General features: G+C 36.4%; 3 long non-coding RNA genes and 1 pseudogene across 4 annotated transcripts; 2 read left to right on the top strand and 2 right to left on the bottom strand.

Annotated features, from left to right (window-relative positions):
- The first annotated feature begins 15,346 nt into the window (after positions 1–15,346).
- On the top strand, positions 15,347–42,071 carry LOC147569087 (putative receptor-like protein kinase At2g42960; annotated as a pseudogene). The gene is made up of 7 exons (XR_015231188.1): positions 15,347–15,480; positions 37,066–37,744; positions 37,832–37,936; positions 38,365–38,486; positions 38,575–38,744; positions 38,872–39,008; positions 39,723–42,071. The product of XR_015231188.1 is annotated as a putative receptor-like protein kinase At2g42960 (transcript).
- Positions 42,072–50,708: 8,637 nt separating this feature from the next.
- LOC147569086 (uncharacterized) lies at positions 50,709–52,823 on the top strand. The gene is made up of 3 exons (XR_015231192.1): positions 50,709–50,826; positions 51,468–51,535; positions 52,602–52,823. It is a non-coding gene; the product is annotated as an uncharacterized LOC147569086 (long non-coding RNA).
- Positions 52,824–57,559: 4,736 nt separating this feature from the next.
- Positions 57,560–60,006, bottom strand: LOC147569085 (uncharacterized). Its single transcript, XR_015231189.1, has 3 exons — positions 59,889–60,006; positions 59,173–59,250; positions 57,560–57,741 (listed from the first exon to the last, which is right to left on the bottom strand). It is a non-coding gene; the product is annotated as an uncharacterized LOC147569085 (long non-coding RNA).
- A 3,791-nt stretch (positions 60,007–63,797) lies between these two features.
- LOC147569084 (uncharacterized) lies at positions 63,798–66,303 on the bottom strand. The gene is made up of 3 exons (XR_015231190.1): positions 66,186–66,303; positions 65,470–65,547; positions 63,798–64,046 (listed from the first exon to the last, which is right to left on the bottom strand). It is a non-coding gene; the product is annotated as an uncharacterized LOC147569084 (long non-coding RNA).
- Between the last annotated feature and the right edge of the window lie 4,245 nt (positions 66,304–70,548).

Below are 70,548 nucleotides of genomic sequence, written 5' to 3'. Positions count from 1 at the left end.
ACCCATCTTCGTGAACACGATGAATACTCTGTTGAAGTTGGAACCAAGAAAAAACCTCTTCCAAAACCTAAACGGATGAAATAATCAATTCTGGGTGGATCTAAATATGCCAAAATCAAAAAGAAATTAAGAGATTTGAACCTTCATACGGTTTGTGAAGAAGCTAAAGGCCCTAATTTGGGTGAGTGTTGGTCTGGTGGTGAGACTGGAACTGCTACCGCTATTATTATGATTCTTGGTGATACCTGTACTCGTGGTTGCAGCCTTGCAGGTTTGTTCTTTCCAATTACTTTATTAGGTTTCCTAGGGTTTTCTCTCTTCCTCTCTCTAAAAAAAAATTAGATTTCCTCAGGGTATTTCTTTGTATTGGGATTATTTTATGCTTGAAATCTCGTGCTATAAATAATGATGGAGAAGGAAGTTTGAGCACAAGACTACACTTCTGTTTTTCTTTTGTGTTCTTGATATCCCTTATTGAGATCACATAACTATAGCAGATGCCCTGATAATTTCATTACCCTGAGGAAATCTAATTTTTTTATAGCACGAGATTTCAAGCATAAAATAATTCAATAGCGCAAGAACGAAACTGAATTAATGTTCATAAAAATTGGACCTTTTATTGCTCTAAAAAATAATTGTTTTTAGAGAGAGGAAGAGAGAAAAAAATAATTTTTTTTTTATTTTTTATGTTTGAAGGTCGCCGGCCGGAAATTTGGCCGGCCGGCCGGCGACCTTTGCCGGAGAAGATGATGAGGTGGCGAGACGATGAGGTGGTAGAGAGAGGTGATGAGATGGAGGAAAACTTTCAAAAACATGTATTCTGTATTCCCCACAAAAATTTATGAGTTAATTCCTATATTGCCCCCTACTTTGTGACCAGCTTCCTTTATGGCCCCTTTTTTTTCGTAAATTCAAATATGGCCCCCTATTTTCAAGTAAATGTCCTAATTGTCCTTCCTATTTATAATTTTTTAAAATAAAATTAAATACATTCCACCTCATTTCCACCTCACCTCTATCTCCACCTCACAATTAGGACATTTACTTGAAAATAGGGGGCCATATTTGAATTTACGAAAAAAAAAGGGGCCATAAAAGAAGCTGGTCACAAAGTAGGGGGCCATATAGGAATTAACTCAAAATTTATTCCCCGGAGAATTTTCAAAAAAATCTAGATTCTCTCGAGAATTTATTCTCCGGAGAATTTTCTTTATACCCCAAAGTCGCGGCCTAAAACAACGTCCAGATTAATTTTGCAAACAAGGCAGTGAGTGATAATTTAGGGGTCTGATTAGAAACTTTTTGTGTCCTAGATGGTTTGATTCCGAATTTTCATTTTCTCGGGTTTTTCATTAAAAATCGAGTTTATGTTCTATGTTAAAACAAAATAGCTTTTTTTTGTCACTCTATTTGTTTCATTTAAGGGAATCCATGGTTGTACTCAGACCATAATTACCTTTTCTCTAAAAGTTAATTCTTATTTGGCCCCTTACTTTGTGGCCAACTTCCTTTATGGCCTCCCCTTTTTCATAAATTCAAAATATGGCCCCCTTTTTTGGTGTAAATGTCATAAGTACCCTTCCTATATATGTTTTTGCAAAATAAAAATTTTTCCAAAAAAAAGAAATTCAATCTCACTTACACCTCACATCTCTCTCCACCTCACCTCTCTCTCTCCAACTCACCTCTTTCTCCAACTTACTCCTTACTCTCTCCAACTCATCTTTATCTTCTCTGACAAAGGTCGCCGACCGGAAAATTTTCCGACCGGCGATTTAAACACTTAAAAAAAAAAACCTCTCATCTCCCTCTCTCTTTAAAAACTCCGGCGAAGGGGTTTCCCTTCGCCGGAGTCGGTCGGATCTAGTCTGTTCAACAGACCTTGATCGGTATGTTTAACAGACCAGATCAGGTTTGTTCAACAGACCTTGATCAGCATGTTCAACATACCAGAAGGTTTGTTCAACAGACCTTGATCGGTCTGTTCACGACTCCGGCGAAGGGAAACCCCTTCGTCGGAGTTTTTAGAGATAGATAGTACAAAAAAAAATTTCATCTTTCCACGTCGCCGACCGGAAAATTTTCTGGCTGGCAACCTGGTCGGAGAAGACAGAGAGAGGGAGGTGGGGAGAGAGATGTGAGGTGGGGAGAGAGATGTGAGGTGGGGAGAGAGAGAAGTGAGGTGGGGAGAGAGAGAGGTGAGGCGGAGAGAGTGAGGCGAAGTGGAGGGTTTTTTTTATTTTGAAACGTATAATTTGTATGAGGGGTAGTTAAGGAATTTATCTTAAAAAAGGGGGTCAAGAAGGAAGCTGGTCACAAAGTAGGGGGCCAAATAGGAATTAACTCTTTCTCTAATTATTAAAGAGATTGACAATGTTGTTGCCTACAAGTAAGCACTCGTTTGAATATAATTGAAAGAAACTTAAAGTGGATTAAGTCGAGGTGATAATAAATTGTCTTTCCTTCAAATATTTTACACCCCCTGAAATGATACCAACAGTTGGGTGTATGTCTCTTACAGTTCAACGACTTCCTTTCAAGGTTGTGTCTGTGATATCTTCATAGTTTTGTAGCAGGCAAATCTTCTTGAGCAATATAAACTCTTTGACTTCTTCTGATTTGACCTTCTTGACTCTCGACTTGATTTCTAGTTAACTTCTGACTTGGTTTCTACATAACTCCTGACTTCGGTTTGTCTTTGAACACACTCCAGTCTCCCTAGATTCAATAGAATTTTCTCGATTCTAGATTCCACATGCACTGGAAAACTCTTAATTCTAGATTTTAGATATACTGGAAAGCTCTCAATTTCGTATTTTAGACATAGTAGAATGTTTTCAATTCAATGTTCTTGATTTCATATTCTGGTTTAAGACTTATATTCCATGCACACATCAAAATCTTAATATACACAGAAGAAAGAAGAGACTTAATGGAATGAAAAAATAGAGTGGTCTTGGATCCTATTTATAGGTTTCGAATGGTTACGAAACAAAGAGCTATACCTGTTGTCTATTTGGATGAGTTTTCGTGGTTGTTTGGACTAATTTAGTGACCATCAGGGCATAAAAAATGTCGGCTTCCTTATAGTGTGTTTCACCCAAAGCAAAATTGCATAATGAACACGATTCGTCAAATCTAGAGATTATCTTGAAAGTATCCAAACGGTGGATGATCTTTAGCCATTGGATCTAGAAGCAAATAAGGTTTCAGAATAAACGTAATCCATAGGATTCTGGCGTATGCCCAAAAGTGTCGCGAAGACTAAAAACGATGGATCGTTAGGATATTTCGTTTCAATATGAACTAACCAACCAATCTAGGCGTTTACTTAATGCATAAACGATCCTCAACCTAATCCCATATTTTCTTTCAGTCCCTATAATTTTAACCAACTTTATAATAAAACTACAAACTTCAGTATTTTATAATCTGGAGTCGAATTTGAGTGATTTTTGACTTAAAACTTAAGAGATCGACGAGACCAACACACTGACTGATGGGCCTAAAAAGTTTCCTAAATAGGTCTACACCCGCAAGTGCACGGGTGTCAAGTTGTAAATTCCGGTAAGACCGGTTCGTTCCTCAGAGACTAAGTCAAACACAAATTCTAATCTTAAAACTATTGTGATTTTTAAAAGTGAAGTGATGGTAATTTGATTCAAATAAAAATAGCACATAAACTTTAAGTAACAAATAAGTTGATTTTCAGAAAAGGGGAACCTAGGGTTTTCGAATCCGTCCACGTGACAATCCTAAAGACGATGTATTTGCCTTAGTCAACTAAGTTCTTTGTTTTACTCGGGTTCTATCACATGAACTCTCTAGAATCCGGAAGATGTTATCATTAAAAGCAATAAGAACTTTAAAAGATATGAAGACTTAATCTAAAAATTAATTCACTTGCATATACATCGAATTGATAAAATTCTCGTTATGGACTTCATCTAAACCCTAGATGGAAAGATTAGTTTCTCGTGATGAAAGATGGAAGTTTAACTATATAAAATGTGGGAGAAAAGTAGAAAAAAGTCGGATTTCTTACTGATTTTGCAGCCAAACAGAGCCTTAAGGAGATATTTTCCAGCAGGTGAGAAAATATTTTCCCTGATGAACCAAACAGAGCCTTAGTGAAATCGATTTTCTCGTCTTCCCTGAAATGGATTTCTGTGGGAAAATAGTTTTCTCGTCTTCTCCAACTCTCTTTCTCTCTCTAACTTTCTGTTTCTCTCTCTCTTTCTACTATAACTCTTTGTAATCTCTTTCTCTTTATGTATTTTATCTCTCTCTCACCAAGAAAACAGAAACAAAAAAAAAAAATCGAAAACAAAATGAAGATAATAGTTTATCAAAACCGAATCTCTCTCTCTCTAACTCTGTAATATCAATCTCTCAACAATCTCTCTCACTTCCTCTGTATTCTCTCTCTCACTAAGAAACAAAGATTACAAAAGAGAAACAAAATAAAAAATCATAAGTAAAAAATCCGAGAATGATAAGCTTTCCCTTTCTCTCTCTGTTGTTCTTTGTCCTCTAAACAGTGCCCCTTTCTCTGTACTTCTTCTTCTGCTTTATAGACCCAAAAATAACAAATCGAATCCTCCCCAAATCCAAATCCGAGATAAACTCGCCAACACTCTCTCTATCTCTTTCCCTGTTTTTGTTTTGATTTCGAATCATCTTCGCTCTCTAGTATCTTCCAATAAGTAAAACGGACTAGCTCCTCTAATAACCAAATCTCTCTTTCCTGTCGAGACTAAAGAGAAACCAAAATCTCTCGATTTTTTCCTTGTTTTTCGTTTTCTGGTTATAGTGAAGTCGATAAGGTGCTTCCCGGTTGGTTTGAATGAAAGAGAATTGTCCGTCAGATGGACTTCCGGCACGCGTGTCATAGACAGATTCGTCGGATCGTGGGGACGCACTCGAGTACAGTGTAGTATAACGCTCTCGGATGCATGGGATCGTTCACTACTGAACGTCCCAGCGTAAACCTTGCGTGACCGAATCTAGCCCGAAATCATACCGAAATATTTCAGTTGTCGTCAGATTACACCGCGTCGTCCCACAAGATCAGCGCCACGTGTCACCTAGGTGAGTTGGTCAAATGGTTCTGACCCAAACTTTGACTTGCTCTAATTTGCTCATTCCCACTCTGATTTGACTTCAGTTTTTGCCTACGGACTCGTCATGGACCCCACTTTTCATTCGATCATCAATGTTGGTCAAAATACCATAATCAACCAATGACCATAATGCCCCTCGTTTGTGTGTCTTTCTCTCAATCTTAACTGTTTTTCTCGCCGAACTCCGTAGAAGACACCTGGGAAAAGAAAATCAAACAAATTATCAGAGTAACCGCTCGAACTGGACTAACTAAACCGAAGTAAGAGATTCAGATGGGACATTTTCATGTCTCACCACTGACGTACTCAGTTTGTGTGTTTCACGAGTTGATATGAGCTAAAATTATTCGATCTGAACAAAATTTTGATCGGAACCCATATACAAAAGTTTTTTGCAAATAACAATAATTTGTTTCGAAATAATTTAACTATAAAAAGATATTAAAACATTCATAACACGATCGACCTTAGTTTCACTAGAAACCCTCTTCGATGTCAAGTTCCGACGAAGAGAACAATTCTCTTTGTCGAAGCAGTGTCTGTGTGAGAGAGGGAGATATACAATAAAAGGTCGATTGAGAAACAGTGAGAGATCGAAAGACCTAGATAGTGGGAGCAGTAGATAGAGATAGTAAGAGAGAGAGAGAAAAAGAAGAAGAAGGAAAGAATAAGAAAACAAGAAAGAGATGGTGCGAGACCGTGGGAGAGAGATAGAGAGAGAAAAATAGATAGAGAGAGAAGGAGAGACGAGGAGAGGAGAGGGAGAGGGAAAATGAAGATTAGAGGACAATGTTTGATCAAGTTAATTTTGGGACTTAAAAAAGAAATCCCTGAATCAATATTTATTGACTAAAATCATTATTTCCTGGATTTTTTTTATTCTCTATAGCTGCGACCTTAAATAATTATGAGGTGGTAGGCAAAAAAAAGAATTAAGCAATAAAGTGATTGATGTCTTTAGGAAATTTTCCATAATTATATAATGACCATACACGTTCAATATTTGATATGTAAAAAACACTATCCTCTCTCTTTCTCTGAATAATCGTTTTTTCAGAGAGCAAACCGTTTTGTTCATTGTTTTCCTCCGGCGAAGGGTTGCTCCTTTGCCGGAATCTCGTCTCCTTTCCTTCTTAGAGTGTCTTGTTTTCGTTACTTGCCCTAATCCTTCCTTCATCAGCATAAAGAAAGGTTAAAGAAATTCCACTTTGATCTTCAAACTCGTAACCTATGAAAGAAATAGAATCTCTACTTTTCTCCAAAGAAAAAAACGGTTTGAAGAAGAAAATTGATGTATTCTCTATACTCTATGCCATTGATGTATGCCTGATTATCTACGGATCATCTGGTGATCGTCCTGATGTCTATCCCCAAAACTTGGATAATCTTCATTGCATTATCGAATTTTAGATATAGATGATCGTGAGAAAAGAAGATTAACTGTTGTCGATTTCTACGATAAACATATCAAGAAGATTGAAGATGAATTTACTAACTTAAGAGAAAAGAACGATCAAGATTTCAATATTATTAGTATAATATAGTTGGCGGCTCTTCAGTGGTGGCGGCGACTTCCCAGCAATGGTAGCGACGGTTCTCTCGGCTGGGGCACTTGTAGTCTTAGTTCTATAATTTTGTCGACCTTTAGGGTCTTTTCATTCTCGATCTTAAGGATCTTTTCATTTTTTGACCTTTAGGGTCTTTTCTTTGAGTCTGTGTCTTGTTAATTTCTTTCTCTCCATGAGGCACTTTACGTTCGAAAGTTTTGTGTAGAACTTTACTTATGTAACTCTCATGTAATTCTCAGAGGACTAAGAATTATCTATCATGTAATTTTGTGATCGATTTTGCTTATGAATGTAATCGTGGTTTGATAAAAAAAAATATAATTGATATGTGTTGGTTTTTTTATGTTGAAACGGATGTGTTTTTGACTAGAAAAGTGCTAACGATTCAGAACACATATTTGGTTCAAGCCCTCGTGAACAATGAGAAAGCAATTTCCTTGGCCTCAGAGAATGGGGGACCCTCCTCAACAAAAAAAAAAAAAAGAGAATGGGGGACCCCTTCATTTAATATGCAAACAACTTTACAAAAATTTAGAGTCTTAGTGAGGTTAGTTGGGTAATATAGCAATTTGACTCTATGTTTTAGACTTTCATAGAATAGGTTGGTGAATGTTATTATGTATAATTTTATGGGGTATAATCCATGTCATGTAGGCAGAGACAATTCTATAATTTCAACAAATAGAGATAAGTTAGGAGGTGTAATCTTAGCTATTGGAGATAAGTTCGGAAGTGTAATCCTAACGTTTCGAGATTAGTTAGGGAGATGTAATCTCAACCATTAGAGATAAGCGTAGGAGGTGTAATCTTAGTCATCAAAGAAGAAAATATATTCTAAAAAGATAAATTCCTCCCTTACCATATACATTATTAAAATTTGTGGTAGTTAATCTAGAAAAAGATCCACAAAATGATAGAATTTCTATTTTCTTTTATTTCTATGTAATTTCTCTGCATTGTTATAATGATGAATTAAAAAGACATACAAAAATAGAAAATTGAGAGTATGAAAAATACATGTACAAAGTTACGATGAGTAGGATGCAATATGACCACTTAGGTCTATGTTGACAAATATTTTCTATGGGCATACTGCTTTTTAGAAGTTTGGCCCGGTTTTTTTTGGTGTCGTAGGGGAGGGATCGACCTTTCTAACTCATATTCTGTCATATAAAGTACTCTTCCGGGACGGGCAATCTTGTTCCGTCTCTCTCATCGATCTTAACTTGGGGTGGATGTGGAGATTCTATCCATCCATGCTCCATCCCAGACAGCTATTGTTCTTGATCCGACCCTTGCCTTTGTGGATAAGATCGTTCCGCAAGTCAATCGTCAAAGGGGGATTGGGTGAACCGTCCAAAATCAGGGATGAAATAGGATTCCCATCCTGGGTTGCCAATAAATGAAAGCCAGGTCCAAATAGTCAGAGGCCCACGCGAAAATACCGTAACGTCCTTGTTTTTTCATCAAATTTACGGAATCTGCCACCCAGAAAATTACGGAATTGCCACTCTGAAAAATCACGGGATTTACTTTCTCTCTCTACTCTTCGTTTTATTTTCTCTCTCTACTCTTTTACTTTCTCTCTCTAAATCTCTTTCCAGATTTATTTCTCTTTACTTATTTAAACCAAATCCTAATTTCACTCCCAATTTAATCAAATTTTAACTAATTTCGATTTTTTCTCTCTCCAAATTTAACCAATCTCAACAAATATTTTCAGATTGATTCAAAATTCTTTTTTTTAAGATTTGTTTCTTATCTCAAATTTTGAATTTTTCCAGATTGGTTCAAATTTCGAATTTTTCAAGATTGTTACAAATTTCGATTTTTTTTAGATTGGTTCAAATTTCGAATTTTTCTCTAGTAAATTATTTTATTTACTGAGATTTTTCTTGGTAAATTTTTTTGTTTACCGGAAATTACTTTATTTATTGGGAATTTTCTTGTGTACTTGACACTTTTGTACCGGAAAATTTTCTTGTGTACAAGAAATTATTTTATTTACTAGGAATTTTCTTTTGTACTAGACACTTTTGTACTGTAAATGTTCTTATTTGCCGGGAATTTTTTTATTTACTGGGAATTGTATTGTGTACTAGACACTTTTCGAACTGGGAATTAAATTATGTACCGAGAATTGTTTTGTATATTACCAATTGGGTTATGTACTAGACATTTTTGTAGTAGGAAATTTTCTTCTGTTCTGGAAATTTTATTGTTTACAGAGAAATATGATAAAGAGAGAAGGAAAATCTGGAGATAAATCTAAAATTTGAAAATGAAATTCATCCAAAAAAAACTTTAAGATTTAAAAAAAACCTTCCGAAAAGAGAGATAAATTTACCGTAAATTTATGAGAGAAATTAGGGGGAGAGATAAATCTAGAGAGATAAAGATCTTGGCGAAAATCTGTAGGCGGGATCCTACAATTTCGCCAATTTTTTTGGAAAATAGGGCTCAATAGGAAAAATTTGAGAGATAATGGAGGAGAAAAACATGGAAATTTTAGAGAGAGAAAGAAACGGAAAGAGGGAAGGAACGAAAGTACTGACTTTCTTAAGGTTTTAGAGAGAGAAAGAAAACGAAAAGACAGAGTTTGCTGGACGAGATCTTAAAATTTCGGCCAAAACTTTCGAATTTTCAAAAAAATTTACTTTTGCCGCTTTATATTTTCAAAAAACACCAGAATTTCCTGTCCAGGGGGCAAGAAGGGGAGAAAAAAATAAAAACCAGGGAATAATGAGCTGTCCCTGACATTTGGACCTGCACTCAATATTTTGGCAAGTTTGGATTTTTTTTTACCCCCAAAAAATTGGACTGTTTACTCAAAAATCCATCGTCAAATTGGTCTGAGTTTGAAGACCATGTGGGTTCCCTAACCATGGGGACTATATTTGGGCTATACTGTATTCAGACGCGTACTAGTTATAGCTGATACATCCCATTGTGTATTTTTTGTTGAGGGCCCCATTGTGTATTTGGGTGGTACACATTCAATTAGGAGTGGGAATTGGGCGGGCTCGAACGGGCTCGGGCAATATGTAACCGGACTCGGACAGATCGGGCATGAGTATGCCTAGCCCGCGTCTAGTTGCCGGGCGGATCGGGCCGGACAGAAGTTACCATATCAAGGTTCGTAGCCCGTCCGAGCCCGCCTGCCCGAGCGGGCTCCACCGGACTCGGGTTTTTTACTTAAAATAATATTTTAAAAATAATTAAAGCTTAAAATACAGTTATCTGGTCTAAACTACATAATTACATATCTGCTCTAAATTTACAAATTAAAGCTTAAAAAACAGATAGTGCATCGCCATCATCTTCTTCTAAACCTCTCAATTCAACTTCCTCTACGTCGTCCTCTCCTAAGAATGGATATTGTGATGCATCAAACAGTGCTCATGAGTTAAGAGAAAACATTAAGAAAATAATTGAAACACAAACCCTACATCAGAAAAATAGAAAAACATGAAACAATATTAATCACTCATCCAACACATACATCAGTACAAAGTTGCACCTAGTTCTTTAGCACAGAAGTAAACATTTTAAGTACTTATTCCAAAATGCACTTAAACCCAAAACCCCTGCACTTTCAGAGATTAATGCTAAAAAGTACTCATAAAGTTTCGTAATCTCCAAGTTGAAGCTAATTTGATAGGTCAGTTCCTACTTTAGAGGATCTTAAGAATCCAAATTGTGGGTCATACAAGATCTTACACTCAGGTGATACCATTAGATAATAACAAAAACCTAATTAAGCCTAATGAAAAAGATTAAAACAAAAAGAAAAAAAACAGATGGATAAAAGAAGAACAGAGAGCCACTGTTATTATCCATTATCACTAAAAATGACCAAATCTTACCCACAAACTAAAATTGTTTATTGGGTCAGTTAAAAACAATTCGAATAAAACACAAGTAAATTCACGTATACCCGAACCAGATCTATGAAGTTACTATAAACACAAAGATCTAGTTAAGAAGAAGAATATATCACTTGAGAAACTCTCTGCGAAATTGCTTAGATTAAAAGTTTCAGGAATACCACCACCCTCTTTACCAAATCTTTCCATCTTTCTATTCCTAAAACTAAGAATAATATAACCCTAATTCTCAAGGGGAAAAAAAGAGTAAGAAAGAGACCTTCAGAAATCGAAATCCTTAGGGAACGAAGAACATATGAGATTAGATGAGATGAAGTGGTAAGTGATTAGGGATTTAGGGTTAGTAGTGGTTTCCGTCTGAGTTAGAGAGAGGGAGGCGGAGAGAGAGATTGATTAGGTTAGCTGTTAGGGTTTCTGGTTGGGGAGGGTTTTATAAGAAATGAAGGGGAAAGTTGATCCAACATGTGAGATATAATTTGAAGAGATGCCTATCTCAGCCGTTGGATCTAAACCATTTCACGCGGATCGTGAGTTTTCTATCGGGCTATCCGTCGGGCTCTCCATCGGGCTCGGGTGTCGGACAGACCTAACGGCCGGGACTCGGAATTGAGGGCCTGTCCGAGTCTCGCTCTATTAGCCCGATTTCCACGGGGCGGGTAAGCCCGGCTCAAGTACTTTTCGGTCAGCGGGTCCAAACGGTCCGGACGGATCGGGCCGGTTCCCGGACCGTTTTCCCAGCCCTACATTCAACATTCATTATCTATATAATAAAACAGAAGGGAGAACGATGACTGTGACAAACATCCTTGTTTAATAAAGGATATTTTCTAGAAGTCCTTCTCAAAATTTTAAATATAGTCATTCGTAGAAATAAAGTTACCTGTTTAAAAAGCAATAATCCTTTCCTTCTTAGAAATAAAATAACTAATTTAAGAAAAAAGAAACAAAATAAATTTCAACGGTTAAAAAAAGAAATTAAAATCTCTCTCTCTCTCTCTCTCTCTCTCTCTCTCTCTCTCTCTCTCTCTCTCTCTCTCTCTTTCAATAAAATAATATCTAATTTAAGATAAAAGAAACAAAAAAAATAATACAAAAAAATAATAACTAATAAAAATTTCTCTCTCAATAAAATGTAACAATAAATTTCGTAACATTTGATTGATACAAGTGTCTGTGCCTTAGGGCACGGGATATACTCTAGTTTACTACTATAATGACTATCCTAAAAAATGAGTTCTATCAGATGAAGAATAATAAGTTTATTCTTCACCCATAGACAAAAAAAAAAAGAACAATAAGTTGATCACCCATAGACAATAAGTTTAATTTGTTGATAGTGAAAGAACAATAAGTTGATCACCCATAGACAAATCCATTGTAAATTACTTAATTTATGACCATCAATATTGCAATTTTTTTAAACGTTAAATCAGCTAGGCCCTTCTGTCTTCAACCGAGGTAAAAGAGAACCTCCCAAATTCTAGGTTGAAATGAAATCGAAAGAGAAATGGTCGGCAAAGATTTTTCATATTTTGAATAGAGAAAAAGCTTTTTGTAGAAAGAGAGTTGACCGTTCACTGTTGAATAGTAATTCAATTTGGGTTGCACTTGTCTCTTTTTTTTTTTTTTGAAAAGATACTAATATATTAAACAACAAGAGTTCTATTACAATACAATTTTGAAATAAAGTAAGGGATATTCTTCCATGACTGAGATTTTTTCCTCTTCCTCGCCCACTTTGCCAGCTTATCTGCAACTTGATTGAAGTTCCTGTTTACAAACGAATATTTGACTGCTTCCGTAAGGGATCCGATTTCTCTTATTTTTTGAATGTTCCTTTTGGTTTGCCATTGTATTTCATTTCTATTCTTTTGAAGATATTGAATTACATTGATATTGTCATTTTCTATGATGATTTTCTTGTAGTTATGGGCCAACGCCCATTCCATTCCTTTTAAAATGGCTAATGATTCGCAATCCTCTGCACTTCGACTTCTGGTGGTTGTAACGTAAGCTTCTATGTATTCCGATGCATGGTTATGAATAACTATTCCAATACCTGCAGTTTCATTTATGTTACTGAATGATGCATCTACGTTTATTTTTACCCAATCTTGCATAGGCGGTGTCCATCTATCTGGCACCACCTTTGTTCTGTTCTGAGAGTTCTGTTTATACTGAGGAAAATTTGTAATGATTGATATTATTTGTTCTAAATAGTTGATTTCATGCTGAAAGCAGTGATCGCATCTAATTTTCCAAATGATCCACATTATAGTCGCCAAGTGAATGCCATTATGTGTTTGATTGAGTTTAGGGTTTTGTTCCCAAGAGAAAATCCAGTCTCTAATCGAAGGAATCTGTTCTGAGATGATATTAAAGTAAAACCAAATGTTTTTAGCTAACGGACAGTGTAGAAGAGCATGTTCCATAGATTCCACTACATTGCAGTTAGGACAATTTAGATTATTATCAATGTATTTTCCTATCCGCTCCCGAAACGGGAGGACTTTAACACATATTTTCCAGATAAAAAGTTTAATTCTAGGAACTACTTGGATAGACCAAATAAAATTCCAGTTGGGTTCCAGCTTAGAAGGAGAGTTCATACTGATGGAGAGATGTCTATACATTGATTTAACCGAGAAGTTGCCCGACTTGGTAAGGGACCACCTAAGTTGGTCCTCATTATTACAGTCTATAGGAATAGTTAGGATTAAGTTTTTAGTTTTTTCGTCAAAAGTGCTGTTGAGAAGATCCACGTTCCAATGGTTCTGGTCTATTAGTTGAGAAACCTTAGTAATCTGTGAGTTATAAATATTCTCCGGGGGGTTGTTAAGAGTTGGAATCCAATTATCTTTCCAAACCTCTATGTTCTTCTCGTTTTGGACCTCCCAAGACGAGAGTTTATCTATATTATGCAGGTTGCACTTGTCTCTCGCTTTTGGGTTTTTATATCGATTTCATTCAAATACATAAGGACATTTCATTAATTCAAAAAAAAAGGGACATGATATCCACTTTCCAATCTACTTTCTTTGACTTAGCCAACATATAAACAAAATAGAATATTGTATATATTGATTACTTGATTAGCATAAGAGCATCTCCAATGTAAAACTCAAAAAAATCTCTATTTGTTGAAAGGCCCTGGCACAGGAATTAAGAATTGGTGGACTCGCTTCCCCATTGGTGAAGAGCATGTGTAAAGCTTCAATTGAGATTCTCACTCCTATATGGCGGAAATAGAGATTTTCAATTTTTTTGTGTCTCCAATGCAAAACTCTAAACTTATCTTATTTACTTATGTGTCGTAGCTATTTTTCTAAAGAAATAATTAGTTATTTAGAAAATATAGAAGACTCAATTTCTATTGGTTGAAATTCAAATATTGATGAGTTGGACAATTAGAGATATCTCAAGAGGACACTCTATTTCTAGAGTGTCCTCTTGAGATACCTCTATTCCATCCTCGACACGTCATCTTAGAGATCCAAATAGAGTGTTGCATTGGAGAGAGTTTTCAAGCAAAAGCTCTAAAAATTCTATGTGGAACTCAAAGTTTCTGAGATTGAGCGTTGCATTGGAGATGCTCTAATAATTAGAATGGTCATTACCCAAAACTTCCATTAGTGTTTGACCAAAAAGAAAAGAGAACAACAAACTTCATAGATAAACCTAGTAGTTTTCTTTAACTCCATTTAGCTTCACTTTGTGTTTGGCATAGAATGATATATCAGTTTACAATATGAGCAAATTTTGGGTCTGTGTATTTGGGTGTGAAAATGAACTTTTTTTGTTTTGTTTTGATCGATTTCATTATACTTAGCTTGATTAGAAGTCAGAGGCCTTACTATTAGGCCATACTTGTAAAGACGCCCCCCTCAAAGTGTTATCGACACTCCTCTTAAGACAAGTTTTAGAGTGAGCTTGTGACAAATATGGACGATAATAACAGCTCAAACATGCGTTTTAGAATTACCTGCTTACAACAAAGTTGAAGTGGCGTTCTCCAATGGTTTAATTCAACATGGAAATCACATTAACTGTGAAAATGATAACACCGCCTAAATTTCATCTTAAAATTGTTGGAGAAGAGCATATTAGTAGAAACTATGTAATGAGAGAGGATAGTATCTATATTTAGAATATACCCATTTCTTTAATGACTAAGATTACACTCCCAACTTTATCTCAGAAAATTTGACTAAAAATTCTCTTCAATAACGAAGATTACACCTCTTAAACTTATCTTAAAAATTAAGTTCGTATCTCTCAAGAAAGCAAGCTTATCTTCAAACTCTATTCACTTTTTTTTTTTGTTGAAAGAATACTTCATATTAAGAAATTAAAATGTTATTACAGTACATATTGACTACTAGATAAGGTACATTATTCCAAGTCTCCCTTTTATTCTTCTTCCTCGTCCATTTAGCTAACTTCTTTGTTGGAGAGTTAAATTTTCTGTTAGTGTAATTGAATTGAACCTTTTCCAGTCTCTTTTTGACTTCATGGATTCTTTGTATCTGTTGCCAATTTAATTTGATAACATACGAGAGACACCATATAAATGTTAAGGTTGTAAATTTTATTTGAAAAACTAATTAACAAATTTTCAACGAAAAAAAAACTAATTAACAAATAAGAAATTAATGATCACTTAATTGTTTATTTGTTATTTTTCTTGATAATTTGTCTAAAAAAGATACCCATTTGAAGTCAAATCGTTTACTTTTCTTTTACTGTTGATCAGAAAAGCCTCTCTCTCTCTCTAGTTTCTGTCAATCTCTTCATCTTCACCTACTACTGATAACTCCATTTCTTCCTTAAACATTGTTCTCACTTTCCTACCAAGAGTTCTTATGTTCAAGTACTTTCATCAAATCTCTTCTGCTACAGGTGAGGATCACTTTTATGTTATCAAAGCTTGGTGCTTTAGGGTTTTCCACTGAAAGTTATATGGTATGAGAAAGCTCCATTTCAGCTTAGGAACTGTAAAACTAAGGTTTCGATGGAACAGAAACGAGGAATTAGGAATTTTCGAAGAAGCTGAAAGAAGGGAATTAGGGATTTCGATTCCTTTTATACTTAGGTCATGAATACCAGATATGACCTAGTCTTGGTCTAAGAGCACCCATAACAGTCAACACAAGTTGACTCCAGTCGTTTTCTAAAAGCAGCCACAAACTCTTGAAGATAGTTGATAGTATAAGGCAGCCTCAAGATCTTCTTCCTACAACAAGAGAAAGTTTGTTACATAACAAATTCATAACAAACTTTTCTGTTATTTGCATTTTTCTGTTTTTCTTCTTTAATCTAGTATAAAAGCATATCAATGTACTTGAAAACATTTCATTGAAATAAAATAGAGCTAAGAGAGATTTCTTACATGGTATCAGTCTAGGTTTTGAAGATACAAAACTAGTTTTGTAGATCCAAAACTAGGGTTTTCTCTCCAATAGCTCAATAGCAATCATCATCTCGTAAAGATAAACAAAATCAAGATTAAAATTCAGAAGATTTAACATTCATCATCATCACAAAATCAAGAAATTTGAAGATCTCAGTTTAAAAAGGTTTTGAATATTACTTTTTTTCGGACTTCCTTCCAAGCAATCATCAAATGGCTTCATCTCAAGGTAATTTGCCCCCAATTTCATCTGTTACTAACTTCATCACTGAGAAGTTAAGATGATTCTAACTATCTCATGTGGAAAGACCAAGTAGAACCCCTTCTCAGCACTTATGAGTTACTAGGGTTTGTCACAGGCACCATTGAACCACCACCTCAACTTATGATCATAAATGGGATTGAGCAAGTCAACCCAGACTTCCAACAGTGGAGAAGTAAAGAGAGTTTTGTAAGATCATATTTGAAAAGTACTCTCTTTAAATCTGTTTACTATGATACATATGGTCTAAACTCAGCTAAAGAGATTTGGGATTATCTCTATCTTACTAATAATGAAGGTCTTGAGTCCCAAAAAGACCAATTGAGAAGGAAACTTCAGACCATAAAGAAGGGGAATTCTTCCATTACTAAATACCTCAGAGAACTGAAACAAATTTCAGATTCTTTAATTTCTGTTCATGATAGAGTCAGTGAACCTGAGTTAATAAGATTTGCAATTCAGGGTTTAAGTGTAGATTATGATCCTTTTACGATTGCCATTAGAGCAAATAATGAACACCTAACCTTTGCTCAACTCAAGTCAAGATTGGTTCAACATGAGCAATGGTTGTTATCAAGAGATATTGATCAAGAGGCTTATTATGTAAAAAGGTATAATCAAAAGCAATATGCAAAGCGAGGGTATAAACCATCACCTACATATTATAGAAATCAAGGTCAAATAAAGAAAGATGCTGCAATTTCATAAGTTCAAGCCAAACCACCATCAAATTCTCAAACCAAAGTGGGTATTAGGGCTGATGATTTTGATTTCACTGTTCCTTGTGGTATATGTAAAAGATGGGGACATTCTGCTGGGGTTTGTTATTTTAGGTATACACCAAATAAACCTCATATGGGCTATCATTCAGAATCTCAAAATCAGCATGAGTCAAATGATTCTAGCATAGAAAACACTCATGACCCTATAACAGAACCACAATCTTACTTATATGAGGATGAGTCTTTACTTGAATGCAACAATGTTATTCTATATGAATTTGAACAGTCTAATGATGATGATGATGTTTTTCAAGAATGTCACACAGTAATTGTACATGATCAGGATAATGATATTTTCTAAGATTGTGTCTCAATCATGTCAAACTATGATGAATGTCATGTAGTCACAGAAACTGACTCAGTTAAAGACAAGGCCTAGCTGGCTGATTCAGAAGCCAGCAGTCATATGACACACACTACTTCAAATCTGATATCTAGTCAATTTTATCAAGGCACAGAGGCTGTCATGGTGGGTAGTGGTAAGTTCTTACCAATTACTAGCACTGGTTCTTCTCAATTGTCTACATCTACCCATACTTTTGAACTAAATAAGGTGTTATGTGTTCCAAATCTTAAGAGAAATTTGTTGTCTATCTCAAAATTTACTAAAGACAATTCATGCTCAGTTGAATTTCTGCCTTGGGGTTATACTATTAGAGACATTTGGTCAAAGAAGCTCTTGGCAGAAGGTCTTATGAAACAAAACTTATGTCCTATAGAAGTTCATAACAGTCTACTACAAAACAGGTCTCACTCAGCTAATTTAGGTCACTCTCATCATGGTGTACTTCAACAATTACATAAGGAAGATAAAATTCATTTCTCTACTTCAAAAGAGAAATCTTTTTGTTCTTCTTGTGAATTAGGCAATAGCAAATGCCTTCCCTTTGAGGATTGTTCTACAACTACTAATACTCCACTTTACTTAGTTCATTGTGATGTTTGGGGACCAGCCCCTATCACCACATCTAATGGAGCTAGATACTATATATTATTCCTTGATGACTTCAGTAAATTTAGTTGGACTTATGCTATGAAGGTAAGGTCAGACAGTATGAAGTGTTTCACACACTTCAAGACAACAACTGAAAATCTCCTTAAGGATAAAATTGTCTATTTTCAATCTGATGGTGCTCCAGAACTCATGAAGGGTGAATCCAGAAGTTTTTTGGACAAAAATGGTATTATTTTCAGAAGTTCATGTCCCTACACACCACAACAGAATGGGAAGGCAGAGAGAAAGCATAGACATATCACAGAACTAGGTAATACTCTATCCTTTCACTGTTCATTACCTAAATTCTTATGGTTTAATGCTTTCAACACTGCAGTATATCATTAACAGAATACCCACTAAAACACTTCAAGGGTTATCACCATATGAAATACTATTTCATGTTATTCCTGATTACTCCCAGTTCAAAATCTTTGGTTGTGCTTGTTATCCACATATGGGAATACTTAGAAAAGACAAGTTAAGTCCAAAGAGCCTTCAATGTGTATTTTTGGGATATAGTAATGAACACAAGGGTTATAAATGTTATGAACCTATATCCAAGAGGATCTATAATTCTAGACATGTCACTTTTGATGAAGGAAACTAGGGGTGTACTCGAGTCGAGCCGAGCCGAGTAGTAAGATGTTCAAGCTCGATTCGTGTATTTGACTGTCGAGCTCGAGCTCGGGCTCGTTCGAGTAATTGTACACTTGTTCAAGCTCGGTTCGTATAAGTTTGAAAGAGCTCGAGCTCGAACTCGGGCTCGCATTGTTTTAAGCTCGTTTATCAAAATACTTCAAATTAAAATTTTCTAAATCATCAAAATACTTCAATGATCATTTGTCACATACAATAATAATGATTAATGATTCATATTCCGATAATTTTTTAATGGTTGATATTTCATGTACAAGTTTCAATACTAATATGTAATTATGTACTATACTATTATAAGAGTATGTTAAATGAGCTGTTCACGAGTAGCTCGTGATACACTAAAGAATGTTCAAGCTCGGCTCGTTTATGTAAACGAGCTTGATTTTGAGCTCGTGTTAAGCTCGGGCTCGTTAATATTTGAGTCGAGCACGAGCAATAGTCGAGCCGAGCTCGATGATGGGCCTAAAAAGTTTCCTAAATAGGTCTACACCCGCAAGTGCACGGGTATCAAGTTGTAAAATTCCGGTAAGACCGGTTCGTTCCTCAGAGACTAAGTCAAATTTCAATTCTAATCTTAAAACTATTAGGTCTTCAAAAAGTGGTTTGATTGATAATATTTTTTTTCAAATAATAAAAAGATAAATAGCAATTCAAAATTAAATAATACTAAAGTTGATATTCAGATAACGGGAACCTAGGGTTTTCGAATCCGTTCTTATAATAATTCTTACAATGATTCATTATGATGTAGTTAGCATATTCTTTATATAACTCAGATTTTTGGTCCATGAATGGTCAAAAAAATCCGGAATATTTTATCATGGAAATCAATAAAAATTATTAACAAATCATATATAAAATTAAGTACGAAGAACTTCATCTAAAACCCTAGATAGATAAGATTAGTTACTCATAGGCATTATGTAAAAAGAATTGGAAAATAAAGTAAAGAATCGGAGAGAAAACACCTTTTTTCGCATTTTTTTCCTTCTGCGCAGCCAAACAGAACCTTAGGGAAAATTATTTTCTCGTCTTCCCGGAAACGATTTCCAGGTGAGAAAATAATTTTCCTTCCCTGGTTTTTCTTCTCCTTCTCGGTTTTCTCTTTATTTCTCTTTCTATACTGTTTCTTTCTCTCTCTAAACAAACTATGAACACTCTTTAATGTTTATAACCGAGTGATGATAAAGAAAGAAGAAGAAGAAGATGATAATGGAGTTTATTAACTTTGATTCAATCTCTCTCTCTCTCTACAATATCTCTCTCTCTCTCTCTCAACTATCTTAATCTAAGTTTCTCTATAAAGAAAAGAATCAGAAGAAGAAGAAGAAGAAGAAGAAGAAGAAGAAGAAGAAAAGAAGAACAGAACTCTCTTTCTCACTTTCTCTCTCTTGCTCGGTTATGAGCTTTAATGGCCGAGTGATTCTCCTCTTTCTCTCTGTCTAAACTCTTATACCCTTTTTCTGTTTCGCTCTCCTCCTTATAACCGTGGAGTCCTCCTTCTTTTATTCCCCAGCCGAGAGATGTTGTAAATCGTGAGAGCTTTCCAAAACCGAGCCCTTCTTTCCTTTCTCTCTCTCTCGAAAATCTGATCACCACTCAATAAATCGAGCTCACTTTCCATCTCTGTTTTCATTCTTCCATCCTCTTTAACTCTTTCCTTCTTTATAATATCACATTCCCTCTCTCTCTCACTCTTTATTTCTGTTTCAAAACTTTCTCGGTTCACCCTCTCTTTCTCTATTTACTTTTTGTTTCCTTTCATCTCTCTCTACTGTTAGAAGAGGAAGGAAACTAATCTGTTTCATAGATAGAGACAAGAGAGAGAAAGAACCGCTGGAATATTACCCCCAATCAGTTCGCTAGGCCCCACCAGTGAATAGATGTCGTGTGGCATGCAAAGGTTTGATGTAGTGCTTCACAAAGTACTTTAAACAGTTGAGTCTCACGGTCCAGATTAAGCCATCTTGCTCGGCAATTATCTAGGCCGTTGGATCCTACTTCGCGTGTAAGGGGTACCCTGTCACCAAGCGTCGCGCTGCTACGAATCAGCCCTCTATGAGAATCCCGAACATCACCCGCTAGTGACCGAAGGTATCCCGAATACATCCAGATGCACCGCGTTCTCCCATTAAGTTTGTGCCACGTGTCCTTCAAAGCTCTAAAGTTGACTTGATCTTAACCAACTACGACTTGCTCTAACTTGTTCATCCGGACTCCAATTCGATTTCCGTTTTCACCCACGGGCTCGTCTTGGACTCTACTTTAACCCGATCATCAATATTGGCCAGAATACCCTTGTCATTAAAATGACCAAAATGCCCCTCAAGTAAGTCTTTATTACGATGTTTTCGCATCGAACTCCGTAAATGAGACCTGAGAAAGAAAATCAAACAAATCATCAGAGTAACCGCTCGAACTAGACTAACTAACCCGAGTTAAGAGATTCAGATGGGACATTTTCATGTCTCATCAAACATCCCCAAATTTAGATTTTGCTATTCCTCGAGCAAAACAGAAAAATAAAACTAAACCAGTTTCACCACTTTCGTAGGGACCCACGGTTGCACTTGGCACGTGCAACAAGCCGTTAAACCTCTAGGTTGCCCTAGAGGACGAGTTTTGTCTCGTGAGGGTTTGCAGTGAATTTACCCACAAAATTCAAAAATTTCAAAAATCCAGAAGGGTCTAAATATGATAAGGACTAAAAATGTGTATCCGGTAGATTTTCGAAAGTTAATAAAAATGAAATCCAAGTCAATCAAACCATACAAACGCTAAAAATTCCTTCACTAGTAATCAAAACTCGAAGTGCACGTGACTAGCCAATATGAGTATCATTTCGGTTCAGAACAGACATGACCTTGATTACCTTCTCAATACATTTCGCTTCGACTACTGCCTCACTGTCATACCCTCAAAAATTTAAGTCACTCAGAAATGTTTCACTCAATGTGCGAGTATGAGCATGAAGAAAAACTCAACACATTACAAAAGACGGACTAAATTTTTGGTAAACGACTGATCTCATAGAAAGGAAACAACCACTAATACGGAATGGGGAAGTTAACCAACTCTTCTCACCTGATCAACTATCTAACAATGCTTCCTAGAGGTCAATAGACTATAATGATGATGTGACTAGAACTCTTGAGAACTCGACGTCTTCAAATCTTCAAGAATTACTTCAAGGGATAAATACTTAAACAAAACTAAACAAACATTTCTTTTCTTTTTCTATATTTTTTTTTTTTTTTTCGAAACACAACTCAAAATACACATCTTACTTTCTCAACAATTTCCTTGGGTATAATTTTCTCCTCTTTGCTTCATGTCTTATTCTCAGGGTTCTAAATGATGGATGAGATCTATTTTCCTCTAGTTGACATTGCTTTCAAGTTTCTCAAACTACAAGAGAAGGGTTTACTTCCTGATGACATCCATAGTGGTTGTAAAATTTGAACTCAAGAGATCAACTGAGCTCTAATGAATATTGCGAGGTTGAGTAGCTCTTCATTCTACTCGGAGTTATCACAGAAGAGATCACTCAAAACAAAAGGAAAGACTCAGAATCTCACATAGGTTAAGTCTCCACTAATGATCAATTAAGTTCTCTCAGAAAAGTCTACTCTTCACCTATCTAACACTCACATGGCTAGTGCACAACAACTCCAAGACTCGAGATTCGTGGAAAAACTTTCAGCAAAAGCATAGTACGACCAACTAGACTCTATAACTATTAACAAGCAAAAACAACTAGACTCACATTTTCAATCCAAAAATTAAAAATTTTGAACCCTTTTGAATTTTTGAAATAAGGACTAAAAATTCAATCCACTATAACATCCCCAAACTTAAACCGAACATTGTCCTCAATGTTTTGAAGACTATGCAAAAAATAATAGGATGTAAGGAAAGATGTTACCAGATTCAGAAGTCCTATGCATGGGTGGCCTCCCAAAAAGCGCTAAGTTTAACGTCTTCAGCCAGACGATACAGATGATTCAACAATCCTTAAGTAGCATCTCTATAAACCAATAGGCGAAACATCTGAGGATCTACCCAAGACACGAAGTGATTAGTGAATGATAGTCTCACACTTGTGCAAATATGTTGCAGTACCCGTGAGACTATCATGATCAGGTAAGAATCCCCAAACTTCGACGACAATAAAGTCGTTAAGTTTGACCATGGACTAGAAAGAGTATAGTCCTCGTAGAAAGGATCTAGATATGGAGGAGAAACCAAGTGAGGTATTGCACCAACTTCTAAACATGCTTCCGAGGGATACGATACAAGAGGATCTAGAGGACTATCAAATACACCCAGAGTTAAACAAGAGGTTTCTGAAACAGGTACATGGAGTTCTTCCAAAGGAATCACTCGGTTACCAGACTTAAGCTCTACCAAAGTTGGTTCAGATAAACCCTCTATAATTTGTTTGATTATGATGTCATTAGTGTCCTTAAAGAACTCCAGATCCTTGACTACGTCAAGCGAGTCATCATTCTCATTTACTAGATTGAGCAGCCAAGATTCATCATCATCTTTTATGGTGGGTCCATAGCTCAGTGATAGAGTATTTGACTCATACGATGGAAGTGGTGACTCTAAGGTTGGCAAAGTAATCGACTCAGACACTAACAAGGAGGTAGACGCTGACATGTTATCTATCTCATTAATACTATCCTCCTCATCTAAGCATAACAGTGCCAATAGAGTTTCTAAAGGATCCTCGGATAAAGTCTCAGGTAAAGAATCCTGAACGAACATATCTATTAGGTTCATCTCACTAAAATCATTAACATCATCAGGGAAAAGTCCAGCCTTAAAGATGTTCATCTCTACAGTCATGTTTCCAAAAGATAATTTTAAAAGTCCACTCCTACAGTATATGACAGCATCAGATGTAGCTAAGAATGGTCGTCCTAGAATGACGGGAATTTGGTTTTGGGTATCACTAACTGGTTCAGTATCTAAGATGATGAAATCTACTGGAAAGATGAATTCACCAACTCTTATTAAAACATCTTCCACTATCCCACGTGGTCGCCTAACAGACCGATCTGCCAACTGGAGAACTATATAAGTGGGTTTTATTTCTCCTAACCCGAACTGTAAGTAAACCAAGTAAGGAAGTAGGTTAACACTGGCACCTAGATCTAACAATGCTCGTTCGATCTCATGTTCCCCTATGGTGCATGATATGGTAGGGCTTCCTGGGTCTTTATACTTAGTTGGAAGGGTTTGCTGGAGAATAAAGCTGACTTGATTAGTCAAGAAGACTTTCTTATGCACATTCATCTTACGCTTCCTAGTACATAGATCTTTAAGGAACTTAGCGTAAGCTGGGATTTGTTTAATAGCATCTAATAATGGAATGTTAATACTAACCTGTTTGAACACTTCCATTATCTCCTCAAACTGAGTCTTCTTCTTTAGTTCTACCAAACGCTGAGGATATGGGGCTCTAGGAACATACGACTCAGGCACAATGGGTGGGTTTTCAGACTCAGGAGCCTTCTCAGGCTCTTTACTAGGGACACTAGTTGGTAAGGTGGGTTGTTCAGAGTTTAGTTCACTATCTTCGGGAACTCCTACCTTATTGTCAATTACCCTACCACTTCTAAGGGTGGTTATTGCATTGGCCTGGTCCATCGACTGTTTACCCTTCGGGTTTGGCTCTGGTTGACTAGGAAACATACCCTGATCTCTTTGCCTAAGGGCTTCTACCTCGGTTTTTAGACTAGAAATTTCCTTGGAGGTTTGTTGCATAAATTTAAGCATGGTTTCCTCTAAAGATCCCTGAGGAGTATTTTGGGTATTAAGCTGACCCTGATTTTGAGCATAAAGATTCCTAGGAGCATTAAACCCAGGAGGGTTCATGGAGCTACTAACCTGACCCTGATTTTGACCCTTGGACCAAGCAAAATTGGGGTGATTTCTCCAACCCGGATTATAAGTGTTCGAATAAGGATCATATTTCTGACAGTAATCTTGCCTAGAGTTTAGGTAAAGAGCATTAGCTTGCTCTTTTTCGTCAGAAACAAAGAATAGGGTACACTTATTCCCTGTATGAGATGGGTCTCCACAGACGGAGCATGGATAAGAGATGGATTCATTTCCAACACTCATGGCCTGAGTGGGATCCTCCCTAACTGCTTTAGGCTGACCAAGCTCTAGGGCTTCTATCCTTCTCGTCATGGCGGCGAGTTTAAGTTCGGAGTCATCAACTCTATAGATGCCGCCTTTATTCGGAGTAGGGTTTGCCCTAATAGGAGGTTCTCTAGAAGTTTCCCATTGATGGGATTTCTCAGCTAAATCTTCTAGAATGTCATGCAGTCATCGACGGATTTATAAGTAAATCCGCCACCACAGAATGACTCTACCATGGATGTAGTGGGATAGTCTAGTCCGTCATAGAGAAATTGGACTAGTTTGCTCTTTTCATAACCATGGTGTGGACACTGTAGTTCCAGTTCTTTAAAATTGCTCAAGATATTTGTAGAGAGATTCTCCTTCTTGTTGCACAAAATTATTAAGACTTTGCCTTAAAGCGGTGGTTTTGTGCTTGGGAAAGAATTTCAGAAGGAATAAACTGGTTAATTCTTCCCATGTGGTGATGGAATGAGGTTGTAAGGCATACAACCAAGATTTTGCTTTCTCTCTCAAAGAGAAAGGGAACAACCTAAGCCTCACTATTTCATCAGACATATTGGGGAATCTTATGGTCCCACAGATTTCTTCAAAATCCCTAACATGGTGGTAAGGATTCTCGTTCTCAACTCCACGAAAGAGTGGGAGCATTTGGATAATGCTAGGCTTTAACTCAAAGTGAGCCGTGGAGTGGGGTAACTGTATGCATGATGGTTGACATGTTCTAGTAGGGTTCATATAATCCCTGAGTGTCATAGGTGGATTTCCATCCCTGGCTTGATTTAGATTTTCACCCATAGTGTCACTCAAAGAGAGATTGGCTAGAAGATTACTTAGATGAGTTTCTCTACTAATGAAACGACCTCTCTTATCACGATATCTATCGGGCATAAACTAGAGCCCAATGACCAAGGATATTCTCAAACCTTTTTTTTTTTTTTTAAATGAAAACCGAGGAATCACTACGGAGACCCTAGAGGAAAGCAAACACAATCAGTCTGACTCCACCAAAGTAATACGGTCAAACAATTCTTGGTGACGACCAACGATGAACGTTGTGATAGCCGTCCAACCTTCGGTAGCGTTGCCTCTTCTCGAGGTGACCTTTTAAAGAATTGATTAACACTTTCCTTTGAGGAATGTCCAAATAAAAATTAAGTCCCTGAATTGTGTTAAAGATCCTATGAGCTCGAAAACCTTAAGGGCTGACGTCTAATTCAGATTTTAGATTTTAGGTGAAGTTTGGGATCGTGAATGTTGTTACCTATTTGGGCAAGAGAACGGTGATGAAATCCGTCTCCTATCTTTCAATTGGGTTATTGCCCTTACTAGAATGCTTACACTAAGCAATTCGATCAAAACAATTAAGCACACGAAACACGCAAATACCCACTGACAGGGGCTTCGTGGGTGATTAGAGAAATTACCTCCCGTTCAGGACGGGCGATGACCCTTGCAGACGACCCAGGCCACTCTCCCCTTGAGTGTTCCAACCCGAGGCTTCGTTTTGGTTTTCGGTTACAATTTATAAAGCCCTCCAATTTAGGGTCAAAACTTTAATACCAAAAACAAAAACTAGAAAGTCTAAAAGTCTCTCTCTCACCAAAAATAAAAAAAATACTAAAAATAAAATGTAAATTTTCCTTCTTGAGCTCCTCTCCTTGTTGCGCCTTTTCCTTCGCTCCTTAGCGTTCTACACACCAAAAATGGAAAAGCAAGTCAAAGTGTCCAAAAATAAAAACTTACCAAAAATAGAAATAAAATTAGATTCAATTCAAACTAAGTCCCCGGCAGCGTCGCCAAAAACTTGATGGGCCTAAAAAGTTTCCTAAATAGGTCTACACCCGCAAGTGCACGGGTGTCAAGTTGTAAAATTCCGGTAAGACCGGTTCGTTCCTCAGAGACTAAGTCAAATTTCAATTCTAATCTTAAAACTATTAGGTCTTCAAAAAGTGGTTTGATTGATAATATTTTTTTTCAAATAATAAAAAGATAAATAGCAATGCAAAATTAAATAATACTAAAGTTGATATTCAGATAAAGGGAACCTAGGGTTTTCGAATCCGTTCTTATAATAATTCTAACAATGATTCATTATGATGTAGTTAGCATATTCTTTATATAACTCAGATTTTTGGTCCATGAATGGTCAAAAAAATCCGGAATATTTTATCATGAAAATCAATAAAAATTATTAACAAATCATATATAAAATTAAGTACGAAGAACTTCATCTAAAACCCTAGATAGATAAGATTAGTTACTCATAGGCATTATGTAAAAAGAATTGGAAAATAAAGTAAAGAATCGGAGAGAAAACACCTTTTTTCGCCTTTTTTTCCTTCTGCGCAGCCAAACAGAACCTTAGGGAAATTATTTTCTCGTCTTCCCGGAAACGATTTCCAGGTGAGAAAATAATTTTCCTTCCCTGGTTTTTCTTCTCCTTCTCTGTTTTCTCTTTATTTCTCTTTCTATACTGTTTCTTTCTCTCTCTAAACAAACTATGAACACTCTCTAATGTTTATAACCGAGTGATGATAAAGAAAGAAGAAGAAGAAGATGATAATGGAGTTTATTAACTTTGATTCAATCTCTCTCTCTCTCTCTACAATATCTCTCTCTCTCTCTCTCTCAACTATCTTAATCTAAGTTTCTCTATAAAGAAAAGAATCAGAAGAAGAAGAAGAAGAAGAAGAAAAGAAGAACAGAACTCTCTTTCTCACTTTCTCTCTCTAGCTCGGTTATGAGCTTTAATGGCCGAGTGATTCTCCTCTTTCTCTCTGTCTAAACTCTTATACCCTTTTTCTGTTTCGCTCTCCTCCTTATAACCGTGGAGTCCTCCTTCTTTTATTCCCCAGCCGAGAGATGTTGTAAATCGTGAGAGCTTTCCAAAACCGAGCCCTTCTTTCCTTTCTCTCTCTCTCGAAAATCTGATCACCACTCAATAAATCGAGCTCACTTTCCATCTCTGTTTTCATTCTTCCATCCTCTTTAACTCTTTCCTTCTCTATAATATCACATTCCCTCTCTCTCTCACTCTTTATTTCTGTTTCAAAACTTTCTCGGTTCACCCTCTCTTTCTCTATTTACTTTTGGTTTCCTTTCATCTCTCTCTACTGTTAGAAGAGGAAGGAAACTAATCTGTTTCATAGATAGAGACGAGAGAGAGAAAGAACCGCTGGAATATTACCCCCAATCAGTTCGCTAGGCCCCACCAGTGAATAGATGTCGTGTGGCATGCAAAGGTTTGATGTAGTGCTTCACAAAGTACTTTAAACAGTTGAGTCTCACGGTCCAGATTAAGCCATCTTGCTCGGCAATTATCTAGGCCGTTGGATCCTACTTCGCGTGTAAGGGGTACCCTGTCACCAAGCGTCGCGCTGCTACGAATCAGCCCTCTATGAGAATCCCGAACATCACCCACTAGTGACCGAAGGTATCCCGAATACATCCAGATGCACCGCGTTCTCCCATTAAGTTTGTGCCACGTGTCCTTCAAAGCTCTAAAGTTGACTTGATCTTAACCAACTATGACTTGCTCTAACTTGTTCATCCGGACTCCAATTCGATTTCCGTTTTCACCCACGGGCTCGTCTTGGACTCTACTTTAACCCGATCATCAATATTGGCCAGAATACCCTTGTCATTAAAATGACCAAAATGCCCCTCAAGTAAGTCTTTATTATGATGTTTTCGCATCAAACTCCGTAAATGAGACCTGAGAAAGAAAATCAAACAAATCATCAGAGTAACCGCTCGAACTAGACTAACTAACCCGAGTTAAGAGATTCAGATGGGACATTTTCATGTCTCATCACTCGAGCAACTCGTTAAAAGCTCGGCTCATGTACACCCCTAAAGGAAACTTTCCTTATTCCAACATCCAGCAGCACATGTCTAGTGGTGATCAGAATAAGCACTCACATATTAGCTTACCTCTGCCATCTCTACCAAATAGATAGTCCATCTCTACTGAATTAGGGACACCTAATAATAGTACACCAGCTAATCCAGCTTCTAGAGGGTCTGGTTCAAGAGACTTGGGCATTTCTAATAATAATATTAGTACACCAGCAACATCTCCTGTTCCAGTGTTTATTCAGCAGCCTAGTCAGATTATAACTAGGGGCAGAAATGGAATTATCAAGAGTAAGCAACTGCCATCAGACTTTGTGGCTCATTATTCCTCATCTCACACTTTAAATGTTGCCTATTTGTCCATTCTAGAGTTACCTACTGAACCAAAATCTTACAAGGAAGCTGCTAAACATAGTGAATGGACAAAGACTATGAATGATGAATATCAAGCTTCGTTAGACACTGAGACATGGTCTTTGGTCCCATATGATAAAAATATGAATGTACTTGGCTGCAAATGGGTTTTCAAACTCAAACAAAAGAGTGATGGTACCATTGAAAGGTATAAAGCCAGACTTGTGGCTAAGGGTTTTCATCAACAAGAGGGGATTGATTATGATGAAACATTCAGCCCAGTGGTGAAAGCTAACACCATCAGAATAGTACTCACAATTGCAGTGACAAAATCATGGCATATCAAGCAACTTAATGTGTCAAATGCCTTCTTACATGGCATTCTTGATGAAAATGTCTACATGATTCAGCCTCCAGGGTTTGTACAGTCAGGCAAGAGACAAATGTTTGCCATCTTCACAAGGCTCTATATGGGTTAAAACAAGCTCCTAGGGCTTGGTTCAACAAGTTTGCCTCATTTCTCTATCAATATGGCTTTCATAAAAGTAGAACAGATCACTCAATGTTTGTCTATCATTCCTCATCAGGGACATTAGTTCTTTTTCTATATGTGGATGATATCATCCTTACCGGCAGCTCAACTTCTCATATTGATTCCTTGATCAAAGATTTAAGTGTGGCTTTCAAAATGAAACATTTGGGTTCCTTGTCCTATTTCCTAGGAATTGAGGTATCTCATGATCCTATACAGAAATATATGCTCCTAACACAGAACAAGTATGCATTACAACTATTACAAAGAGCAAAATTATTGGATTCCAAGCCATCCAAACTGCCTGTATCTACTGGAGAAAGGATTTCACTTACAGAGGGTGATGAGCTATCCAATCCAACAGAGTATAGAAGTCTGGTAGGTGCCTTACTGTATCTTACTTTAACTCGTCCAGACATATCATTTGGAGTAAATTACTCAACACAATTCATGCACAAGCCAACAACGTCTCATTTAGTACTTGTTAAAAAATACTTAGGTATATTAAAGGAACAATGGGTTCTGGTATTAAGTTGGAAAAGGGAGATTTATCATCTCTTATAGCCTATTCAGACTCAGACTGGGCAGGCTTCCCTGACTCGAGAAAGTCAACAGGGGGTTACTATCTATTTCTTGGATCGAGTCTCATCTCTTGAAGCTCGAAGAAATAGGCTACGGTTGCTAAATCCTCTACAGAAGCAGAGTATAAGTCTCTATCAAATACTGCAACAGAAATGGTTTGGGTGTCTTACCTCATGGATGAACTCGGTTTCTCCTTGAAGAAACCATTCGTATTATACTGTGATAACATCAGTGCGAAGTTTCTTGCTTCTAATCCCATCTTCCATGCAAGAACGAAACATATTGAGGTTGATTTTCACTATGTTAGGGATTTGGTTTCGAATGGTACCATTATTGTTCATCATCTTCCAACAAAGGAACAGATTGCAGATATATTCACTAAAGGGATTTCACTTGATCTCTTTGATTTCTTTCGGAACAAACTGATGATTCACAAATCTTCATCATCGGTTTGAGGGGGGCTGCAAAACTAGGGTTTCGATGGAACAGAAAAGAGGAATTAGGGATTTTCGAAGAAGCTGAAAGAAGGGAATTAGGGATTTCGATTCCTTTTATACTTAGGTCATGGATACCAGATATGACATAGTCTTGGTCTAAGAGCACCCATAACAGTCAACACAAGTTGACTCCAGTCGTTCTCTAAAAGCAGCCACAAACTCTTGAAGATAGTTGATAGTATAAAGGCAGCCTCAAGATCTTCTTCCTACAACAAGAGAAAGTTTGTTACATAACTAATTCATAACAAACTTTTCTGTTATTTGCCTTTTTCTGTTTTTCTTCTTTAATCTAGTATAAAAGCATATCAATGTATTTACAAACATTTCATTGAAATAAAATAGAGCTAAGAGAGATTTCTTACAGAAACCAATTTTCAGCGAAAGAAAAAGAAACCCAGAAAGGAAATCTCTTCAATTTCTTTGTTTATTTGGCATTTGTGAGAAATGGGTTTTGTTTAGGTGGATTAGATTTAGGTTTTTTCGCCTTGGGTTGTTGTCTGAGATCTTTGATTATAGATCTACAGTTAGTCTTATGCTTATATGATAAAGAAGAAGAAGGTGTTAACTAGTGGTTCAGAGATCTAGGTGAGGTTGTCACTCTTCTGAATTCAATTACAGGTATGAGGAAGAAGAAAATTCTTCTAAACTTGGGATTTTTTTTTCTTTATTTTTGTTGTCTTACTAGATTTTCTGTAATTGAACCAACATTAGATGAGAAATAATATGTTTTGTTGATTATGTTGAGAATCATAAAGAAACTGCTGATTTCATTGTCAATAAGCAGGATTTTGCTGTCCTTTTTGGCTTGATAAAGTATGATAATAGCTGTTTTCTGCTTTTTTTTGGCTTTTGATGTGTCTATTTGAGGTCAGGAATTGGTAAAGAATTTGAATGTCATACATATATGTAAGTGGCGGTTTCATGACTTGGATTGAGGCGGTTTCATGGCTTGGAAGAGAGGCGGTTTGATGAAATCAATTGGATGCAGTTTTGGAAACCAAATTGAAGTCGGTTGGTGGAGCCAAATTGGTTTCCAATTTTATACTCAATTTGGAGTCGGCACAACCCAATCCCACCGGCTTATATTAAATATAAATAGGTGGGTTGAGTGCTTTTGTAACCACACCAACACAAGCAACAACAACTCTTCTTTAGAGAGCTAGAGAGAGAGCAAGAGTGAGAGAAATTTTTCATAGTTTTTTAGCGGTGTTAAATTTTTCGGTCGTCGAAGATTTAGTATAGAAGGTTAATTCTATACGGTACCATCTTGGGACGAACTTGCAGGCTGTGTTAGTCGTCTTCATCTATCCTTCAATAAAGATTTCTTGTTCGCCCGAGGACGTAGGCTTTAAAGCCGAACCTCGTTAAATTCTGTTCGCATATTTGATTTTGACTTAGCTTTTCGATTCATCTTCATAATCGGATCAATTTCTAAGATAGGTTCGATAGCTTCCGCGACTTTTAGTTATAACAATTGGTACCAGAGCCTTGTTGAGATTGAACGAAGGAGAAGATGGGATCGAGAGGTGGTACGGTCAAAGCAGGGAAATATGAGATAGAGAAGTTCAATGGGAAAAACGATTTTTCTTATTGGCGGATGCAGATGAAGAATCTGCTAATCTCGCAGAAATTACACAAGACGTTGACGGGAAAGAAACCAGGAGATATGTCAGATGAGGATTGGGAAGAGTTAGATCTCGAAGCACGGGCTACCATTATGTTGTGTCTTGAGAGGGACGTGGCGTTCCTAGTAGACGAAGAAACAACGGCGGCGGGTGTGTGGTTAAAGCTAGAAAGCAGTTTCATGACGAAAACTTTGACGAATCGGGTCTACTTAAAATCCAAATTATTCACATGTAGAATGGAAGAGGGTTCTTCTATTCAGGAATATGTGAATAGGTTTGACAGGATTATCTCAGATTTGAAGGATATTGATGTTAAGGTTGAGGATGAGGACCAAGCCCTCATATTGTTACTTTCATTACCTAAATCCTATGAGAACCTTGTTCAAACTTTGATGCTTGTTGGTGATAGTCTAAGCATGGAAGAGACGAGAAATTCGCTATTAGCGGATGACCTTCGTAAGGTTGCTACTAGCAGTATGGCGTCGGGTGGAGTAGACAAGGATCAAGCACAAGGGTTGTTCGTAACGAGGGGGAGGAGTAATGAAAGGGGAAAGGGAAAGGGCGGGAAATCTAGATCCAAATCTAGAGGCTCTTTCAAGAAAACGTGCTTTAGTTGTGGTGAGCTTGGCCACTTTAAAGCGGCTTGTCCAAAGAGAAAGTTGAAGCAAAAGAACGAAGGCTACAAGGAGAAACAAGAGATGCAAGAGGCCGGATATGTGTCAGAAGAGGCGGACGAATGTTTCTCGGTGACAGAGGTGTCTGAGAAGATGTTTGATAAGTGGATGCTTGATTCAGGGGCGTCACACCATATGTGTCCAAATAGGGAGTGGTTTACTACCTATAGGAGTATAGATGGTGGTACAGTTATACTGGGTGATGATAGTATATGTAAAACTGTGGGACTCGGAACAATACGGATCAAGATGCACGATGGAGTGGTGAGAACATTGACGGACGTAAGACACATACCCGATTTGCGGAAAAATCTAATTTCCCTTGGTGTGTTGGAGCGGAACGGCTGTAAGATAATTATAGAGAATGGCTCCATAAAAGTCGTTAAGGATTCTTTGGTGGTAATGAGAGGTACTCGTTACGGTAATTTATACAAACTTTTGGGGACAACAATTACTGGAGATGTAGCAGTAGGAATCAGTGGAAGGGATCCAACGGCTAGTACGAGGCTTTGGCATATGCGCCTTGGGCATATGTCAGAAAAGGGTCTATCTCTGATGTGCGGGAAAGGCTTGTTAAAGGACATGAAGAAGCCTTGCATGGAGTTTTGTGAGCATTGTGTGTTCGGGAAGGCACACAGGGTGACGTTCTCTACAAGCAAGCACAAGAGCAAAGAGGTATTAGACTACGTACATACCGATGTCTGGGGACCGGCAAAGTTACCTTCCAAGGGTGGTTCCAGGTATTTTGTTACATTCGTTGATGATCATTCGAGATTTGTCTGGCTTTATTTTCTGAAGCATAAGAATGAGGTATTCAACACATTCCTGGTGTGGAAAGCAATGGTTGAGAACAAAACTGGTCGAAAGCTGAAGACGTTAAGATCGGATAATGGGACCGAGTACACGGATGGGGCATTCAAGGAGTTTTGTAATCAGGAAGGCATTGTGAGGCACTGGACAGTAGTAAACACACCTCAGCAGAATGGAGTCGCAGAGAGATTGAACCGTACACTACTTGAGAAGGCTAGATGTATGCGCTCCAATTCGGGATTAGGCGTAGAATGATGGGCAGAATCTGTTGCTACAGCTTGTTATATTGTGAACAGGTCTCCACATTCTTCTTTAGATGGCGGCATACCTTACGAGGTGTGGTCAGGTGAACATGCAGATTACGGGAGACTTAGTGTTTTCGGTTGTACGACCTATTACCATGTTAAAGGTAACAAACTTGACAATAGAGCAAAGAAGGCAATTTTCTTAGGATATGCTACAGGAGTCAAGGGTTATCGGCTATGGTGTACGGAAGACAAGAAGTTTGTAATCAGCAGAGATGTGGTGTTTGATGAGTCATCTATTGTAGCTATGGCGAAAGCTACGGTGCCTAGTTGTGGTGATGTTGGGTCTACTAAAGCTCAAGTAGTGAAAGTAGAAGCCGAAGACCAACGGGTTTCTAGGAATCATGATCAGGTGGAGCATCAGGATAATACTCAAGATGAGGAAATTGATGAACCCGATCATGAGGAGGTTCAAGGGGAAGGTACACAAGTTTTACAACAACAACAGCAGGATGTTTCGGTACACACTAGGCCGAAACGGTTATATAAGCCGGTACAGAGGTTTGGGTCAGACAAACCTCTTAGGCATTACGGGCAGGCAAATGTGGTTGAATATGCACTCTCGGTGGAAGACGACGAGCCGGTCACCTTCAAACAAGCTATTACCGTGGCGGAAAGAGAGAGTTGGTTGGTTGCTATGCAAGAAGAGATGGAGTCTCTTCACAAGAACAAGACATGGGAGGTTGTCCCATTGCCCGAAGGTAAGTCTGTTATTGGTTGTAAATGGGTGTATAAGAAGAAAGAGGATTCTTTCGAGATCAAGGGTACAAGGTATAAGGCAAGACTAGTGGCCAATGGTTATGCACAGAAAGAAGGGGTCGACTACAATGAGATTTTCTCACCGGTCGTGAAACATACTTCTATTCGGGTGCTATTGAGTATTGTTGCTCATAGTGATCTTGAGCTAGAACAACTCGATGTTAAAACCGCCTTCTTGCACGGAGATTTGGAAGAAGAAATTTATATGGCTCAACCTGAGGGATACAAGGTTGAGGGTAAAGAAAATCAAGTATGTCGTTTGAGGAAGTCTCTTTACGGATTAAAACAATCCCCTCGCCAGTGGTACAAACGATTTGATTTTTTCATGCTAAAACATGATTTTCGCAGAAGTGACTATGATTGTTGTGTATGCATCACGAAGCTTCGCGAAGGTGACTTTATTTATCTCCTTTTGTATGTGGATGACATGCTTATTGCTTCTCGAAGCATGGTGGAGATAGATAAGTTGAAATCTCAACTCAGTCAAGAGTTTGAGATGAAAGACATGGGCGCTGCAAAGAAGATACTGGGAATGGAGATTAAGAGAGAGCAGTCAAGTAAGAAACTGTACTTGAATCAGAAAGGTTACATCGAACGAGTAGTTTCTCGGTTCGGGATGCAGAATGCGAAGGCGGTGTTAACACCTTTGGCACCACACTTCAGGCTCTCGGGAAAACAATCTCTCACTACTACGGTGGAGAAGGATCATATGGATCGTGTACCATATGCTAGTGCAGTTGGCAGTTTGATGTACGCCATGGTGTGTACTCGTCCGGATATTTCACAAGCGGTCAGTGTGGTTAGTAGGTTTATGTCAAACCCGGGGAAGACACATTGGGAAGCTGTGAAGTGGGTCTTGAGGTACTTGAAGGGTACTGTTGATACGGGTTTGTGCTTTGGTGGAGACACATGTCAGGTAAGCGGTTATGTTGACTCGGATTATGCTGGCGATCTAGATAGAAGGCGATCTACTACTGGTTATGTATTTAGGATACATGGTGCTCCAGTTAGTTGGCGATCGATGATACAATCTACAGTTGCGTTATCTACTACGGAGACCGAGTATATGGCTATGGTCGAGGGTGTGAAGGAAGCATTGTGGTTGTGGGGTCTTCTGGATGATCTAGGGATTAAGCAGGAGTGCGTAGATGTATGGTGTGATAGTCAAAGTGCGATCCACTTGGCGAAGAATCAGGTCCATCATGCTCGTACTAAGCATATCGATGTCAGGTATCACTTTGTACGAGATGTCATAGAGGAAGGTGATGTTTCTCTAATGAAGGTACACACAGATGAGAATCCCGCGGACATGTTGACTAAAGTGGTGACATGTAGCAAGTTTCAGCATTGCCTGAAATTGCTACAAATCGGCTCGTGTTAAGTTGCCCGAAAGGGCGTAATGGCGACAAGGTAATCTTTATTTGAAGGGTTGGTAGAACTACGGTAGGCTTGATCCTATAAAAGGGTACGTAGGCAGCCATGGTCATATGGCGCAGTCGGAGGAAGTTACAAGAAGCAGATATATCTTACAAGGAGTATCCTGGTGTTCGTCCAAAATTTGAAGAGTATCAAATTGTTTACGAGGTGGAGAATTGTAAGTGGCGGTTTCATAACTTGGATTGAGGCGGTTTCATGGCTTGGAAGAGAGGCGGTTTGATGAAATCAATTGGTGGCAGTTTTGGAAACCAAATTGAAGTCGGTTGGTGGAGCCAAATTGGTTTCCAATTTTATACTCAATTTGGAGTCGGCACAACCCAATCCCACCGGCTTATATTAAATATAAATAGGTGGGGTTGAGTGCTTTTGTAACCACACCAACACAAGCAACAACAACTCTTCTTTAGAGAGCTAGAGAGAGAGCAAGAGTGAGAGAAATTTTTCATAGTTTTTGAACGGTGTTAAATTGTTCGGTCGTCGAAGATTTAGTATAGAAGGTTAATTCTATACGGTACCATCTTGGGACGAACTTGCGGGTTGTGTTAGTCGTCTTCATCTATCCTTCAATAAAGATTTCTTGTCCGCCCGAGGACGTAGGCTTTAAAGCCGAACCTCGTTAACTTCTGTTCGCATATTTGATTTTGACTTAGCTTTTCGATTCATCTTCGTAATCGGATCAATTTCTAAGATAGGTTCGATAGCTTCCGCGACTTTTAGTTCCAACAATATATGTTCTATGTGAGTTCCTAGAGTCACATTGTTTTGAGTCATTTATATTTGTTTACAGGCTTGTCAAACTATAGAACAGAAGAATGGGAACAAATCTTAATGCCGAGTTACCGAAGAAAACAGGTCTCTTTGGTCTCAAGGTTTGGGTTTTAATTGGGATATGTGTTGCTTTATCTATTGTTATCATTCTCTCGGTGCTATGGGTATGTCTTATTTCCCGAAAGAAAACAAGAAGAGCAACTGATCTTCCGGTTAACCAAATCCCAATTGTTTCAAAGGAGATCAAAGAAGTAAGAGTAGACCAAGCATCAACAGATGAATTTGTTCCCCAGAATGGGATTATCAACATTCATGACAAGTATGAGGAATCGGATAAAGTTTTGGTCAATTCTGGAGTTGGAAAGGCAAATACTGTTGATAATGGTAGTCAGTCTGGTTCATTTCATAATTTGGAGAGAGATGGTGCAGGATCTCAATCTGGGGAAGAAGGAGGTTCTGGGGCTTTGCTACTTACAAGCCATCGTCGTCTTACCCCATAACTGCACCTTCGTCTTTAAGTTGTTTACCTGAATTTTCACACCTTGGTTGGGGCCATTGGTTCACATTGAGGACTTGGAGCTTGCAACTAATCGGTTCTCTAAAGAGAATGTTCTTGGGGAAGGTGGTTATGGAGTTGTTTATCGTGGTAATTTTGTTAAAGGAACCCCATTAGCAGTCAAGAAGCTCCTCAACAATCTGTAAGTTCAGAAAATGTTTCTTTTCTTTAACTTCGATAAAGTTTGTTTGTCCGGTCATTTTCTGATTATTCGTTGCTTTTCTTATAGAGGTCAAGCAGAAAAAGAATTTAGAGTAGAAGTTGAGGCTATTGTACATGTTCGTCAGAATAATTTAGCTCGACTTCTGGGATATTGTGTTGAAGGAACCCACAGGTAATACAATCATATACCTATTTCTTTATGATGATTCTCGACCCCTTCTCACAGACTTATGGAATCTTTTAATCTGAATTGTACGAATAAATAAAAACGATCATATTAGTTAAGAATTTTTCTAGCACTACTACCTCAATTACATTGAACACATGATTTAAATGCATTATAGCCCATAACACATCAAGAATGTTGGTATCATGTTTTTGTGAACTACTATGGTCAATGATAGAAAACCCAATACACGAGTTCTGTGTTTCTGATCAGTCTCTTCAGCTGCCGTTATTTATAGGCTAGAGTGATGGTTTTTACCTGTCCTATTTCTTGAATTAATGGTCCCCATTATAAACACATACCTGAATTTCCAAGTCTGCTCTTAGTGGTAGTCTGAATTCTAGGTTTCTAAATTTCATTTTTGAACTGCTCAGGATGCTGGTTTACGAGTATGTCAACAATGGGAAATTAGAGCAACGGCTTCGTGGAGCTTGCGACAACACGGATATCTTACTTGGGAGGCTCGAATGAGGCTTCTTTTCGGCACAGCTAAGGCCTGAGCTTATTAATCTAAAGCCGGAGTTTTAGGTTCTTCTTTTATTTTATCTGCACATGTTATATAAACATGGTTTATTTCATTTCAGGCTTGCCTATCTGCACGAAGCTATTGAACCGGAAGTTGTGCACCAAGACATTAAATCTAGCAATATATTAATTGACGATAACTTTAAATCTAAGGTATCTGATTTTGGTCTTGCGAAGTTACTCGGTGATGGGACAGGCCATATCGCAACTCGAGTTATGGGAACCTTGGGTAATGATCCATGAATTACAAAATCCTCTTTTTTTGGCCTTTGGGTTCTAAAGCTCCCAGTTGTGAACGGTTATCAGATGCGTAGCACATTTTGATCCTATTTATTTGTTTGTTATACTTTTTGCAGATATGTTGCACCAGAGTATGCAAATACTGGTCTTTTGAATGAAAAAGTGATGTATATAGCTTTGGCGTTGTTGTCTTGGAAGCAATCACTGGAAGTCTGGAAGGGACCCTGTAGACTATGGACGTCCTGACAATGAGGTAAGCATAAACTAGCCATCTAATATATATATACAATATCAATTATATATTGGGTCAATGAAAAGAAGCTTGTAAGAGATGGTATTTGGTTCGTGCTTCTGACAAATGGCTGTTGTATAGCCATCTAATCTGTTGTTGATTATTGTAATATGGTAGTGTTTTCTTCTTAACGTTTGGGCCTGACTCGCTTGAGTGTGATTTTTCTTGGTTGTCTGAGTTCGACTAGTTTCCGTTAGAGATACAATAGTCATTTTAAAGTATTTCAGATAATCGACCTCTAATTCCTACTTATTTTCGAAAGGCTCAACTATACCCAAATCAGCTTAAGTCAGCCATTTAGACAAGTCAGACGCACAAGACAGCTGAAAACCCCACATTTTGAAATCCTACTTGAGGCGTTAGATCTCGACTCAGATTTTAGATTTGAATAGAAAACACAAAGACCATCCAAGTGTCCAATTCATATTGGTGTACGTATTTCGGTGGAGACCCCTAATTATGCTTTGCCTATGTATGAAGACATTCCACTAGAACTATATTGATTTTAAATGAACTCAATTTTTTTCGAAAGGATTCTGTGTTTCTCTTATTGCCTACAACTATTCACAGTCTAGTCTCCTAAGAATAACATTCATTTATGTATTTTCTTCCTCTTGTGCTTCAGATATGCCTTTTCACTAGCCTAATGTTAAAATTTCTTGCTGGTAACTGCAGGTAAATATGATCGATTGGCTGAAAATGATGGTCGGGAGTAGGCGTACATTGAGACAAAACCATCGACCAGAGCCCTCAAACGGGCCCTTTTGATGATGGTCCGGGCTTTTGCTACTTACAAGCCATCGTCGTCTTACCCGATAACTGCACCTTCGCCTTTAAGTGGTTTACCTGAATTTTGTCACCTTGGTTGGGGCCATTGGTTCACATTGAGGGACTTGGAGCTTGCAACTAATCGGTTCTCTAAAGAGAATGTTCTTGGGGAAGGTGTTTATGGAGTTGTTTATCGTGGAAATCTTGTTAAAGGAACCCCGTTAGCAGTCAAGAAGCTCCTCAACAATCTGTGAGTTCCGAAAATGTTTCTTTTCTTTTACTTCGATAAAGTTTGCTTGTCGGGTCATTTTCTGATTATTCGTTGCTTTTCTTATGGAGGTCAAGCAGAAAAAGAATTTAGAGTAGAAGTTGAGGCTATTGGACATGTTCGTCATAAAAATTTAGTTCGACTTCTGGGATATTGTGTTGAAGGAACCCACTGGTAATATGATCATATACCCATTTCCTTATGACGATTCTCGATCCCTTCTCACAGACTTACGAAATCTTTTAATCTGAATTATACGAATAAATAAAACCGATCATACTACTAGTTAAGAATTTTTCTAGTACTACTACCTCAATTACATTGAACACATGATTTAAATGCATTATTGCCCATAACACATCAAGAATGTTGGTATCTTGTTTTGTGAACTACTATGGTCATTGTTAGAAAACCCAATACACAGAGTTCTGTGTTTCTGATCATAGTCTCTTCAACTGGCTTTATTCATAGGCTAGAATGATGGCTTTTTACTTGTCCTATTTCTTGTATTAATGAACACCATTATATAACCACATACCTGAATTTTCAACTCTGATTTTATTGGTGAGTCTGAATTCTAGGTTTTCACAGGCACAATAATTAAATCACAAGAAAAAGAGAGAAAAATTTGGAGAGAGGGAAACGTTGGGGGGGGGGGGGGAATTGGGGGATAGGGAAAGAAAGGTTAGTGAGAGAAACAAGAGGGTACTTTTGCAATAGAGGATCATAAATGCCATCAAGTCTTTTCCTGAGTTTAGTACCATTTCTGAAATGCCATAAGTCTTTTCCAGATTTTATTTGGACTACCATTTCTCTGACCCTAATAGTTAAATGTGGTAGATAAAAATATTAAATACACTTGAAACGATAACATTCAATTTAAAGACTAAAGTGCCCCTTCTCTATATAAATACTTAACACCATTGCAAGAAAGCAGAGAGGATTACTTTCTTCTTTTCTTTGCTTTGAAATACTTCTTGACATTTAGAAAAAAGGAAGAGAAAAATGTTAAACTTTTTTGACAAAGTAGTTTTTCCCATTCTAGTTTTGGTTTATGTGATAGATAGAATATCTGTGGGGATCATTATGAAGGGAAATGGAGTTGGTCTCCTCCTCAGTTTAATGTTATATTTTGCGGTTCGTATGTTTCAATCATACAGAAACGTGAATGAAATGGAAAGACGAGTCCATGAGCTTAGCATTGGTAATTTACCTACTTGTATGCTAACCTCGAACTCAAATCCTTCGCAAATGATGTATGAAGTGTGTTTTAAAAATTTTTACATATCAACAACGGTAACAAATGACATCCGAGTCTTAGAATATTGGTTAAGTGGGGTTAGTAAGCGTTTTATCAGAGGTTCAGAGGAGGCTTGCAAGATTGGACTTGGTGTCTTCCCTTCACCAATTAGAGGCAGGAATAACATTTCTTGGGTTGGACTATGTATTTCAAATCATTGTTTGATTTTTAGTGTACATGTTCACAGTGAGATTCCACCTCCACTTGTTAACTTCTTTCATTCGAAACGTCATTTATTTGTGGGTGTGAATGTGCCGAAGAAGAACCATCTTGGATTCTCAAGTCCTCCTATAGTGGTACAACAATCAATAGAACTAGGTGAGGCATTTGGGCAAAATGAAAGTTTAAGTTTTCAAGGTTCTTCATTAGAGTACATGGCTGCTCATTGGATTGGTGATTTTCCCCGGCTTCCTTTTGCTCTTGGGTGTGATTCTAACTGGCATTCAACTGTTCTATCAAATGAACAAGTTATGAATGCCACACTTACATGTTTCCTCTCATATAGTCTAGGACAGACCCTCCCCGCACATAGTCGCGGACACATGGATTGATAATAGTTTCCTCACTAAGTAGATATTACTTTGGTTTAGTTTCTTTGGTTTTTTTTGTTGTGTTAAGTCAGTATAGTTGTTCTAATATGTAAGCGACCTAATCATCTTCATGAATGAATATGTTTATTTGGTTCTAATTATATGTGTTTAATCTCTATTAATTTTCGGAGAAAAGCAATCATGACTTTTTCTTGTGATATATACTATTTACAAGAATTATTAAATTTTCTAGCTTTCTCTTGATTTGAAATTATTTGTGATTGTACACTGATTTTTCCAAAAATTCTACACAGAATAGTTTGTAGAGAAGTATAAATAAAGTCTGGAAGCTATATATGCCCACACTGAAAGCAAAACTTTTGACAAATTTATGTAGAAATGTGGCACCTAATATGGGGTGCCTATAGAACTCCCATTCAATTTGAGATTTAATGAAGTTCTGCAAAGCCTATTTTCATCAAGAAAAAAATATACAAAAACCTAATCTGTCTTATAAGCTGACGAAGTTGAGATGGTTTATATTTAGACCATCTGAGTGAAAATATGTCCATGCGAGTGAAACTCAGTTTGTTTAAAATAAAACGAGTGCTTGATTCATTTCAGCTAATTTGATTTAACATTCAGAATATTTTATTCATTTTCCTTGTAAAAAATTTGTAGGGCTTTTTCCACCCATGCAACTGGTCACTCTTGATATGGTAGGATGCTAGTTGTTTTAGCTATGGCCAGTGGCATGGCTGAAAAAGGGGTACAAAATTTTTTCATTCCTTTGGGTTACCCCATATTTTTTCTTTTTGAAACCCTTTCCATTCATAAGTGATTAAATCATTGGTTTACATGGCAAAAGTAATTCCTCTCTGTCCAGCGACATGAGAGTTAGATAAGTAAATTCTAAGAACTTCGAATGTAAAGTACCTCATGAGGTGAGAGAACTTAGACTAGACTCTCACGAAAAAGATAGAAAAAGATGAAAGGATCCTAAAGAGGATTACACCATATTTTGATAAAAATAAACATATTAATTAATTATGTGTTGGCTGCTTTGGGCTCCATTTGGACAAGGCCCCCAAATAACATTCGTTTATAGGCACTATTAAAAAACAATTAGAGTTAATTCCTATATGGCCCCCTATTTTGTGACCAGCTTTCTTTATGGCCCCCTATTTTCTTTAAATTCAAATTTGGCCCCCTATTTTCATGTAAATGCCATAACTACCCTTCCCATTAATATAATTTAAAATAAATTTAGTTAAGAAATATCCTCTCTCCACCCTCACTTCCACCCTCACATCCCCCCTCCACTTACACATGTCTCTCCTCCCACCTCATCTCTCTCCACCACGTCACCTCTTTCCTTTCTCCGACGAAGGTCGCCCAACCGGAAAATTTTCCCGGCCCGGCGACCTTTTAACATTTATTTTAAAACTCTCCTCTTTCTCCCTCTCTTATATAAAAAAAAAAAAAAAACTCCATCCTCTGTCTCTCTCTAAATATTCCGGCAAAGGGGGAACCCCCCTTCGCCGGAATATTTAGAGAGAAAGAGATGGGAGTTTTTTCTTTTTTTTTTTTTTTTTTAGAGAGAGAGAGGAGAGGAGAGAGAGAGAAAGAGGAGAGTTTTAAAATTTTTTTTTTTTATGTTGAAGTGAGTTTTTTTTCTTTTTTTCTTTTTTTTAGAGAGAGAAAGAGGAGAGTTTAAATAAAAAAAAATATTTCCTTTTTTTTTTAGTTATGAGAGAGAGAGATGAGGAAAGAGGGAAATGGAAGTGAGGTGGAGAGAAATATTTCCTAACTAAATTTATTTTAAAATTATATTAATGGGAGGGGTAGTTATGACATTTACATGAAAATAGGGGGCCAAATTTAGGTTTACAGAAAATAGGAGGCCATAAAGGAAGTTGGTCACAAAGTAGGGGGCCATATAGAAATTAACTCAAACAATTATTGAAGGAACTGCTGCTTAATATATTGGGCTGGGAATTCAAACAAGTACTGCGGCTACTGCCTAAGAAATTGAGAACGAAACACAGTGCCAATGCCCAGTAACCGAATTGCAATTGAGAAGTAATACTCACCTAAAAGGCAAACTCAAATTATTTGTTCAACCTAAAACCTAAGGCAAAACCCAATTTTCTTATATTAAACTATACTCTCTCTCCCTGAGACTTACGGTAATCTCTCACATATTAGTTTTGGAAAAATGAGTGAGGGATCCAATTTTTTTTTGAAGAGAAGGCGTGCAGACCATTTTCGGTCATAAATGAGTTTCCAGTCTAAATGTCAGGACAACTCATTGTTTCCTGGTTTTCTTTTTTTTTGTCTCCCCCTCTTGCCCTTGGTTTGAAAATTCGAAATTTGGAACCAAATTTGGGATCCCGGCTAAGTCTCTTCTCGTTTTCTTTCTCTCTCTAAAACCTCAGAAAATCATGGATGTTAATTATCTTCTTCCTCTCTCTCTATACATAATCTTCCTCTCTCTCTCTATACACTAATCTTCCTCTCTCCCTCTAAATTTTTTTTTGAAATTTCTTCCTCTATCTCTCTAAACTAATATTCCGAAGTTGATTATCTTCATCCTCTCTCTCTTTCTAAAAGTTTATCAACTTCTAATATCTCTCTCTAAAAAGTTTTCTGTAAATTATTCTGAAATCGATTATATTCTTGTACTGGAAATTTTTTTGAAAGGTTATCGACTTCTCATATAAAAAGAATAAAAATAGGAAATGTGGAAATCTTTTGAAAAATCTACCAACATATAAGGCAAGAATGTTTGAGAAAAATAAAGTAGTAAGATTGGAGAGAGAAAATATGTTTAAACAGAAATAAAATAAAAATAAAAATAGGAAATACGAAAAAGAAATAAAATTTAGAGAGAGGGAAAATAGGAAAAATCTAGAGAGAAATTCGTAAAGTGTTTATTACATAACGAAATGTGCAGTACATAAAACAATTACCAGTACAAAAATGTGTAGTACATAACCAAATGGCCAGTGCACAGAACAATTTCCAGGAAACAAGAAAATTTCCAGTACAAAAATGTCTAGTATATTAACCTAATGGCCAGTGCACAGAACAATTTCCTGGAAACAAGAAAATTTTCAGTACAAAAATGGCTAGTAAACAGAACAATTTTCAGGAAACAAAACAATTTCCTTGAAAGAAGAAAATTTCCAATACAAAAATGGCTAGTAAACAGAACAATCTTTAGGAAACAGAACAATCTTCTGGAAACAAGAAAATTTTCAATACAAAAATGTCTAGTACCTAACCAAATGACTAGTAAACAGAACAATTTCCAGGAAACAAGAAAATTTCCAGTAGAAAAATGTGTAGTACATAACCAAATGGCCAGTACACAGAATAATTCCGGTACGCAAGTAAATTCCCAGTACAAAAGTGATTAGTACATAACCAAGAAAAATCGAAATTGGTTAAAATTTGAGAGAAATTAGGAATTAGTTAAATTAATAAATGTGGAAAGTTGGAGAGAAAAATTCGAAATGAGGAAAATTTAAATTTAAATGAAAAACTACCAAAAAAATGAGGAAAATTTAAATGTAAAGAGATAAGAAATAAATCTGGAATTGTTGAGATTGGGGAGAGATTTTTAAAGAGAAAAATTTGTTGAGATTGGAGAGAGAAATATGTGTGAGAGAAAATTAAAAAACAAAAGAAATAAATCTGGATCCCTAAATTAGAGAGAAAAATTAGGAACTGGTTATATAAATAATTTGGAAAGTTAGGAGAGAAAAATTCGAAATTGGTTAAAAGTTGGAAACAGAATAGGTTAAAATATGGAAAGAAAATAGGAATTGGAGAGAGAAAAAATTGAAATTGGTTTAAAGTTGGAGAGAAAATTTCAAAATTGGAGAGAAAATAGGAATTGGTTAAATAAATAAACGAATCTGGAAAGAGAATTAGAGAGAGAAAGTAAAAGAGTAGAGAGAGAAAGTAAAATTCTGAAATTTTCGCCCGGAAAATTTGAGTGGCAGCTTCCGTAAATTTGATGAAAAATCAAGGGGGTTACGGTACTTTCCAGTAGGGGTCTGACGCTTTGGACTGGGTTTATAATTTCAGGCATTGATTGACCGGCCACTTATTTTGGGCCCAACGTCCATTCCCTCATTCTTTTTCTCACCTTCTCAGAGATTTGTTCCGCTCTTTTTTATGTTATTTTTCTATTTATTAGCTTTTTTAATCGCTTTTTGTGAGAATTATTTTAAAATTTGATTTCATAGTTAAAATAGATTTCGCCACAGTACCATCTACTAGCTATATTATATGATTTTTGTCCTATAGTTACAACTTACAAGGTGTGTTCTCTGTTAAATCTTTTAATGTTATATTTTATGCAACAAATATGTAAAACTTGTTACGGTAACACTAGATTTTTTTTATTTATATGATATTAATTAAATCTATATAATTCGACTATCTAATAAGACAATAGTTATTTGTGTTTTTATTAACTTTTTTCTATTTTAGGTCTAAATTTTGTCATTGTATCTAAATTATTTTATTGATATTTAGTGTAGCAATGAAGCGTACTTACAAATCAGGACATCCTAAGAGAGAAAAAGAAAAAGAATGTAAATATTAGAAAAATCTCAAAATTATTTCCTTATTAAGTATTTTTACGACAACTACAAAACTCGAGAATAATTCCACTGAAGAACTCACAACTGCGATTGAAGAATCTAGTAGTGGAAATATGGTCGAATAGATTTGTCTGTGATAACGTTGGGCGTCACAATATAAATGAAGAACACAAAAAACGTAGCTATAATTGAAGAACATAGATACGAAAATGTTAGCGAAGAACTAAAGAAAGAGAACATTGATGAAGATATCGAGAACAATAATGTCAACGAAGAATTTAATAATACGACTAGTTGGAAAATAATTGATCAACCATTAAGGGATTTTTTAGTGGAAATTAACCTATTTAGTGTATAAAGGGCCTCAAATTTTATCTTGCTTTAGGCCCCCCAACTACTTGGGCCGACCCTGACAATACAAACTTAATTACTAACAGAATTACATTTTTTACAACAAATAAATAAATGAATTCTAGTTCTATGTAAACACATTTAGGATAAAAAAAACAAAAGTTGAAAACAATATTGAACTTCAATTCCATAAACATTAGCATAAGGACTATTTGGAAAATGAAAAAAACAAATGAAAAGCAGTGGCAAGGCTAGAAATTTTTGTGTGTAGGGGCACTTTTTAGTTGGATAATGCTACTCAGACTCCCAAAGTACAGACAAAGTCAAGAAAGTAGGCACTATTTGGTTAAAGATCTGTAAATCACTTTTATTTTGGTAAAGGTGAATAAAACCCACACTCTCAAAATGCTTACATTCTTGACTTTGTCTGTACTTTTGGAGTCTGAGTACCATTATCCTTTTTAGTTATAGTGAATGAAAGAATTCTATAATATACAAGCAAGGTAAGAATTAAAAAGCAAATTTTCCACAAAATTTTAGTTAGGATATCCCATGGTAATTTTGACTTATAACAAGCTATCTCTTTAATTTTTCCGCAAATATAGTTCGGAGATCTTTTTCTCAACTAGATTCCCGAATAATATTAAAATAGAAAACAAAACAGAGGGATTCCCAATTCTTGTAATAATTTAGAATGTCAAATGTATACCAAAGCTAGCTAGTTAAGACCTTTAAGGGATTCTCAATTCTTCGATTATCTCTTGTTTTTTGAGAGGGGTTGGGGCCGTTCCACTTCTTCTCCCACTACCGTGGTTGTACGCATCAATAAGAAATTTGTTCTATAAATTCTAATGTGTGGGTCGGCCAGGTGACATCTCATATCCTTCTTAAAGTTATTTAGTCATATAAATTCTAATGTGCGGGTAGGTGACATGTCATATCCTTCCCAAAATTATGTACTTTCAGACTTTAAGGGGGGTAGTGGTTGTGGACATTGGGGGACATGACTGTGTCCCCCAATGTCTGTGTTATTGGTTGGGGACATTTAAAATGTCCCCGAATGTCTGTGTTATTGGTTAGGGACATTTAAAATGTTTCTGAATGTCCGTGTTATTCGTTTGAGACATTTCAAATGTCCTGAAATGTCTGTGTTATTCGTTTTTGACACGAAGTTATGGACATTTCAAGACAAATTGGTTTTGTGGACAATTAGAGACATTTTAGTGTAAATTTGGAGAGCTTTTGGAGAGAAAATGTCTCTCAAAATATGGAAGACATTTGTGGACATTTCAGTAAGGAATATTATAAAATAATTACTATTATTATAATACTTTATTATAGTAATATTGATATTATTATCATATTATTATATTATACTATTATACTATTATTATATTATTATAATATTATCTTATTATTATATTACTATATTAATAATAATACAATAATATAGTAATATAATAAAATTATTTCATATATATAAAATAATAAATATTTACCAATTGTCCATCAATGTCAACAAATATATCTAAGGATGTCCGCGAAAGTCGAAAAATATATTTTCGAAATAGTGGTACAAATATATTATTTCATATAATTAGACGATAATGATAATATTAAAATAATAAATGTCCCCAAATTGTCCATCAATGTCCACAGATATCCACAAATGTTTACAAAAGTCAAAAAATATATTTTCGAAATAGTGGTACAAATATATTATTTCATATAATTAGACGATAATGATAATATTAAAATAATAAATGTCCACAATTGTCCACCAATGTCCACAGATATCTACAAATGTCTACAAAAGTTAAAAAATATATTTTCGAAATAGTGCTACAAATATATTATTTCATATAATTAGACGATAATGATAATATTAAAATAATAAATATCCACAAATTGTCCATCAAATGTCCACAGATATCCACAAATGTCTACAAAAGTAAAAAAAATATATTTTCGAAATAGTGATACAAATATATTATTTCATATGATTAGACGATAATGATAATATTAAAATAATAAATGTGTACTAATTGTCACTAATGATGAGATAATAATAATAATAATAATAATAATAATAATAATAATAATAATAATAATAATAAAGTAACAACAATAATATCTTCTACACATTTTGTCCATGGATTCAATATGTTGAAATGTCTCCAAAACATTTTGTCCATGAACCAAATGTCTTGAAATGTCCATAAAGACATTTTGTCTATGAATCAAATGTCTTAAAATGTCCACAAAGACATTTTGTCTACAGACAAATGTCTCTAAATGTCTTAAAACATCTTGAAATGTCTACGAGACATTTTGTTCACGAATGTCCTTCTAAATCCCTATCCACTTCCCCCCCCCCCCCCCCCTAAGTTTTGTGGGGCTCTTATGCAGTTTCACAGAGTCAATATATGCTTCTTTTGTTATTCTCACAAATTTTCCTTTTTGTTGAAATTGTTATTCTCACAGATGGAATTTCGTTATTGGTAGCTGCTTCTTAAAATTAATCACAACTCGCTTTGTATCTATAATCCAAATTATTATGTTTAAAACAGATTGTGAGTATTTTGGTTTAAATTTCCAATTAATACGAATAACATTAAAAAAATATATAATTATAAGTTGGAGAACATAAGATAATTTGATTGAACCGAGACGAGTGATCTCTTTCTGCAAGACATTAACTCGCCTTGTTTATTTTACCAACAATATAGACAAAACGTCTTGGAAAGAATTCCCTTTTTGGATCGGAGGTACTTGAATTTGAAAATCTTTCCAACGTTAATAAGTATTAAAGAACTTTAGAATGTTTTAAACTCTGTTAATTCAAAATAAATTTTATGCCTGGTTTCATGGTTTTTTTATAGGTGAGGGGTGAATGTTAGAAAGTAACCACGTTTAGAAGGAACAATCATAATTTTTGAAGAGAGGAAGTACCAATCTAAGGATTTAATCTGGTGCGGGAGATTGTGATCATCATAGTTGATCACAAGGGACAAAACATTTCAAATCATTACACCCAAATTTCAATCACAAAATCACCGTAAACACTCATTCTTTTAATAATCCTTTTTTTCATAAAATGATTGTTTTGATTTTTTTTTTTTGTCCTTTTCAAAATTAGTTTTTTCGTCAAAATTTTGTTTTTTCATAAGACCATTTTTCCATAAACCTATGAGCTTTTTTCAGAAATTCGTTTTATTTTCAAATGACCGTGTTTTTCCATAAATCATTCTTTTTGAAAACGTTTCTTCCATATTTTTAAATCATTATTTTTAGAAATATGACTACGATCTGTGATATTCATTATAATGACATTGTTACGTTGAAGATGTGATAACCACCATAGTCACGTAATTTAATAATTAGATAGTAAGCTTTTGCTTGGTCACCAAATGCTATAGATTCATGAATCATTGGGTTCATGTAACATCCCATGTTTCAAGGTTAGTTGAAGGACTATTTGACATTTGAGTCAAGTCAAAAGAGGGGCTAAATCAGCAAAGAGAACAATTTAGGGGGTATTTTGTAATGTAGACTGAACTCAGGGGACTTAAAAAGAACTAAGTAATTTTGCCCACCTTATATTGCGACATGTGGCATGGGCTTAAATGAATCCCAACCATTTTGTGCATGCAGCCGGGGGAGAGACGGGGGGGGGGGGGGGGGGGGGGGGGGGGGGGGGGAAGGGGGGGGGGGGGGAGAATTTATAATTATTTTATATTAAATGTGGAGCCCACTTCTCATTTATACTCAAAACCCACCCTCCCTTTTATAACTCATTCTTTATCAAGTAAGGTCACTTATTTCATTTCAATTTGGAAACACACATGGAGCCGAGAGATGAGAGAAAATGGGTGGTTTAATGGTCGAACTTTTGTCGTCGATTTCTTCGCGAATATTAGTCGAAATTTCATGAAACTTCTTCCAGGTAATCCCACTCGACTTATTCTACATATCTATCCGTTCAGAATTTTCAATTTCGTCCAAATTTAATGGTTATTGGATGGTTTTTTCGATAACTGTACAGTTGGACTAATTTCATTTGGGATCGAAATTTGGAGCTATTTAGATGATTATTATTCGATTTCTTCTAATGGTTTATGTTCAGGATCATGTTTAGAATGTTATGAACTATTTTGGGGTGACCATATATAGACGGGGTGCTGCCGAATTATTTTACGGCTCGAATTTCATATTTGGAATAGTTTGGAAATGAATTGGAATAGAGATAGTTACCCGAATTTTATCATATTTCATATAAATGGACAATTTCAGTTATAGTTTTATACTATGGGGTTCATTATATGATTTGTCAGCTTATGGAGACTCTAAAATGAGAAATATTATGTATGAGAAGTTGGTTGATTGGTTCGTAGGCATTTTCGATATTAAGGAGACATAGGTGCGAATTTAGAGATCGATTCGATAGATAATTGAAGTCTTCCGAAGTTAGCGAATTTGCTTTTAAGTTTTCATGGTTTTGTTTTAATGATTCTTTTTATTTACGAAGGTTCTTAGTATAAGAACATAATGTTTCTTTTCGGTTTTGGTTATTCTTCCTTATCCCAGAGTATGCGAATGAGGAGGAACTTGGTCGTCTGGTAGGCGGGGGGGTCTTTGGTGATGCAAGGACTGAGGTAGGGGTTCTGAATCATTTATCCAGCATGGTTTTATAGATAATGAAATATGCTAGATTCTATAGTTATATATGCGCCATTATAACTAGAGTTTAGGTAGCATGAAACTTGATTTATGTGATGAACTGAAATATGCTTGAAATGTTTTGATGCGATATGAGAAATATTTTCGAACTGATTTTACGATAATTGTGAACTACTGGGATTTTCTTGTATGTACCCGACTGCGGATTATGTCAACCTATGGGCACGTAGCCATTGAGGGTAGGATGACATGTGGACACGGTTGTGATCCGTGTGAGACCGGTGAGGTGGGCGACACTAGTCATGAGACCTCTGGGAGTAGAGTGCTTCACTTGCTGGCCATTGGTGCTCGTGCCTCCAGTTCGAGGCTCAGGGACGTACTCCTGACCGCTCGTCTGGGAGGTGACATTGATTGGGTATCCCTCTGCTTTGTGGCGATATGACTCTTGGTTGTTCCACTTCCGTGTTTGATAAGATAATGAATCGAATATGAATATTGGTTTTGATATATGAATGAAACTGATTTTGAAAGATCGCATTAGATGCATGACAGGGTACCGAAGAGAATGAGGTTCAGGTCCTTCCATGGGTATTGGGGGACGGCTCTCTTATTCGAACTCGGTGATCAAAAACGTATTTAGATACTTAAGGTATATATGTATCATGAGGTAAACTCTTCAATGATTGCGGAGTCCCTTAGTGGGAGAGGGACTTACCGGCTAGGGGTAAGTCTCTTTCTCGAGGAGACGTAGTGCATTAGCTAGTGCCATAAATGGGCTGGTATCTATCTAACGCACTCTAGGTTCTCCTGAGGTACTCTCCTCTTATTGGGAGCGCACCATGGGTGGGCAGCTAATCACTGCTATTGCTTGCTAGATTAAGGAAAATGGTTTTGTATATAGTATATACTGTAACTGGTTTGATAACTCGTTTTGTCATGATGTTTACAACTTATTAAATTAACTTTTGAAAACGTGATGGGTTTTGGATTCGTCTTCTACCAGAATAACTCGTGTCGGTGAGTATTCTGACCCCCTACCAGTTGTCAGTGTGCAGGTTCTTGATTGTAGCCTCGAGGCGGAGTGTGTATTCCAGCCAGTGATCTTGTCTGACGAGGCTAGCAGGGTTATGTCGTTGTCTTTGGTTTTGTTTATTGGCTTCTCATTATTTTAAAGTTATGTATTTATTGCAGAAAATCAAACTTTAATATGTATATACGTAACACTTAGAGTTGTTTATAAGTTGTATCGGCGTTTTATGAGGCGTTTGTATTTTTGTGGTTCGGGTTTCGACCCGAAACTGAGTTGAGTTTGTTTAGCTTCCGCTTTATAGTTTATTCTTGTATATGCGAATGTATGGTTTGCATGACAGGTTTACAGGTGCGACCGGTTCGATTTACAGAGGAGACTCTGTCGGATTTTTGTCTCGTCTGTGAGTTGCCGGGGCGTGGTCGTGTCTATTTTAGGACACGGGGCGTCACAGTTCATGATTCCACAGGACATAAAAGTTTTACTTGCATGCAAATAATGATCATTCGGTAGAGAATGACACATTAAAGCGTGGTTACATATTATCAATTACTTTTTTATGTATTACATTTATTTCGGTGTTAAACAAGTTAGATTAGCAAATCTTTTATAGTCTACGTTTTATTGGTCTAGTGGTTGGGCACCCTTTCCGCAGTCTGGAGATCTTAGGTTCGATCTCATGGAAGTGAAAATCCAAAATTTGCTTAATTTTAGAACAAGTTATGAATGCCACACTTAAATGTTTCCTCTCGTATACCCCCCAAAAAATTGACACACACTAATAACAGTGTTCTTAGTAAGTAGATATATTACTTTAGTTTAGTTTCTTTTTGTTGTTTTTAGTACTATTGATCTAATATGCAACAAATCAGGAAGTTGTCCTAATCTTCTTTGTGAACGAATGTGTTTATTTGGCTCTAATAATATGTGTTTAATCTCTATTAATTTTCGAAGAAAAGCAATAATGACTTCTTTTTGTGATATATACTTTCTACAAGAATTATTAAATTTTCTAGCTTTTTCATTATTTGAAATTCTTTGTGATTGTATACTGATTTCTCAAAAAATTCAACATAATAGTTTGGAGAGTTTAGGACACGTATGCCAAATCTATAAAAAAATAGAATTTTTGGGCTTATAGTCCAAAAAACGAGTCCTAATAGTAGATATAATCCTCTCTAATCCTATAAAGGGTTTTAAAACCAAAAAAATAATATAAATGGAGATCTAGTCCATTTGGTTTCATCTAGAGAGAAAACACAAATCTCTAGAATAAATATTATTTCATAATCCCTAATCTAACCTTTCCATATTTTATAACTGATTTATCTTCGAAATCTATGCATATCTTTTTCCATATTTATCTCCCATATTTCTCTCCAATCATGTTTCTATTCAAGGTAAGGATATCTTCATTATTATCTCCCATATTTCTCTCCAATCATGTTTCTATTCAAAGTAAGGATATCTTCATCATTTTCAGTAACGGAAACTTTTTATTTGATCTCTCTAAAACCGATTTAGTTGACAAACCTCCATTAAACTCAGAAAATCTTCTTCTTCTACATTATATTGCTGTCCAAATTCATCATTTATCAGGTTTATTACTTTCGAAATCTTTATAAACACCATTGTTAATATCTAATAATTCTTCTTATAACTAAAACTCTAATTATTTCGCTCTATTATAAAACGTATCAGATTTATGATACATATCTATAAGATCTGTTTACTAAATCATTAACTTCGAATGTATGATGTTTATTTTCTCTCTCTAAAATTTTCATAACTGTTTAAGATCTTTATGTTTATTCCTTATTCAATGATTCATAACTAAAACCCTAAAATTTTCATAACTGTTTAAGATCTTTATGTTTATTCCTTATTCAATGATTCCTTCAAAGTTAGTATGTTATGTTTGCATCCAGTGATAATATCATATTTCTTTAGATCTATGTTTAATCTTCTGTTGTTTGTGATATTTCGTGAGATCAGATTATCAATCATCAATCGAATGTTTGATGTTTATTTTCTTTCTCTCTCTTAAAATTTCATTTATGTTTTTGATCTTGATGTTTAATCCTTCAACTCGAGTTTGACATTATTGCAATCAATCATCATAGCAGATATCTTTAGATTTGTAGTTTAAGCTTAATGATATTCTCATTTTTTTCTTTAGATCTGGTTTTCAATCCGTACGGATTTATGAAACATTTGTTCTTCCGTAGGTTACTCATAACAGAATTTACAGTACATGTACTTTATCCTAAATTACCACAGTTTATAGTAAATTATGGGTAATTTATAGAACATTACCCGTGCTTTAACACCAAAACAGTACTCATTTCATTAGTAGAAATACTTCGCTTTATTATCAAATCTCGTGTACTTTGCAATAAAGTATATATAATTTACGTATATCTTCATGTTCTTACCATTATGTATATAATTTACGTATAAGTGCACATAAATTGTGTATTATTTATTTACCATTACATGTAGTTTTTCACCCAAAACAGTAGCCTTGATAAGTTTACCAAACTACTCAAAACCTTCAAATGTTTTCAAAATTTGACAAACATTATATATAATTTAGGGTTATTTCCCTAATGGCCCCCAACTTTGTGACCAGCTTCCCGCCTGGCCCCCTACTTTACGAGAAATACCCATATGGCCCCCTTCCGTTATAACACCGTTACTCTATCTCTTCACAATCTTTTCTCTCTCCTCCAGCATGTTTTCTCTCTCTGCCACCTCGTTAAAACAAGCCACATCATCTTCTCACTGACAGGGTCGCCGGCCGGCCAAATTCCGGCCGGCGACCTTCAAACTTTTTTTTTTTCTCTCTCTTCTCTCTCTCTAAAAAAAAATTTTTTTTTTTTTTTAGATTCTCTCCTCTCTCTCTCTCTCTAAACTCCGGCGAAGGGGGTTTCCCTTCGCCGGAGTAGGTCGAAATCGACCTTGAACAGATCTGTTCAAGGTCACGAACTGACCTTGAACAGAGCTGTTCAAGGTCACGAACTGAGCTGTTCAAGGTCACGAACAGACCTTGAACAGATCTGTTCAAGGTCGATTTCGACCTACTCCGGCGAAGGGAAACCCCCTTCGCCGGAGTTTAGAGAGAGAGAGAGGAGAGAATCTTAAAAAATTTTTTTTTTTTTTTTAAAGAGAGAGAGAAAAAAAAAAAAGTTTGAAGGCCTGTCGGTGAAGACGATGATGTGGCTTGTTTTAACGAGGTGGCAGAGAGAGAAAACATGCTAAAGGAGAGAGAAAACATGCTGGAGGAGAGAGAAAAGATTGTGAAGAGAGAGAGTAACGGTGTTATAACGGAAGGGGGCCATATGGGTCTGTTCATCACGAACAGACCAGATCAGGGTCTGTTCGTGATGAACAGACCTAGCTCCGGCGAAGGTTTCCCTTCGCCGGAGTTTAGAGAGAGAGAGGTGAGAGAATTTTTGAAAAAAAAAAAATTTTTTTTTTTAGAGAGAGAGAAAAAAAAAAAGTTTGAAGGTCGCCGACCGAAAATTTGGCCGGTCGGCGACCCTGTCGGTGAAGACGATGATGTGGCTGGTTTAACGAGGTGGCAGAGAGAGAAAACATGTTGGAGGAGAGAGAAAAGAAATGGAAGGGAGAGAGTAACGGTGTTATAACGGAAGGGGGCCATATGGGTATTTCTTGTAAAGTAGGGGGCCAGGCAGGAAGCTGGTCACAAAGTTGGGGGCCATTAGGGAAATAACCCTATAATTTACGAAACTGTATGTAGTATAATACAATATATGATTATTTTTTCTTTAATGTATGTGTATTTATGTGTGTAGATTTGATATACCAGATGAAATTTCAAAGAGAATCATCAAATCAAAGTGAGTCAACGAAACTAATGGAGAATACATGGATGGACACCATTTTTGAACCAAAGAAGATTTTGTACTTTTTTTTGTAACAGAATGTAAAGGATGTGTAATGTTAAAGAAATTATGTGTAATTTATTGAACAAGACCCACATACATTTGATAAATTATGTTGTATACTTGACAAATGATGGTTTCCTCGTCATAAATAATACATAATTTACGTATTTGTTTCATAATTTGTATTCTATGTGTATTTATGTATGAGTAAAAACGAAAACATATGTTGCTTTAACGTTCCCAGAAAAATATACTATTTTCAAAACTGAAAGTTAATTAAGTGAGAGAAAGTGATATATATGTTTTGTATATTAACCCCCAAATCACGCTAAATTGATCCTAGAAAATTTACTATTTCCAAATCTGAAAGTTAAGTGAGAGAAAATTGATTTGAATCGAAAAAAATTTACATAGTAAGAGAGAGAAAATTGATTTGGTTACGATTTTTGTTTTGAATTGATTTGGAAATAGATTTGCTTTCCAAAACGGTTAGAAGATAGAGAAAAATCAATTTCAGATTTATATGTTAGTTGCTTTAAATCCCCCTAAATCACGCCCACATTAGAAACATTCCAAATTCACCCTGGAAAATTAAAAATCCCGTGATTTTTGTAGGAGGGACATGGACGGTAGTTCTCCCATAAAGAATGGGTTATTATGTCCATAATGTAAAAGGACTAAATGTGGCGCCCCGTGTTCCGAATCACGGTTTGCCCGGCAGTTTATAAAAGAAACTCGGTCTAATACTAACTCAAACCAGTTTCAAATATAAACCCAAGCCAAAACTCTCATCACGGGTTACAAATCAAGAACAAACACAGCGGAAGATCAAATATAGTTTAAACCTTTTGAAAATATGCTCGGAAAATATGTAATCCAAAATAATTTTCATAAAGAGGAAACAACTTGAATTCATGTTTATGAATAGTTCACAGAAGAGACTGAATTTGGACAGAATCTCCTCTATAAATTGAACATATCAAACCTGAAAAACCTGTCAAACATTCATACATATCTCACAAACTTCTAAGTAACAATAGCATCAAATAAAAAAAGTGATAATGTGCATACTATTTACATGTGTACAATCGCAAACGAGTGAGAGAACGATCCTAAATATTCTAGATGATACATATATAATATTAACGTTGTGATTATGTTGAAAATATAATAGAAATTACAATCTTACATAATGTGAACCGTCGAAGTAAACTATGTCACTCCGGGTCACCAATACCTGCAACTGAGCAACAACAAATAGGAATGAGATAACCCGAAGGTCAGCTCAGTAGGATACCTAGACATCCTACCCGCACCACACAAATCAACGTTTTAATATATCAATAGTTATAAGTGTTACATATATACAGAGATATCAATATGCACACGAAGCAAAGCAATATAGCAAGATAATTCTTCTAGCTTACCAAGATCACGACTGAATACGCCCTAAATCGGGGTCACCTACTATTCGGCTAGGAAGAACCGTTCGGCCTTTGTTAGTGCGTAGGCAGGCGGCGCCTTATCGAACGTTTGACTACTGCAGTGTACACATGGATCCACGTAATACCCCGGTAAGAGCTTCCGTAACTCTCCCTTCGTCATCATCGCCCATCGGACTGGCTTGTGATCTCAATACGCATCGAATAGTAAATCTCACCCAAACAATGATACGCTTAGAATATGTCATGACTTACCCAGACGACTATAAGAGCATCGTCGTGTAGTAGAGCCATATACCCACGGCGATACAATTATCTCATCTTGAGGCGCGCCCTATCTCCGGCCAGATCTGACGCTTCCTCGCAAGGTAACTCATTGACCATTCGAAGAATATCCAAACATATGCATGAACCTATAATAGTATTAAATGATCTGATAGGCTCCCAAAGCTACAAGAACAGAGCCCTCCTAAAGGTCCCATCAACCAAAAGGAGAAGAGCGTTCTCATGTCTCAAGGTAGGGTAAACCCTGTTTAAAGCCAAGCTTTTACAAGTGTCCACTTTCAGGGAATTAGTATTTTCTTATTAAGAGAACTCGGGTAAACACCCTCTTTCATTTCGGTGAAAACATTGTAAGTATCATTCATAACAGAATTCAAACCACACAAACCAGTGGTTTAGCAGAATAAATAAACAAGCATGGCATTGGGTCAGTCCCCTAATCACTCCAAGGGTCGGAATACCCCAACTCCCATCCTCTCCGGACCCCATTCCGGGTAAACTAGAATGGTCGTTACCAAACGGCTGGCCACGCACCGAGTGTAACCCTTGACATAATTCATGGCTAATCCATAACATAAAATAAACAAGGGGACCAACCAATGCCCGTGGTAAAACAACCATTACACGTAACACAGATCAAGCGATTCCGCCTCCATGTTATACACGCAGCTCAAGCGATTCCGCCACCACGTGTTTACAATTCACACAAAACGATCACACAGATCAAGCGATTCCGCCTCCTTGTGATTATTTTTCAGAAAAACCAATTTGTTTTGAAAAGAGAAACATCCATAACATAGAGCACACCACATACATTCATATCATACCATATCATATCATAAATTGAACTAGAGAACTATAAAAAGAAGAAAACGACTATATATATATATATATATATAATGGTGAAACGGGGAATACCCGTGCTCCAAGTAAGATTCATAGGATCTTACCTCTTCTTGCGCTTCCAATGGTGCTCCTGACTAAGCTCCACTTCTCCTCGAGCTCCCTATTGCAGTTCATTAGTCCTACTGAAATATGAAAGGGCAAAACGGTCATTTGACAGTTACATAACTGTCAAGAGTCGTCTTGCAGAGCAAGAATGCATAAAATGAATGAAACTACACTAGGAATGTCCTATCGGTACTATAGAGTCCACTGAGATGATCCATCGAGCACTTGAAATATATACAAATCAACCAACCAACTTCCCATAAATTCTATTTTACATTTCCGAGTCTTCATAAGCTGGCAAATCATATAATGAACCACATACTATGAATCTTGAACTATCAAATCATAAAATGAACCTAATGTTACGAATCCATAACTCAATCTATCCATTTATGTTAAATACGGCAAGGTTCGGGTAACCATCTTTATTCCAATTCATTATAAAACTGATCCAAATATGAAATTCGAGCACTAAAATAATTCGGCAGCACCCCGTCTATATATGGACACCCCAAAATAGTCTATAATATCCTAAACATCATCCTGAACATAAATCATTCGACGAAATTAAAGAATAACTGCTCCAAATTTCGATCCCAAATGAAATTAGACCCAACCATACAGTTATCGAAATAACAACCAAATAACCACCAAATTAGGACGAAATAGAAAATTCTAAACGGATAGATATGTAGAACAAGTCGAATGGAATCACCTGGAACAAGTTTCATTGAATTCCGACAAAAACTCGCGAAGAAATCAACGACAGTAACTCGGAACACTTTCACGGCCAAAACTAATTGCGCTTCACTGCTCACGGTTGGGAAAATTTGATTTGGTTTTAAATCAGGTAATTGGATTTAAAGGGGATGAAATTTGGTTGGAGACGTGGGGCACATGCACTTTAAACTCAAAATTGGCTGCCACATGCCATTACACAAAGTGCCCACATTATTTAATTCTTGTTAAGTCCATCATTTATATACATCTCATAACTAAGTCCCTTCATATATATACCCAACTAATTCAACCTCCATTACTCACCTTTTGACCCCCAGTTTAACCTTTCTTCTTTTCTTTTTTCGTTCCACAAGTAACCATGAAGAAATTATATGGTCCCTCTTGATACGATAACAAAGAAATATGTCAAATATGAAATAGTCCAAACTATGTCCGAACTTTTCGTGTGACCACTGCACTAATCAACTAAAATAAATATTCAATACCAAAGCCCGAAGAAACCACTAAATCCGTTCGACGCTCTAACTCATCCGATTATCCGCCTTGAAGGTCTGGGTGCTACAATACTACCCCCCTTAATTGGAATTTCGTCCTTGAAATTCGAAGAGAGTAGAATTGAAACAACAATTCCCAATGTCAACAGAATTTGGCACAAAACTCGAATCGGAAGAACAACCAGTTTCAACACCAAATCAGACTTCTATAACCTGTAAATTCCTTAGGATTCCCTCATCCTCATTCGTAAATCATCGAAGTCAAAATTTTCTGAACTATTCTGTCAGGACAGTCCGCATAAGAAGACAACTCTCCCTACCACTGAAGTGTCTTTGTCGATGATCAACGAAACTCCCTTATCTCTTCTACCAATCTGAACCAAGAAGATCTACAACTCTAACTTACAAATAATGAAGAACAAAAGCTACAAACGAAAACTCAAATAACATCAATCTGATGAGAATAAATTTCATATTAAAAATCCGAGCAATCTGCCAATGTGCTAGACAATGAAATGAACGCTCGACAAGCGCTTCCACGATTTCGTTCGAAGCAATCACTCCAAAGCTCAAAAATCTGACCATATGCTCAGAAGACAGCTAACCAACCTTTTCTATTCTTCTGTCTAATTCCATCTACCAACTCTAATCTTGGAAGAAACTATATCATTTCTGAAATCACAAACTCACTGCATCTAACAAAACCAATCTGGCTAAACTCTATAAACAAACAAGATCCAACCCTTTATATTCTGAATTCTTCTACAAAACCTATAATATAAATGAGTGAAGAGGTTAAACACTAATATGTGCAACCATAAAATAAGATTACACATATGTTTCCTCTTCTGACATTGAACTCATACTCTGAAGCAAATTCTGAAATATGAAACAACTGAGCGATAAATTTACTGAGCTTCAATCTTACCCCACGATCAAAGAATAATCGATAACAATAACCATACTCAATACGAGAAAGCAAAGAATGAAGACCTCTATAATCTATATATAAGAATAAATTGTCGTTAATTCCATATCCTCAAAGAAAATAGCATTCTCGATAACATAAGGAAATACCGATACCCACAATATAGGAAAATAAAGAATGAGGACATCTGTAACATGTACAAGTCAATGTTGACGTTGCCACTACAACCTCAAGAAAATATGGTTGTTGTCGATAAGATGATAAAAATAAAGATAGAAGACCGCTATAACATCTATACAAATTATAGATAAACCAACCCTCTAGAATCATTCTAGAAAAATCTGAGAACCCTAGATACTTCTACCAACAAAGCCTGCCTCTATCAATATAATCTCAATATCAAAATATCTCGCCGACTCAATATAACTCAACCTTACACATTAGCCTTTGCAGTATAACAATAATTTGCTAGCCATAGTTCCCCAATCACTAGATAAACAGAATATTGTTGATGAAATCCTCGTAGTCTTATATGAAAAATATATATCCTTTAGAAAAATCGAACTCAATATCGTGCAGTCAACATATAACTTGAGAATACCATCTCGTATAGTACAACTGAATGAAAAGATGTACCAGATAACAACTGAACCTAGACAACTATCCTTCTCACTGATAATACCCTGACAACTGACTAAAAACCCCGACATAACTGACATCTATGCCACATCTATAAATCTGAACACCAACACATCTTTAATTTCCTGGTGACTAACTACCATACTGTGAAATAGTCTTTATCGATAAGGTTATATGCTCGATGCCCCTAAATCTCACCACCAACAACTATAGCCGATAAAAGATATGTGTCTCTATCATATAACTTTCTTTCAACCAGACCATACCTTATCTGCAATCAAACTAAAATAATACATGCTCGAAACAAAATCGATCAAAGTCAACCTCAACTCTTTCTCATTGATCTGATCGAAACTCATAAATGAAGGAAGGTGTACAACTACCATGAGGTCCATAACACAAAAGGTTCGACTCATCTTCTCATCTAGTTAATCCTTTGTAGAGATGTTTTCGCACCATTATGATCATAATACTTCTTTAGTGGTTCAATTTGTAGCTTCTTCATTACTCGATAGCATTTCTCATATTACCGATTCACCTAGGTTAATTACTCCTGGCAATGTCTTCATATGAGAATCACCTGCTCGAGTGACTTAGGCTCACAAAATTTTACCACAAATTCATCCATATCAGATAAGTTGACCACGCATATTATTCCTTGACTGATGCCCTAGGTTATTGTCGCTGGACACCTGGTCGTTAGCACCATTTCTTGCTTCGGTTTCTTTGAGTCGTTTCAGATTTCCAAATTGTCCTTCTATGGAGATTAGCTTACTAGTTCACTATCCTTGTCCTAAATGAACCAATATATCAATGTTCATCTCGTAAAGTTCTTAACATTTTCCTATTGTCGATCCTTGTGAACTTGTTTACTGTCAAAAGTCAACTACACTTAACCTCCTCAAACACTTTTGTCTTTGATACTTTCACAACATCAATATGCCGCCCTGCCCAAAACTTTATACCAAACCATCTTATCAATACTTGATCGGACACTTGTACCACCTTGCACAAGAATCGAGGAAACAAACGACCAATGTAAACCGTTCACCAAGTATTCCTTTTCAGAGTACATCGAAGTATCGAAAATCAGAGAAGTCTATCCACAACCAACCAATGAAATGAACCTAAACCTAGTATGAATGCAATTCGTACCTCAGTAATGCTTGGTTGATCGCCACCACTATCTTCTGCAGGCAATGTGCTCGCATAACAAAATCACAATGTAAGTGACCTACCGTTAAAGGAACCTTACTCACATTATGATATCTGAGTGGGACCTTCACGTAGGCCTGACTTTGATGTGCTGAGCACATAAAAGTCAGCAAAGATAAAATCAAAATCTTAAAATTTCAAATAAAACAAAATAAAATCAACAATATTATTATCTTTTCATATTTTATCTTGAAGTTTTTACGAATTTATCAAGCCTTGGTGTTTTTAGTTACCTCACCCATTATTGCACAGAAGTATCTTCTGATGCCAGTCGGCCCAATGCACGTACTCATGCTCTGATACCAACTGTGGCGCCCCGTGTTCCGAATCACGGTTTGCCCGGCAGTTTATAAAAGAAACTCGGTCTAATACTAACTCAAACAAGTTTCAAATATAAACCCAAGCCAAAACTCTCATCACGGGTTACAAATCAAGAACAAACACAGCGGAAGATCAAATATAGTTTAAACCTTTTGAAAATATGTAATCCAAAGTAGTTTTCATAAAGAGGAAACAACTTGAATTCATGTTTATGAATAGTTCACAGAAGAGACTGAATTTGGACAGAATCTCCTCTATAAATTGAACATATCAAACCTGAAAAACCTGTCAAACATTCATACATATCTCACAAACTTCTAAATAACAATAGCACCAAATCAAAAAAAGTGATTATATGCATACTATTTACATGTGTACAATCGCAAACGAGTGAGAGAACGATCCTAAATATTCTAGATGATACATATATAATATTAACGTTGTGATTATGTTGAAAATATAATAGAAATTACAATCTTACATAATGTGAACCGTCGAAGTAAACTATGTCACTCCGGGTCACCAATACCTGCAACTGAACAACAACAAATAGGAATGAGATAACCCGAAGGTCAGCTCAGTAGGATACCTAGACATCCTACCCGCACCACACAAATCAACATTTTAATATATCAATAGTTATAAGTGTTAGATATATACAGAGATATCAATATGCACACGAAGCAAAGCAATATAGCAAGATAATTCTTCTAGCTTACCAAGATCACGACTGAATACGCCCTCAGTCGGGGTCACCTACTATTCGGCTAGGAAGAACCGTTCGGCCTTTGTTAGTGCGTAGGCAGGCGGCGCCTTATCGAACGTTTGACTACTGCAGTGTACACATGGATCCACGTAATACCCCGGTAAGAGCTTCCGTAACTCTCCCTTCGTCATCATCGCCCATCGGACTGGCTTGTGATCTCAATACGCATCGAATAGTAAATCTCACCCAAACAATGATACGCTTAGAATATGTCATGACTTACCCAGACGACTATAAGAGCATCGTCGTGTAGTAGAGCCATATACCCACGGCGATACAATTATCTCATCTTGAGGCGCGTCCTATCTCCGGCCAGATCTGACGCTTCCTCGCAAGGTAACTCATTGACCATTCGAAGAATATCCAAACATATGCATGATCTTATAATAGTATTAAATGATCTGATAGGCTCCCAAAGCTACAAGAACAGAGCCCTCCTAAAGGTCCCATCAACCAAAAGGAGAAGAGCGTTCTCATGTCTCAAGGTAGGGTAAACCCTGTTTAAAGCCAAGCTTTTACAAGTGTCCACTTTCAGGGAATTATTATTTTCTTATTAAGAGAACTCGGGTAAACACCCTCTTTCATTTCGGTGAAAACATTGTAAGTATCATTCATAACAGAATTCAAACCACACACACCAGTGGTTTAGCAGAATAAATAAACAAGCATGGCATTGGGTCAGTCCCCTAATCACTCCAAGGGTCGGAATACCCCAACTCCCATCCTCTCCGGACCCCATTCCGGGTAAACTAGAATGGTCGTTACCAAACGGCTGGCCACGCACCGAGTGTAACCCTTGACATAATTCATGGCTAATCCATAACATAAAATAAACAAGGGGACCAACCAATGCCCGTGGTAAAACAACCATTACACGTAACACAGATCAAGCGATTCCGCCTCCATGTTATACACGCAGCTCAAGCGATTCCGCCACCACGTGTTTACAATTCACACAAAACGATCACACAGATCAAGCGATTCCGCCTCCATGTGATTATTTTTCAGAAAAACCAATTTGTTTTGAAAAGAGAAACATCCATAACATAGAGCACACCACATACATTCATATCATACCATATCATATCATAAATTGAACTAGAGAACTATAAAAAGAAGAAAATGACTATATATATAGATAATGGTGAAACGGGGAATACCCGTGCTCCAAGTAAGATTCATAGGATCTTACCTCTTCTTGCGCTTCCAATGGTGCTCCTGACTAAGCTCCACTTCTCCTCGAGCTCCCTATTGCAGTTCATTAGTCCTACTGAAATATGAAAGGGCAAAACGGTCATTTGACAGTTACATAACTGTCAAGAGTCGTCTTGCAGAGCAAGAATGCATAAAATGAATGAAACTACACTAGGAATGTCCTATCGGTACTATAGAGTCCACTGAGATGATCCATCGAGCACTTGAAATATATACAAATCAACCAACCAACTTCCCATAAATTCTATTTTACATTTCCGAGTCTTCATAAGCTGACAAATCATATAATGAACCACATACTATGAATCTTGAACTATCAAATCATAAAATGAACCTAATGTTACGAATCCATAACTCAACCTATCTATTTATGTTAAATACGGCAAGGTTCGGGTAACCATCTTTATTCCAATTCATTATAAAACTGATCCAAATATGAAATTCGAGCACTAAAATAATTCGGCAGCACCCCGTCTATATATGGACACCCCAAAATAGTCTATAATATCCTAAACATCATCCTGAACATAAATCATTCGACGAAATTAAAGAATAACTGCTCCAAATTTCGATCCCAAATGAAATTAGACCCAACCATACAGTTATCGAAATAACAACCAAATAACCACCAAATTAGGACGAAATAGAAAATTCTAAACGGATAGATATGTAGAACAAGTCGAATGGAATCACCTGGAACAAGTTTCATTGAATTCCGACAAAAACTCGCGAAGAAATCAACGACAGTAACTCGGAACACTTTCACGGCCAAAACTAATTGCGCTTCACTGCTCACGGTTGGGAAAATTTGATTTGGTTTTAAATCAGGTAATTGGATTTAAAGGGGATGAAATTTGGTTGGAGACGTGGGGCACATGCACTTTAAACTCAAAATTGGCTGCCACGTGCCATTACACAAAGTGCCCACATTATTTAATTCTTGTTAAGTCCATCATTTATATACATCTCATAACTAAGTCCCTTCATATATATACCCAACTAATTCAACCTCCATTACTCACCTTTTGACCCCCAGTTTAACCTTTCTTCTTTTCTTTTTTCGTTCCACAAGTAACCATGAAGAAATTATATGGTCCCTCTTGATACGATAACAAAGAAATATGTCAAATATGAAATAGTCCAAACTATGTCCGAACTTTTCGTGTGACCAGTCAAAATTCATAATTTTTCGAGAACTTTCCGATGAGCTGCACTAATCAACTAAAATAAATATTCAATACCAAAGCCCGAAGAAACCACTAAATCCGTTCGACGCTCTAACTCATCCGATTATCCGCCTTGAAGGTCTGGGTGCTACACTAAATATCCATGTTTTGGGAAGATTGGATCATAAACCTTTTTTGATTATTATATTGGTCTATATACCCACGGACCCAAAAAAATATGGGTAATTTCTCAAATGGCCCCCTACTTTATGACCAACTTCTCGCGTAGCCCTCTACTTTATCAAAAATATCCAGATGACCTCTTTTGACCGTTACCGTCCATTTGACCGTTAACTTCTTCTTGGATTTCCTAGAAATACCCTCATTTTAATTAGTTCACATCAATCAAATTGTTTCTCTCTCTTTTTCATCTTCTCCAAATTATTTCTCTCTTCTCTATCTTCTCCAAATTGATTCTCTCTCTAAAATCAATCAAACAACTCTCTCTCTCTCTCTCTCTCTCTCTCTCTCTCTCTCTCCCTCTCTCTCTCTTTCTCTTTTCTTCGAGTAACTTCATTTAATCTTTCCCTCTTTCATTATATTTTGGGAGATTTGCTGTTTAGACCCCATTTCGTATAATTGACTTGCTGTTTGGACTCCATTTTTTTAGAGTTGCAATTCGGACTCCCTTTTGACGGAATCAAAAGAGAATATTCCGTCTCTGGAGTTACACTTTAAACAATTCCCAATTTATCCTTACATAATTAATATTGCATTTAAGACCCCCTAGGTCCAAATATTCAGCCCATATGACTTAAGAGACCCGTCTGGCCCGAATTTTACCCTGGTTCAATTTGAAGTCCCACTTTCACCACACAGCCTACTTCTTCCCCCGTGAGCTTCCATCGTGATCTTCCGTCCTGAGCTCACCTTCTCCATTTTCACCCCACAACCAACAGCATGGGTGACCGTTCTTAATTAATTCTCCATATATTTGGCCTCTCAAGCTTCCCCTTTTCCACATAAATTCATTCAGTACACCAATGCCACTCTAGAGAGAGAAATGAGAGAGAGAAGCTAAATTGGTAAAACAAAGTATGGGTTAATCAGCACCGGCTTTGTCATGGAAGAAGTGATGCTTTTACATTCAATCAAGAAATGAGTAACCCAAAACCCAAAATTCTTGGAACAATTTCATCATGGTTAGGATTAGAAGATGATCATCCTAATCTTCATCAACAAATTCTAGATCTTCAAATGCTAGATGAACATTTCTTTCAATTCTTAACCAACAGTAATAACAGAGATAACTCAGAAACTTTTTCCAGTTTACCCGAACCTAATTTTAAATCCATCCTTGATGACCTCCATGAATTTGATAATCCTCTTCATCTTCCTCTTCATCCTCCACCACCACCACCACCATTAAAAAACATTGACCAACCCATGAATATAGTTGAAGCAAATTCATTGGCAGCTACCAATATCCATAAGAATACTGAATCACCAGTTGGTGATCAGTGGCGGACCCAGAAAATTTTGTTGGTGGGGGCACTTTTAGTTATAATAAGTTGTGACTTATCTAGAAATCTTGGCGTGATGTCCAAGCGAGTGATTTGAACTATACATTACCGTTATATTCTAAGCCAACTCAAGTACTTTTGACTAACGAGTTGTGTTAAATGTAACCAATATAAATAAGTACTCGTAACAAATTCGAATTGTATAAAAGTAAAGAGGTCTCTCATTTTAGAAATATAGTCATTAAATAATACACACACGCATACACACACGCATACACACACAGACATATATCTAAGAAAATAAAATAAAAAGAAGGCTAAGAATGATACGAAGAAAAATATCTTTAACAATGTTTACATGTGTCAATAACGAATTCACAATGTAAAAAGGCTAAAAAGTCAACTCTTCTGCGAATACGGGGTTAAAATAGAGTAATATAGGTGTAATGCAATAATTAATTACAACTCAGGGGGCACGTACGAATTTTCAATAAAAAGAATAAAAAGGGAACTCTACAAGACTCGAACTACCGACTTCTTGCGCGGACACCGCAAGCAATCACCACGGCGCCAACTATCTTTTGTGTTATACTTGTGGTTTCTATTTATTTATTTCTTTACCTTTGTTTTGATTTTTTACTAGTGGTTTAGTTTGGACCCGTGGGGGCACGTGACCCCACGGGTCCCAACGTGGGTCCGCCCCTGTTGGTGATGATGAAGAAAAAGAAGATGAAGATGAACAAAATAACAAAAAGGATACTTTAAAATTGTAAAAATTTAGTTTCAGAGAGAAATGGAAGAAAGAGACTTGGTCAAAAAGAAGGAGAAGAAGAAGAGTAACTCACCCAATCTTATGGTTCCTCCCAATCGATTTCTAGTTTGCAAGTTGTCTCCCTCCACGAAGAAGATGAAGCTCGATCGCAAAATCGTTTTGTTTAGTTTGATTTCCAGTGTCAGCTCTATGGATATTGGGTAGTTTGGGTTAGGTTAAAATCAATTTTTCAAGGGTCAGTTCGCGGGTTGAGTTAACTTGTGGGTTAACTACTTACATTAGGTTAAGTTAAGTGGAGGGTACAATAGTATTTTTTCCATCTACTTAGGAAGAAATCATCTTTTTATCATTTGAACAGTTATAATTAACTGTTTTTTCGAAAAAGGGAGTCCAAATTGCAAAGAAAAAAGGAGTCCAAACAACAAGTCAGTTATACGAAAGGGGGTCCAAACAACAAATCTCCCTTATATTTTTCAAAATCACAGCAGGAACAGAAGTATTATAATAACCCATCCCAATAAATGACTTCAAAACTTAATTTTTAGAAGCTAAGTTCTTCATATGAGCAATCATTTGGTTCTCTGTTAAACCCTCTTCAAGTTTTGAAAATTTCATTGAATCAATTCGAATTTAGGAACAGTAGCATCAATAAGAGAATCAATATTAGGAACCAACAGATTCAGACATATTAATTTGTTCTTAAGCAACACCCTTTTGATAGTTGACCTAATTTTGATTTATGGATATGATTTGATTTTAAGCAACACCCCAGATATCTCGCCCCAAATTGGGAGTCTTGGATTTATGGATTTGATGCTTTGATTGGTGGTGACCCACAAAAATTTGTCGTTGATCATTTTCAGAGAGGATCCGATTCTGGATTTATGGTCCTCCGTGAAACCTCTGTGTTCAAAGACAAAGAGAAGAATAAGATAAGAAGAAGAAAGACAAAGGTAAAAGTATTTATACGTATTTCATGTGACCAGTTGATGTTTCGGTTAACTGTTGCCACAATGTTGGTGACAATATTGGAGAATTTTTTTTTTATTAAACCATAATTTCATTCATAAGTGATAACAATCACAAGATTACATGGTAGATAATTCTTATTCCTCTGAGAACTACATGAGAGTTACATAAGTAAAGTTCACAGAACTTTCGAATGTAAAGTGCGTCATGAAGGGAAAGGAATTGACAAGACACAGACTCAAAAAAAGACCATAAAAGTCGAAAAAAGAGATCCTTAAGATCGATTACGAAAAGACCCTAACAAGTTCCCACATAATAAATCAAACAATATATTATTTAATTCAAACAATATATATTAACATATTATGTTTTAATTTACTGTATTAAATACCTTCTAGATCGACTAAAAAAAAAGAGGTTCGTCCTACACTATATTTTATCATATTTAATTCAAATTTTGAAGAAAATGACTTACACAATTTCATATCCTATATATTAAAATAGTAGAAATATATATACAAAGGGAAGCAAAAAACAACACTTACTTTTTATTGGAAAAAATTTATACGTGATCAAGATTTTAAAGGTAAATATATATATTCACGTTTTTATCTTGTTTGATTTCT

The sequence above is a fragment of the Eschscholzia californica genome, unplaced genomic scaffold, assembly GCF_041429995.1.
Source record: "Eschscholzia californica isolate CP2 unplaced genomic scaffold, dmEscCali1.0.p SCAF_1, whole genome shotgun sequence".
NCBI lineage: Eukaryota > Viridiplantae > Streptophyta > Magnoliopsida > Ranunculales > Papaveraceae > Eschscholzia > Eschscholzia californica.
This window is presented reverse-complemented; position numbering and strand designations above follow the sequence as displayed.